The sequence below is a fragment of the Periophthalmus magnuspinnatus genome, chromosome 12, assembly GCF_009829125.3.
Source record: "Periophthalmus magnuspinnatus isolate fPerMag1 chromosome 12, fPerMag1.2.pri, whole genome shotgun sequence".
Taxonomy (NCBI): Eukaryota; Metazoa; Chordata; class Actinopteri; order Gobiiformes; family Gobiidae; genus Periophthalmus; species Periophthalmus magnuspinnatus.
This window is the reverse complement of record NC_047137.1, coordinates 18572523-18642700: the sequence shown is the minus strand read 5'-3', so window position 1 is coordinate 18642700 and position 70178 is coordinate 18572523. Positions and strand designations below refer to the sequence as shown.

At 45.6% G+C, this 70178-nt stretch overlaps 5 protein-coding genes across 5 annotated transcripts in view; 4 read left to right on the top strand and 1 right to left on the bottom strand.

The window, feature by feature from the left end:
* The first annotated feature begins 15377 nt into the window (after positions 1 to 15377).
* Positions 15378 to 25531, top strand: LOC117379332 (uncharacterized). Its single transcript, XM_033976028.2, has 4 exons — positions 15378 to 15391; positions 18029 to 18128; positions 18358 to 21642; positions 24572 to 25531. Exons 2-3 carry the CDS (start codon positions 18029 to 18031, stop codon positions 21639 to 21641), a joined length of 3384 nt encoding a protein of 1127 aa, XP_033831919.2. The 5' UTR covers positions 15378 to 15391; the 3' UTR covers position 21642; positions 24572 to 25531.
* A 6488-nt stretch (positions 25532 to 32019) lies between these two features.
* Positions 32020 to 39895, top strand: LOC117379623 (uncharacterized). The gene is made up of 2 exons (XM_033976330.2): positions 32020 to 32143; positions 37059 to 39895. Exon 2 carries the CDS (start codon positions 37066 to 37068, stop codon positions 38677 to 38679), a length of 1614 nt encoding a protein of 537 aa, XP_033832221.1. The 5' UTR covers positions 32020 to 32143; positions 37059 to 37065; the 3' UTR covers positions 38680 to 39895.
* Positions 39896 to 42226: 2331 nt separating this feature from the next.
* mkrn1 (makorin, ring finger protein, 1) lies at positions 42227 to 56525 on the top strand. The gene is made up of 8 exons (XM_033976297.2): positions 42227 to 42333; positions 45059 to 45190; positions 47972 to 48162; positions 48239 to 48456; positions 49177 to 49391; positions 50079 to 50189; positions 50667 to 50811; positions 51590 to 56525. The coding sequence occupies exons 1-8, from the start codon at positions 42260 to 42262 to the stop codon at positions 51797 to 51799; spliced, it is 1296 nt and encodes a 431-aa protein (XP_033832188.1). The 5' UTR covers positions 42227 to 42259; the 3' UTR covers positions 51800 to 56525.
* Positions 56526 to 57067: 542 nt separating this feature from the next.
* Positions 57068 to 58249, top strand: tmem121b (transmembrane protein 121B). The gene has a single exon (XM_033976027.1). The coding sequence runs from the start codon at positions 57068 to 57070 to the stop codon at positions 58247 to 58249; it is 1182 nt and encodes a 393-aa protein (XP_033831918.1).
* Positions 58250 to 60634: 2385 nt separating this feature from the next.
* The window catches only part of il17ra1a (interleukin 17 receptor A1a), a 10259-nt gene continuing 715 nt past the window's right edge, over positions 60635 to 70178 (bottom strand). The window contains exons 2-13 of the mRNA XM_033976332.2: positions 69910 to 69934; positions 68372 to 68518; positions 68148 to 68269; positions 67715 to 67841; positions 66941 to 66988; positions 65718 to 65869; positions 65113 to 65178; positions 64649 to 64742; positions 64419 to 64514; positions 63488 to 63645; positions 62819 to 63060; positions 60635 to 62130 (exon numbers count right to left, since the gene is read on the bottom strand). Of these exons, the coding sequence (XP_033832223.1) occupies positions 61245 to 62130; positions 62819 to 63060; positions 63488 to 63645; positions 64419 to 64514; positions 64649 to 64742; positions 65113 to 65178; positions 65718 to 65869; positions 66941 to 66988; positions 67715 to 67841; positions 68148 to 68269; positions 68372 to 68518; positions 69910 to 69934 (2163 nt within the window). The 3' untranslated portion in view covers positions 60635 to 61244. The remainder of the gene's footprint in view (positions 62131 to 62818; positions 63061 to 63487; positions 63646 to 64418; positions 64515 to 64648; positions 64743 to 65112; positions 65179 to 65717; positions 65870 to 66940; positions 66989 to 67714; positions 67842 to 68147; positions 68270 to 68371; positions 68519 to 69909; positions 69935 to 70178) is intronic.

The following is a 70178-nucleotide window of genomic DNA, read 5'->3' as shown; positions in this document are numbered from 1 at the left end:
ACTGGACCCCCTCCGGCTCACGACTACACCTAGAAATTCTGTCAAGAAAGAAAGACTAAATTTAAAATGTGAAAGAGCTGCTTCAGTTTAAAACTCCTGTCTCACTCTTATGAGCTCTAATCCATGTTCTAATGTTGTTTCCTCCTCAAAAACAGACCTGGAGTTGTGTTTTGTTTCATTCACATGTTTGAGTCACACTTTATTATTAGTCTGTAACATCTACAAAGATCAAAATGCTCTGTGCAGGTTTGTGTGTTAAACATGTGTGAATGAAACAAAACACAACTCCAGGTCTGTTTGTGACGAGGAAATAAAAGAACAGATCAGAGAATAGAGGAATATGGCTCAGTTAATAACAAATATAAAAATCAACAGCTCTGCTGAATATTTCATTTGTCCCTGACTCTAAAACACCAAACTCTCAGTGTAAAAGCAGAGAGGAGGATCCACAGAGACACTGCAGACACTCATGTGTCACTGAGACTGACTCTGGATCAGACTCAGATGAACTGATCCTTTCTCTCCTTAAAGAACATGTCTGAGTCCAACAATGAGACAAGAACGTTCCTCTGTCCATAGTTGTGCCTCAGAATGTGGACGAGCATTTTCCAAATCCAGTGACTCTAGTGCATAACCTCTGTTTGTGACGCTTTGTATCTACTCCATGAACTCTGAATACTTTTATGTTTCTGTTGTTTCTTCAAACGTGTGTCTCTCCCTGAGCTGCAGAGGCTGCACCAGCACTGAGTCCTGATGCAGGTCTGGGCTTTAGGGAGTGAGGACTCAGATATTATTTTATATATTATATACTCGAGTCATAATTTCACTGTTCTGCTTCTGGAGACCTCACTGTTCACTGTTCTATCAAAGTGCCTCAATGAGAACCAGACAGAAAACGGTGAGTGTGAGGAGTAAAAATGTGAGTTTGAATGGGTTGAGCACAAAAATAATCTTTAATATTGATTAATGCTGTAATGAGTGTCCTATTTTAAGATTATTCATTTAGTTGTAGACCCAAGGATTGAGATTCAAATTTTTCATCCTGTGAAAAGTGTAACGTCTCACGTAACGGAAACACGGAGCTGTGTGACGGCGTGAGTGTTAACTTCAAATTAATTCAATGTAATTGTTTAGAATATTTAAGAATGTTTTATTATTTTGTGACCGACCTTGTACATTTGTGATTTATTCAGAGGGAGATAGTACTGTCCAGGGTTCATCTGTGTGATAAGTTGTTCTGTTTGTTTTGGTGTCGGAAGTGGGATATCCTGGTAAATTTCGCTTAAAAAAAAAATGTATTTTATTTTTTATTAGCCTTTTTGACTTTTAAGACAACAGTAGTGATGAAGAGGAGTTCTGCCCAGCTGACGAGACTGCTCCTGTGTGAGAGTACACGCTGCAACAGTTCCAGAGAGTTCAAGGATACCAGGGACTGTAACTTAAAGACAGACTTTACAAAATGTCAGACAGCGAGGGGGTAAAAAAGACCCCCACTACACCTCATCACAGGAAACCCCCAGTGCGAGAGATTTAACAGAACCTTACATGACCTCCTGAAAACTCTGCCCCCTGAAAAAAAGCGCCGCTGGCCTGAACACCTAGCTGAACTTGTGTATGCTTATAATGTGACCCCACACTCATCGACTGGTTACTCCCCTTACTACATGTTGTTCAGAATACACCCCCATCTCCCAGTTGATGCTCTGCTGGGGCATTTGTGATTTATTCAGAGGGACATAGCACTGTCCAGGGTTCTTCTGCGTGCTAAGTTGTTCTGGGCAGTCTGTCCGCCATTTTAACGTGAGTTGAAGTTTCACTGTAATTCCATTTCTATTGTCCCGTTGCTATTTGAATGTAAACTAAGTGTTATTCCATGTTTTATAGGATAAGCCACTAGTGTTGTCTTTTGTCTTATGTGTTTTATCTTTACTGTTGATTATTACAAAGAAACTGTTTTTTAAAAATCCAAATTGAACCTAAATTTAATGCTGTTCTCCTGCTGGGGACAGTCGGGAAAAAAAAGAGCCACATTAATTTTTTTGGAGTTGCTGGTGTCTGGTCTATTCACTCTACACCTGGCCACACACTGTGATTGTTTTTGGTGTCAGAAGTGGGATATCCTGGTAAATTTTGCAGTTTTTTATTTATTTTATTTTTTTATTAGCCTTTTTGACTTTTAAGACAACAGTAGTGGTGAAGAGGAGTTCTGCCCAGCTGAAGAGACTGCTGCTGTGGGAGAGCCACTTAATTTTTTTGAAGTTGCTGGTGTCATTTTACACCTGGTCACATATGTATTTTTATAAATGTCTTAAAACTAAACAAATCTTTACTAAAATCACATAATCTCTTCATCGTTTTCCTGATAATTGTGTTTTATTTTAGTCAAACCTGAGCTTTAGTTTCATACTTGTTCATGAGTTTGATTCAGATGAAGTGCTGCACTGTGGCGCCCTGCAGTGGTGAGACGTGGAACTGCACTCAGGTGGAAAAGACCAAAAAGAACCTGTCACCATCCTCCAGACTGTGTCCTTTTCCCTTTAATAAATGAATAGTTATGGTGTGAACATGTGGTCTGGTGCGTCAGAGAGTGTGAACATCACACCACAACAAAACCCACAGCTGCACCGCTGCATTCTGGGTGAGGCATCATGGACACGCCTCCTCCAACCAACAATAGTCTTAAAATAGAGTAAAAGACTCAGATCTCTTTCTACATGTTATTGTGATTACTTAAGGCTGGAGATAGAGAGTAAAACTCACCAAACTGGACTTTCCACTGGCACATGATGTTATATCACAGTTATATTTTAGGTAAAGCTCTTGACTGTGGCACTCAGAGCGACTGCAGCTGAGGAAACAGCAGGTAACACAGGTCAAACTTGTGTATTTCAAATGTCTTTAATATTTTAATATGATTGTAATACATGTCTAATGTTTCGAAAGCTCATGTGTGTTGGTCATGTCCAGTCGCCCTTTGGCCTTGTCCTGTTCAGACCTAAACATGGGGCTGAGTGCGGCCCACAGAGCCCTGACTCAGAGCTCCTCTGATTTCATCTGAGAGTTCGACCGGCAGAGGAGCTGTATGGAGAACCTCATCGGCCGAGTGGGAAAACTGGACTCGGACAGACACCAACGGCAGCGCCAAAACAACACACTCCACACTTGGGGCCAAGCGGCCTCAGGAACTGCAGCTCTGAGTGGGATCGTGGCGGCTCCCTTCACCAAAGGATACAGTCTGGGGCTGACGGCTGCTGCTGCAGGATGCTACTTTTATTACCAACATAATCCTCCAGAATGCGAGGACATTGACCGGAGGTTTAGAAGAACAACAAAAGAAATTCATAAACTCATGGATTCTCTCCGGGTCAAACTGGATGCCCTCATCGCGGCTTTGGTTGAGTTTCAAGCTGAATTTGACGGAGCACTGCCAGAACATCTCATGAGCTTAGAAAACAGGCTCAGAGCGTCCATCCTCACACGCTTCCCTGGAGACGTGGAGCTTTCTGAGGCCAAAGAACACTACACCCGGGTCCTGGAGGAGCTCAGAGAAATCAAGTCACTTCTGCAGCGACTCCCAGGTCAACCACAGCCTTATGACCAGTGACCACTCAGATAAAATGTAAGGGAGACCAGAGCTAGAGTGACCAAACCACTAAAGACACTATGTTTGTGATCAGTGAATTGTCCTGTGAAGTAATAACCAGAGTCAGTGAAGTTCTAAGGGTCAACAAGGACTTCAACTCAAAAGGGCCCCTGAAACCTGTTAAAGCTGCTGTAGTTTTAAATAAAAGTATGAATCTAAACCAGTAGAGTTGGTGCTGTAGACATTTTAGTGCTTCAGAACAAGATGAATCATAAATCTGGTCACGCCCACTTTAGTGTTAAAATGAACTGGTGCTGGAACATGAAGGAGGACAGTGTGTTTAAGGAGAGGTTTACATTAAAAGTGTGATACCTGAACCAGCTGTAGCTTGAATCAGGATCACAGAAATGAACAGCCTTGTATTAATTATGTAAACGAGTGGTACATTTATGTAGTTTATTTATCAGGTGTTTGGGTTTAGGGTGTATCTTTTCTATTTGGCTTTATGTAGTTTATTTTGATAATAGTTATTTTTATTAGGTTTTAATCAACCCATTTCTGCCTCAGTTTCATGTATATGTAGTATATGTATTTGTATGTAATGTTATGTATGTGATTGTTAAATATATTACTGTCATTTGTTGCTGTTGTAACGTGTTAATGTGAGTTAATTTCAACACTGCTGCTGATCTAAAATGAGTGAGTAAAAGTCCAAACACATAACTGTTATTTTCCTGATGCAGTTAAACGCCTCTCCTCGTCTGTGCCTGATGCATTTTTAAAATCTGTTTACATTGGCCTGGTCCTGTTATCTGCTGTTGATGTTTCTACGTCTCTGTGTGGGTGAGGCACAGGGCGTGTTTTAACAGAACCTGTACGTCCAGTTCTTCATTAACCTGGATCTCACCAGATTAAGATGTGTGTCGCTCCATCGAGCTCTACACACCGACCTGGGATGAGTGTCGCTGAAAGCCACCAGAACCACTGACCGGAGTGTTCAAATACTTCACACTGAGAGGAGGAAGAGTCACAGCAGAACAAGTCAATCAAACCTTTGTTAAATCCAGTTCAGAGAAGAGCACAGAGGTCGTCCCTGTCCACACATCGATTACTCGACTAAAAGAGGGCGTGGCTTTACTAAAAGCTCTCACTGCTCAAATCTCAATGATCCATGACTCAAAGTCCAATGACAAATGCTGGTCTATGGTGAATTTGTTTGTAAAAGACTGAATTCATGTGGCGTCTCTCAGTGTTTTCTTCTTTCTGCGGCTGTGCATCTTTTTCAGTTTTACTAAACGACTAAAGGCTTTGAGCCCTATTGAACTCAACATTTAGACATGAAAAGCATTAATACCATTTTGAAAATGACTGTCAGTCTTTATTACATTGGCCCCAGGGTCCAGTTGGGGCTAAAGGTTTATAGAGACTTGTGTTCTGCACGAGACAATCTCCAACACATTTGGGCGGGGAGTCGTGAGGGTTAAACATTTTAAATGTTTTAAATGGACGGCTGCAGATCTCCTCACAGCACTAGGGTACGTATTTGTGTTTTCTGTTGTGTTGACCATGTCCATCCTGTTTGTGACGAAAAACTGTTGTGGAATTTTTAATAGTAAAATTTTTTATAATATAAAATTAACAGAGAATTTGTCTTGAATTAAAAAGTCTGGTTTATTGAATCAATTGTGCACAATCGTCAAAGAACTGTTCTCCTGATGGTATATATACACACAAACATATATACACACAAACATATATACACACAAACATATATACACACAAACATATACACACAAACATATACACACACAAACATATATACACACAAACATATATACACACAAACATATATACACACAAACATATATACACACAAACATATATACACACAAACATATATACACACAAACATATATACACACAAACATATATACACACAAACATATATACACACAAACATATACACACACAAACATATATACACACAAACATATATACACACAAACATATATACACACAAACATATATACACACAAACATATATACACACAAACATATACACACACAAACATATATACACACAAACATATATACACACAAACATATACACACACAAACATATATACACACAAACATATATACACACAAACATATATACACACAAACATATATACACACAAACATATACACACACAAACATATATACACACAAACATATATACATACAGTGTATTTATACCATCACAATCAAACTGTTTACTCTAGACAAAGGGGCTGGAGGCACAAACAAAAGAAACACTCATGAATAATAAGATGTTGTTAAAAAGCTTAGGTCAAAAAATCCATAACAAAACAAGTAAAGATTTAAGGTAAACAAAGACATAACACTGCACAAAACAGGAAACTCAGCAGCATTTCTGGACCTTGTGCATTTAGTTCCACACAGGATCATCACAAACTTCATTTGGTGACGAGAGGAAATGGTCTGGACACGTGGATATTTAAAGGAACAGTATTTAGTCAAACAATCTGTCAGTGATGTATAAAAACACTGGGTCATCTTTGAGGGTCACATTTCCTTCTCGAGATGAAACACAAGTGAGTTAAAGTTTGACCAGGTGGAAGAACTGTGTGTGAAGAGGCTCATGAGGAGATATTTGTGCTGAGAGTCCTTAAAACACAGCTCCCTCCAAGAGGAAACACACTTCTATTCCACATTAGGCCTCATCTCCACTGGAGTCCTGCTCACTGCTCATCTGCAGAAAAGACACGAGCATCGAGCTGAATCACACTCACATACACCAGGGGGCAGTATTTGAAAACTTTGCAAGATTGGATCAAAATGATCCTGATTAATCAATTACTCACCCACAGCTCTGGGGCCACATCGGCCCCCACTGTCAGTCCTGCTGTTTAATGTGCACAGAGCCACCGGTGCTTTCTGATAAGAAATACTCAGTTTCAGATTCAATCCTGGTGGAAAATGTTTTAAATCCTGGGCCCAAAGCTTTACAGAAACTGCAAACAAGAAAAAACGTGCCTGTTTTGCATTCAGACTGTGCTCTGATGGGACACTGGCCTGTAGTCCTCTGTCGTCCTCTAAGTGCTTTGGTTTGTCTCCAAACTGCAAATGTAAAACTAAATGTTTATTGTTTCATAAAAATCTGACCTCGTGACCCTTTCTCTCTCATCACGCCCCTGTCCTCACAGTCCCTCCAGAGCAAACATCATGAGATGTTCAGATCCGACTCTGCAGATGAACAGCAGTGGTCCAGCTCGTGTTTGGTGCTGTGTCTATGGGTTTGTCCAATACAGAGTCTAAAACACAAGAAATGTGGAGAGTGAAGGGATTTTGAGTCTCATAAAACTTAACCAACTTTGTCCTGCAGAAACAATCCTCCTCATGATGAAACTGAAACTATGGTCCTGTGATAGAAATTTAAGTATAGTCATGTTGTGTATTTTAAAAGCATTTAATCTGTGTCAGTCTGCCAGACCCAGACGAGACATTAACATGTGTGAAGCTCTGTCTCCATCCCACAAGAAACTCCCTGTTGTTCTACCTGTCTAAGTGTAAAAGTTCATTATCATATGGGTGTGAAACAAAGTCACTCTGCTTTGAAATGTATGTAGCATTGTCATTCTGGTATAAAATAGTCAGAGCTCAGATGCTCGGGGTGGTGGCTGGTGGGTGGGTGGTTGGTTGAAACTTGGAGTTAGAGGGAGAGGGGAACTGGGGGAGAGGGCAGGAGGCTACCGGTCTGTGGCCAGGACAGGCCTGGGCCCTGTCCTGTCTGTATCTGCTGCAACAAACAATAAACCTTTTTTCCTGTATTGCAAAACTCACCGAGCTTTGTAAATGGATTACTTTTCATCTACAACTGTAATTTTTCCACAACAGTAATGGTGTCAGAAGCGGGATCCACGAGTGGTCGTCCAGAACACAGTGAAGATGGGATTTTGTCTTCCTTTTGGTTTCTGTCCTGATGCACAGATCTTTCGAACAGGAACATGGACGGACATTGGTTTCTGTCCTGGATCACCACCGCTGGATTTGAACAAGGTTTACTTGGTGAACTTTCCCAATACAGACTTCTTTCCATTTGTATCTTCATCTACAAAGACTGGTGAATCAAAGGAGAATGTATTTTGGAAATGCAAAATGCTTAACTAAACATACCCAACGGCCATAGTTTTGATCCTATAGCATTTTTGATTCATCTCACAACTTTTCAGTCTTTTTGGGTCCAAAATCTCATGTGTGTACCATTATGTTGCCCTAACAACGTGCTGCTAATACAATCCAAGCAACAATGGCTCTCCACCACTCCTGATTTCCTCACTTTTGGGACTACTGGAAGTTAGTGCTAAAACATCTAAAATGGGGAGCAAAAGTTCAAGGGAGTATTCCCCTCCAGGACGCCCCATCGTTGAGTTTATTAGAAGAAAACATGAAGATAAGAAGACTTCAGAATTTGGTGCATTCAGTTTAAAAAATGTTCATGCATTGGAAAACAAATTATGTGAAATTGAAGTCGAAATGAGAGAAAAAATAACATTTTTGATAAAAAAAATTAGAAAACATCGAAAATTACAAGGAATGTTTAAAAATGTGGAAAGACGAAGCTGAAGTCAAAATCAGAAAAACTATGCACAAGCCTCTTCTCTTTGAAGATGCAACTGAAATGTGTGAGCTGAAACTGCCCCACTCACAGAACTCTTTGTCTCAACAGTTGACTGTACTGAAGTTTGATCCAGATCTGAACAACCCCCATCCAACCTGTCTGTCTGATCCTTCACCAAATAACTCTACAACGCAGGACAGTAATGGACACGTGAAAATACAGATGGAAACAAGCAAAGTGAGCTGTGCTGAAGAAGACACAATGTACTCTATGCCAATGGTTGAAGTCTCTGGTCCACAAGGTTCAACATTAGTTTTCCACCCTTGGATTTCTTCTGAAATATCTGCAGCATCTCAACATCTGCTCGATCCTACAGCATCAGCTCAGACTTTTGCTAAAGAACTTATCACTTTTTGTCAAGATTTCAAACCTACTATGAGAGAACTAAGGAGAGTATTGATCCTGAAAATGAAACCTACTGAATGGCACAAAATAGCTGATCAACTTCAAAACACTGAACTGCGATGCAATCATGTTGATTGGAAGCATGACTCCAATGCTTTGTATAGAGAAGCTGTGAATAACATCTGCACAGCTATCACAAAAGCCTTTCCTGCCTCTATCGATACTGACAAAATCCAATCCTGCAAACAAAGAGACACTGAGGACCCTGAAGAGTTTCTCACACGTTTAACAGAAGTATATAACACCCACAGTGGATTTACAGGACCTGATCACATAGGTGTGACTCGTGATGTTTGGGAAACATATTTGTGTAACTATTTCATTAATGGACTAAAAACAGACATTTCTTCAGCTGTGAGGAAAACCTGCATTGGCTGGAATGCTGCTCGCCTAACTGAACTGAAAAGACACACCACACATGCATATGAAGAAATAAACAGAAAGAAAATAATGAAGCAAGAAAGAATTCAGAAACAACTGCATATGGCAGCAGTGACTATGTACAATAAGACCCAACAACATGAAAATCACAGAGTGAATTCACAATTACATAGACAACTACAGACTCATCAGCCAACACATAAGCAGAGCAAATATGGGAGGAGAGTCCATCGAAAGAACAAGACAAGATTTTTCAATGAACCTTGTTTCATCTGTTGTCAAGCTGGACATTGGAGACGGGAGTGTCCTCTACGCCATAAGCCCTCTGCATTTTAAAGGTGCACGGGTTTAGTTGTGCTACTTTTTGCTTTGTATAATATCTAGTATTGGGACATACTTTAATTTATTCTCCAGAGTGAGGTTTAGGAGTCATTACAGTGAACTACCAAACAGTCATGGGTGAAATTCCCCTCTAGTTGTAACTTGCTAGTAAACAGTCAAACGGGTGAAAGTCCCTGCTATTTAGCGAACAGTCACTAGGTGAAACTCCTGTCTAGAGTTACTAACTGGTAAAAGGCAAAAGGGTGAGAATCCCTGTGTAGTTGAGTGTAAGGACAGATGAACTTTTTTCATGAGGGAGAGTAAATTCAGAAGAATGAAGATATTATGTGACAGCAAAATGCAGACAAATATAAATGTACGTAATGTCAACAGTATGCTCTAATTCACTCGCAATGTTAAGTGTGAAAAAAAGAAAAAAAAAACAGTAAAAAAAAGGAAAAAAATGAAAAAGAAAAACAAAACAAAAACTGAAAAGAAAATCTGAAAAAAAAGAAAAGAAAGAAAATGGTTAAGAACAGAGCGTGACACAAGAAGTGAACTGTACATTTGTGTGTCCTTAGACCTGATCAGCCAAACTGTGTGGTGTGAAATATGTGACATCAGAAAATATGTGTGTAACAGCTAAACCATTGTAAACTGTGTCAACAAGAAAATGACAGGATGCAGTTTCAACTGATCCACTCATTGTCTACATTTCTTTGTTTCTTTATATTTCCTTTTTGAAAAATTTTGTATTTATTTTGTGTTTTTTGCCTCATCATTGCAGTGAGTTTAATGACAAACATGTCCTAAGAAAAGTCCAACTGATACCAAAAAAACCCTCCTCAATTGTAATTAGAAAGAAGAAACCAAATTCTGCCATGAATTCCCAAAAATCTTAAAGAGCTCTCTTAAAAACAAAATGAAGGCCTAATCAAAGGTAATAGTGATCACAAATCCAAACTGACTTGACTGACTTGACCATCCTTGACGACTAAGCGCCTGCGATTTTGTTAATTCTTTTTTGTTACAGGAGATGCGGATGCTGCATAATTTCTCTTCTTTTTTCTTTACATGTTCCTATGAAATAATCACACAATAACAACACTAACAACTAACAACTAACCAATAACAGTTTTGGGCTTCACAAAATGTTTATTCCAGCAACAGTAATTTGACTGTTCTCTTGCAGCAGAAGACAACTAAGCCAAAAGTGACACATGTATATATAGATATATAAATGTGTCAAAGGGGGAATATTACAAATTTAATTTTAGTTTTCAAAACTGGATTGTGTGAAAAAAGGTGTTATCATTTAGAGAATGTTCCATTAACTATAAGACCTGTAACCTGACAACATCTGAAACCAGGGATAAGTTTCCACCTGGACTTGAAACAAAAACATCTCCTGAGCAGGAGGACACATGGTCTTCTCCTGGGCAGGAGGACACATGGTCTTCTCCTGGGCAGGAGGACACATGGTCTTCTCCTGGGCAGGAGGACACATGGTCTTCTCCTGGGCAGGAGGACACATGGTCTTCTCCTGGACTGAATCAGACCTACATCATTAAAACCATTCTGCTGTTTCAATGTCACCGGAGAAAAACTTCAGAAAAATTCAGCTATTCACTTCTTTTCATGTGACTCAGAAGAACTCGACCTGTTCCCCGTGTCCCCAACCACAGCCCTGAAATCGACACATGGGCTGAAGGACAACTCCAGAGACGAGCTGCGGCCAGAGAGACGCCGAGCTGCGTGCGGACGGAGAGAACAACCATGTGTGGTCAGAAGGAGGACAAAGGGACAGAGGACAGGCGATGGGAAAGATTTAACTGAACAGCGCCACCATCATGTTAAAACAGCAGTCACTGTGACTACAAATCATATTGGATCAGGACAAACTGAACTGAACACAACAATGAACTGTTGAACTTCCCTCCATCTCAGTCGACAATAATGGATCTGTTTTGGATCCACAATAATGAATGTTTTTGTGCATGTTCTGTTTGTGATGATTGTTTATGAAGTATGATTAATGAATAATCAAAAGGGAGAAAGTGTGATAGAAATTTAAGTATAGTCATGTTGTGTATTTTAAAAGCATTTAATCTGTGTCAGTCTGCCAGACCCAGACGAGACATTAACATGTGTGAAGCTCTGTCTCCATCCCACAAGAAACTCCCTGTTGTTCTACCTGTCTAAGTGTAAAAGTTCATTATCATATGGGTGTGAAACAAAGTCACTCTGCTTTGAAATGTATGTAGCATTGTCATTCTGGTATAAAATAGTCAGAGCTCAGATGCTCGGGGAGGTGGCTGGTGGGTGGTTGGTTGGTTGTTTGGGACTTAGAGGGAGAGGGGAACTGGGGGAGAGGGCAGGAGGCTACCGGTCTGTGGCCAGGGCAGGCCTGGGCCCTGTCCTGTCTGTATCTGCTGCAACAAACAATAAACCTTTTTTCCTGTATTGCAAAACTCACCGAGCTTCGTAAATGGATTACTTTTCATCTACAACTGTAATTTTTCCACAACAGTCCAGTTGTTGTTTTATCTTATAAAACCAAATTCCAAACACACCCAGTAACTGATTCTGTGAAACCATGTGACTGCAAACTGCAGCTCACGACACGTCTAAGCTGAAATACCACAAACACATTTTATAGTGGATCATTATCATGAAACCTGGGGCACCTCTGATTGGCTGTGCTTTGATGTTCTGCCCATGCTTCACTTCTAAAGCCACGTCTGCCACAAAAGTCAAACATGTGACAGTAACGACGCTGCTCCTGCTGTCGCCTTTGGGCCTGAGACCAGCCCACCAGTCGTTCATGGACTGGACCAATCACAGAGCAGCTTTGTGGTTTGAGCAGAAGCCAAAGGCTCAAAAAACAAAAACAAAACAAACATGACAACGAGAAGAGACAGACCTCAGCTGATTTGAGTGAAAATATAGATTTAGTTTGTGCCAAACGTGCAGAGGGGAGGTGTCTGTGCTTTTCTCTCTGGATTTAATCAAAGTTTGATTTATCGGTTTGTTCTGATGTTGAGATGCTTTGACCAATCAGATTAAAAAAAAGTTTTTTGTTTGTTTTTTTTACAAAAAAAAATGAAAACAGTACAATATGTAACAGGACTTTTCAGGAGATAGAAACTTGCAAAGAAGACAAAGATACAGACAAGACAATGATAAACAAACATGGTACAAAGCACAAGGCAAGAAACAGGAATAAAATAATCATCCGAGCCTGAGGCGGGTTGAGGGGGCAGGCTGGGGACTTTCAATGAGCTAATGTTTTATAATTGAGCAGGTAAAATGAGTGAGTGACTAAGTGTAGTTATTAGTTATGAAGTTAAAACTAGTTTTAACATTCAGTTTCTCTCCCTCCTCTTCTCTCTCCCTCCTCCATTCTTCCTTCTTCAAATGAATAATTGGGTAACCTTCCCCACATTATTTATTTTCTCCCCTATGCTCAAGCAAATACTATTTGTGTGTGTGTCGTAACGGTGGGTGTAGTGGACCAAAGAGTGCAGACTCGGGGCAGATTTACAGTGTTTATTTTACAGATAAGAGACAAGATACAAAACTGAGGGTTGATTTGATGGTGAGCAGGAAGCCAGGAGCGGGACAGGATCCAGGAAATGTGGAGTGCAGGGAAAAACCAAGACAGTACCAGGGCTGAGAAGCAGAGTCGGAGCAGGGTCAGAGCAGGGCTGAAGGCACACGTAGGATCCGGCACCAAACACGGATAATCCAGAACGGAACAGGGTGAAGCAACACAGGAACGACAGGAACGAAGGGACGACAAACACAGACAGGGTGAGGACACACAGACGATCTCGCCCCGAGTGTCTGCTCCCAGCTCCTCTTATCCACGGCAGGTGTGGTGATTAGCCAGATGGACAGCAGGTGCGCACGGGAGGAGCCGAGAGCTCCGCCCAGCTCCAGGTACAGGCAGGTGAGGGAGGGGGAAGAGCACACAGGGAGACAAAACAGGAACAGAAATACACACATCATGACAGTGTGGAGGGCAGGGGCGTTAAAAGAAGGGCCTTTTGCGAGTGTTTCTTCTTGAGACGGGGTTGATGTTCAAGGAAACCATGTCTCCTCTGTATTTGAGTCTATTATGATTCTGTGATAGAAATTTAAGTATATTCATGTTGTGTATTTAAAAGCATTTGATCTGTGTCAGTCTGCCAGACCCAGACCAGACTCATTAACATGTGAAGCTCTGTCTCCCACAGGAAACTCGCTGTTGTTCTGTCTAAGTGTAAAAGTTCATTATCTCATGGGTGTGAAACAAAAGTCACTCTGCTTTGAAATGTTTGTAGCTTTGTCATTCTGGTATAAAATAGTCAGAGCTCAGATGCTCAGGGTTGTTGAGACTTGGATTTAGACTGAGAGGGGAACTGGGGGAGAGGCCGGAGGCTCCCAGTCTGTGTCCAGGCCTGGGCCCTGTCCTGTCTGTATCTGCTGCAACAAACAATAAACCTTTTTTCCTGTATTGCAAAACTCACCGAGCTTCGTAAATGGATTACTTTTCATCTACAACTGTAATTTTTCCACAACAAGTACAGTATTTATATTACAGTCTGGGGGCGTGGTCATGGTCTGTGGGTGTGGTCATGGTCTGGGGGCGTGGTCATGGTCTGGGGGCGTGGTCATGGTCTGGGGGTGTGGTCATGGTCTGGGGGCGTGGTCATGGTCTGGGGGCGTGGTCATGGTCTGGGGTGTGTTACCTCAGTGTGTCTTCGTAGTAACAGGTGCAGTTCTGGACTGTCCTGTCTGTCCCACTGAAAAGGCTCATTATGAAACACAGAATACGACACAGAGACCCCAGACGTTCATCAAGAATGAGAGAGGATTCCTCCTGCAAAGCCTCAACAGTTAGAGTCCTCAGCTCTAAACACTTATTGATTATTGTTAAAAGGAAAGTTGATGTAACGCAGTGGTAAACATGCCCATGCCCAGCTTTATTCACATAAAAACATGTCATGATGCCTGTTTTTCTTGTCCTCCTGTGCTGTGTTCCCCCCTCCCTCACCTGCCTGTCTCCGGAGCTGGGCGGAGTCCTGCTCCTCCTGCGCACACCTGCAGCCCGTCTACACAATCAACACCACCTGCTGTGGATAAGAGGAGTCAGGACCAGACACTCGGGGCCAGAACGTCCGCGTGTCTCACGTGAATATTTCTGCTCGACTTTGTATCTTGGTATTTTTGTAAAACCCATGTCTGATTGGAATTTTGGCTTTTCTACAGACCTCCGCCCCAGACCCAGCTCCGGACCTCTCTGCACCTGCACTTCTACCTTGGTGTGGTCTCACGTTACCCACGCCTTGCACTTGTGTATTCTCCTGCTCACGGATCTGCACCCACGCTCCCCAGCTCCTCTGAATACGAACTGAATCTGTCCATGAACTACACTGTGAAGCACCTCGTTCCCCAGTCTTGTGGATTATTGAACTGTGATTATTGTGCACACACTTCTGTGAATAAAGACATTGTTTAACCTTCGAGAGTCGCGCACTTTTGGTCCCTCCATCTTGCTGGTTACGACAAAACAAAGTTTATCAGTTTGAACATTAAATATCATGTCTTTGTAGTTTATTCAGTTCAATAAAGGTTAAATGATTTGAAAATCATTGTATTCTGTACTTTTTTTAGATGATATAAACAAACTATATTGAGTCTGTCACTTCATCAGATGCTTGAATTTCAGATGACGTCACATTTTTAATCTTATAGAGATGAACAGCTCAGGGAGAAGTACCAACATTACTACAATTACTACTACTGCTACTACTTACTTCTACCTCTGCTGTTCTGCCGTAGACAAAGTCCAGGCTGTTTGTGGAGAAGGGGGGCTTTTCTCATCAGTCACAGCATTTACTGTAAATCATCAGACTGAGGAGGAAGAGGAGAGTGAAGGGTTAAGTGTGAGCTCCTCCCAGTCAAGAGGAGATAAAACTGCAGATGCTCAGACACAGACACACAGACCTAACCCTAACCCTCTGCTTCTGCCGTGAGTAAAACCCACTCTCCTCTGCTCCTCTGTCTGTCACCTGTCTGTCACCTGTCTGTCACCTGTCTGTCATCTATCTGTCGCCTGTATGTCACCTGTCTGTCACCTGTCTGTCACCTGTCTGTCATCTATCTGTCGCCTGTATGTCACCTGTCTGTCATCTATCTGTCGCCTGTATGTCACCTGTCTGTCACCTGTCTGTCATCTATCTGTCGCCTGTATGTCACCTGTCTGTCACCTGTCTGTCATCTATCTGTCGCCTGTATGTCACCTGTCTGTCACCTGTCTGTCATCTATCTGTCGCCTGTATGTCACCTGTCTGTCATCTATCTGTCACCTGTTCGTCACATGTCTGTCATCTGTCTGTTGTCTGTCCATCGTCTGTCTCTCACCTGTCTGTGTGGATTCTTTGTTTTTTTGCACTGTGGTTGTTTCAGATGGTCTGTGTGAGCAGTGGGCGTGTCTCTATGCAGTGGGCGTGTCCCTGTGCAGTGGGCGTGTCTCTGTGCAGTGGGCGTGTCCCTGTGCAGTGGGCGTGTCTCTGTGCAGTGGGCGTGTCTCAGTGCAGTGGGCATGTCCCTCTGCTGTGGGCGTGTCCCTGTGCAGTGGGCGTGTCTCAGTGCAATGGGCGTGTCTCTGTGCAGTGGGCGTGTCCCTGTGCAGTGGGCGTGTCTCTGTGCAGTGGGCGTGTCCCTGTGCAGTGGGCGTGTCTCTGTGCAGTGGGCATGTCCCTCTGCTGTGGGCGTGTCCCTGTGCAGTGGGCGTGTCTCAGTGCAATGGGCGTGTCTCTGTGCAGTGGGCGTGTCCCTGTGCAGTGGGCATGTCCCTCTGCTGTGGGCGTGTCTCTGTGCAGTGGGCGTGTCTCTGTACAGTGGGCGTATCTCTGTGCAGTGGGCGTGTCTCTGTGCAGTGGGCGTGTCTCTGTGCAGTGGGCGTGTCCCTGTGCAGTGGGCATGTCCCTCTGCTGTGGGCGTGTCTCTGTGCAGTGGGCGTGTCTCTGTACAGTGGGCGTGTCTCTGTGCAGTGGGCGTGTCTCTGTACAGTGGGCGTGTCTCTGTGCAGTGTTATTTATTTTATTTAATCTGGTAAAATGTTTGAGAACTTGAGGCCAGAGCACGACACAAATGAGCACGAGGCTGAGAGAGAACGGCTTGTTGAAGAAGACAGTGACGGAGATATGATGTTCTTCAGGTGGTTGATGTTCTTCAGGTGGTTGATGTTCTTCAGGTGGTTGATGGTTGGTGTTCTTCAGGTGGTTGATGGTTGATGTTCTTCAGGTGGTTGATGGCTGGTGTTCTTCAGGTGGTTGATGTTCTTCAGGTGGTTGATGGTTGGTGTTCTTCAGGTGGTTGATGGTTGACGTTCTTCAGGAGGTTGATGTTCTTCAGGTGGTTGATGGTTGACGTTCTTCAGGTGGTTGATGTTCTTCAGGTGGTTGATGGTTGATGTTCTTCAGGTGGTTGATGGTTGACGTTCTTCAGGTGGTTGATGGTTGACGTTCTTCAGGTGGTTGATGTTCTTCAGGTGGTTGATGTTCTTCAGGTGGTTGATGGTTGACGTTCTTCAGGAGGTTGATGGTTGATGTTCTTCAGGAGGTTGATGTTCTTCAGGTGGTTGATGGTTGACGTTCTTCAGGTGGTTGATGTTCTTCAGGTGGTTGATGTTCTTCAGGCGGTTGATGTTCTTCAGATGGTTGATGTTCTTCAGGTGGTTGATGTTCTTCAGGTGGTTGATGTTCTTCAGGAGGTTGATGTTCTTCAGGTGGTTGATGTTCTTCAGGTGGTTGATGTTATTCAGGCGGTTGATGTTATTCAGGCGGTTGATGTTATTCAGGCGGTTGATGTTCTTCAGGTGGTTGATGTTCTTCAGGCGGTTGATGTTCTTCAGGCAGTTGATGTTCTTCAGATGGTTGATGTTCTTCAGGTGGTTGATGTTCTTCAGGAGGTTGATGTTCTTCAGGTGGTTGATGTTCTTCAGGAGGTTGATGTTCTTCAGGTGGTTGATGGTTGACGTTCTTCAGGTGGTTGATGTTCTTCAGGTGGTTGATGTTCTTCAGGTGGCTGATGTTCTTCAGATGGTTAATGTTCTTCAGGTGGTTGATGGTTGATGTTCTTCAGGCGGTTGATGTTCTTCAGGCGGTTGATGTTCTTCAGGTGGTTGATGTTCTTTAGGTGGTTGATGTTCTTCAGGTGGTTGATGTTCTTCAGGTGGTTGATGTTCTTCAGGAGGTTGACGTTCTTCAGGTGGTTGATGTTCTTCAGGTGGTTGATGGTTGATGTTCTTCAGGTGGTTGATGGTTGATGTTCTTCAGGTGGTTGATGGTTGACGTTCTTCAGGTGGTTGATGGTTGATGTTCTTCAGGTGGTTGATGTTCTTCAGGTGGTTGATGTTCTTCAGGTGGTTGATGGTTGGTGTTCTTCAGGTGGTTGATGGTTGAAGTTCTTCAGGTGGTTGATGTTCTTCAGGCAGTTGATGTTTTTCAGGAGGTTGATGTTCTTTAGGTGGTTGATGTTCTTCAGATGGTTGATGTTCTTCAGGTGGTTGGTGGTTGATGTTCTTCAGGTGGTTGGTGGTTGATGTTCTTCAGGTGGTTGATGTTCTTCAGGTGGCTGATGGTGTGATCCTGATGTTTTTCAGATGGAGTGTGTGAGAGGTGAGACGTTGGAGATGCCGGCTCTGGGCCGTCCCTTTGAACTGGGCATGTTGTACGACGCCAGAGCAGACAAACTGGTGCCAGGTCAGTCACTCTTCACCCTACATCTTTATTTATATATGAAACCTAAGAGCCAATCAGCAGCGAAGTTATTGAAGGTACATGCCTTGTCCCCTTGCACCACTGTTTGGCAGGGAACATATTTAATTAATGTTCATATTTTGATTTACAGACACAATAGTGAAAAAAAGCTATGTCCACTGATATATACAGTGTGAAGTTTTATCGAAATGAGGCTTCCTCTGTGTTTCAGGCATGACGCTGTGGGACCATGAGAAGCTGCAGCAGGACATGACAGAGACGCTGAAGCCCAACAGTGAGTTTGAGATGTTGGCGTCAGACTCCATTTCAGATAAGTCCGCTTCTCTGGGTGTGGACGCCGCACTCAAGGCCAGTTTCTTTAGTGGCCTCATCGCGGTCGACGGCTCTGCTAAATACCTGAAGGACACAAAGACCTCCAAACAGCAGGCCAGAGTCACTCTGCAGTACAAAACCACCACATGCTTCAGAGCACTGACCATGAACCAGCTCGGAGCAGGAAACATCATGCACCCAGACGTGTTTGAGAAGGGGCTGGCCACACACGTTGTCACCGCCATTCTGTACGGTGCTCAGGCCTTCTTTGTGTTCGACCGAGAGGTGTCTGACTCTGAGAATCTCCAAGACATTCAGGGAAACCTCCAGGTGATCATTAAGAAGATCTCCAACATCTCCATTGAGGGGGAAGGAGCTCTGAAGATGGAGGACAAGGACAAAGAAAAGGTCCAGAAATTTTCTTGCAAATTCCATGGAGACTTCAGCCTGAGTCAGAACCCGATCACGTTTGAAGACGCCATGAAGGTTTACCAGGATCTGCCCAAACTGCTCGGCCCAAACGGAGAGAAGGAGGTGCCGGTGAAAGTGTGGCTACTGCCCCTCACTTCGCTAGACTCTGCAGCAGCTCGCCTGGTGCGGCAGGTCAGTGTGGGGTTGGTGTTTGAGGTGGAGAGGACTCTGGAGCACTTAGAGGACTTGGACATGAGGTGTCGAGATGTTTTGAACAGCACAGAGTTAAAGCAGTTTCCTCAGATAGTCACGAAGATCAGAACCTTCATGGGCTTGTGCTCCGAGTTTAAGCTGGGACTGCAGGGCGTTCTGGCTCAGAGGCTGCCATTAATTCGCGGAGGAGGAGAGGAGGAGGCGGAGCTCGCCGAGATACTCAGGAAAAGAGCTGCATCTCCGTTCAGTCACAACTGTCTGAACCAGTGGGTGAGGTGTAAAGTCAAAGAGGCCAGACTCATCAAAACCTTCTGTCACCTGATGAAGAACACAGAGGTCCTCTCCTCTCAGGATGACCTGGACGACAGGTCCAGTAATGTGAAGAACACTGTGTGCTTCGTCTTCACCTCCCTGGAGACTGAGGAGCCCTATCTCTCTGCCTTAAGTCAGTACTTAAAGGGCTCAGAACAGCTCAGCCCTCGGCCTAAAGACCTGGAGATGGAGCAGTGGTACAGCGACAAAGACGTCCGAGAGGCCGTGAGGACCAAGGCCAAGCTCTTTGGAGATTTTGCTGAGGCCAACGTTGACAACCAGGACGTTAAGTTTCTGGCAGTGGCTTTTAAGAATGAGACCCATAAAGGCTCAACCATCTACCTTTACGAAGAAGGATTTGAAGTCAGTGATAACTTTGAGCCCCCTTCGAAGCCTGAGAACATCAGTGTGGACGATGTAACCCACAACAGTTTGACTCTGCACTTCAGCGCCCCCACATGGGGGGCAGAGACGGTGATGGGCTACAGGCTGGAGTACAGCGATGGAGGAGAGTGGCAGCTGTCTGAGGCTAAGACGGGGTTAGTCAGAGTGAGCGCCCTGAGCGCAGACACAGAGTACAGTTTCAGACTGAGAGCCGTCACTGCAGTGGGTCTGGGACCGGCCGCAGAACTCAAGTCCATAAAAACGGCTCCTGAACCCGAGGGCCCCAAACGCCTCACGGAGGAGCTGAAGAAAACCTGTGAAGTTATAGAAACCAAAGAATCTCTGCAGATACTGAAGCTTCCACTGACCAGAGATAGTATAGAAATCCCAGGCTGCCAGCAGTTCATCTACGGCACCGACTTCCCCGGGAAGAGTAACTGCACCATAATGCTGATGGGCGCCACGGGAGCGGGCAAGTCTACCCTCATCAACGGTATGATCAACTACATCCTGGGCGTGCAGTGGACTGACCCCTACAGGTTCAAGCTGGTAGTGGAGGAGAAGAAGTCACAGGCTCATAGTCAGACATCGGAGGTGACGGTTTATAAAATCAACTTTGACGACGGCTTCATGATCGACTATTCTCTGACCATCATCGACACGCCGGGCTTTGGAGACACTCGAGGCATCGAGCGAGACCAACAGATCACAGAGCAGATCCGAAAACTCTTCTCCAACAACTTTGGGGTGAACGACATTCACGCCGTGTGCTTTGTAGCTCAATCTGCTCTTCCTCGCCTCAGCGCCACTCAGCGCTACGTGTTCGACTCCGTCCTCTCCATCTTTGGGAATGACGTGGCCGAGAACATCCGGGTTCTGGTGACTTTCGCAGACGGACAGCTGCCTCCGGTTCTAGAGGCCATCACAGTGGCAGGAGTCCCGTGCCCCAAAGCCGATGACGGAAAACCCGCCCACTACAAGTTTAACAACTCGGCGCTGTTTGCAGAGAACCAGAGTTCTGTGGTGGGGTTCGATGAGATGTTCTGGAACATGGGGAAAGCCAGCATGAGGAGCTTTTTTGATGTCCTGCACAAGACTGAGCCCAAGAGTCTGACTCTGACCAAAGAGGTGCTGAGAGAGAGAAAGCAGCTAGAGGAAACTGTGGAAGATCTACAGAGGAAAATCAAAGTGGCGTTAGCCAAACAGGACGAGATCAAACAGACTGAGGAACAGATGAAAAAGCACGAGGCCGAGATCGAGAGAAACAAGGACTTCATGGTCCCACTCAAAGTCCTGAAGCCTGTTCAAGAAGACATCTCAGGAACAGGAAACTACATCACCAACTGCCAGAAGTGCAACCACACGTGCCATTACCCATGTACCATTGCTGACGACAGCGCCAAGAAAGGCTGCGCCGCCATGGATCAGAACGGGTACTGCACAGAGTGCCCAGGAAAATGCATCTGGAGTGATCATTACAACCAGAAGTACAGATGGGAGTACAAAGAAGTCATCGAGGAGAAGACCGCAGAGGAGATCAAGAAGAAGTACCTGAAGGGAACCAAGGACAAGATGACTGTGCAGAACGTGATCTCAAAACTGAAAAGGGAATATCATCGGTTCAAGAACATTGTTACTGACATGGTCAAGGAAGCCACTAAGGCCATAAACCGTCTGAATCAGATCGCGCTGAAGCCCAACCCCCTGTCCACTCCAGACTACATCCACCTGCTCATCGAACATGAGAAGAAGCAGCGAGAGCCGGGCTGGAAGCAGAGGGTGAAGGCCCTGGAGGAGGAGAAGAAGAAGGCCGAACTGCTCACACAAGTCGGCACCGGGCAGGAGATTCTGGGCCCTCACTGAGGTCAGTCTGAACAAAGTCTATTTAAAACCGTTAGCTTCTTATTTTCTTTAAATCAAATGTAAGATGTGTTTAGTGTGACATGTTTAGGTGCTAACAGTGAGCTGTGCTCAGGACTGTCCCTGGTGGTGACGTGTTGTACAGCAGCGGTTGTTACTGTAAGTCCAGTTCTATAGGAGCAGACGCTCAGCAACGCTGTCAATCAAACCTGTTGCTAACGCTAGCAGGAGTCACCTCAGGGAAAGAAGGCGCCTGATTGGTTTATCTCGATTTACAGACAAAATAGTGAAATTAAAACATTTGAAGTCCAAAATGATGAGTCTGAAGCAGCAGAGACAGAGAGAGACACAGTTTATACACAGAGAGTGAACTGGAGCCAGAGTCGAGCAGGAAGTGCACCATGATCACTTCCTGTTTGGTGCACGTGGCTAACAGGTTAGCTCTGTCCAGAGACACGTACAGTCTGTGGTCACCAGCCGACATGTCAAGAAAAAACATTTCACTTATAACAGATTTAAAGAAAATAAAACACGAATGAACGAATGTGAAGAACAGAACAAAAGTCAGATACACAAACACATACACACACATACACACACACAAACACACAGAAGAGCATTAAACCAAGACCTCCGGCTCCATGGTACACGCTACAGCTCAGGACACTCAAACAACATGTGAGACGCACAGAGAAGCTTTGGCGCCGCTCGCGCTCTGAGCAGTCTCTGAAGGCATGGAAGCTCTGCCTGCTCACTTATAAGGCCGCTCTGCGGAAAGCCCGAACTAGATACTATTCAAATCTAATAGAAGTAAACAAAAATAACCCCAGATTTTTGTTCAGCACTGTAGCCAGGCTGACAAACTCCCACACTGCTAATGAGTCTCTTATCCCCTCCAACATTAGTTGTGACTTTCTTCACTTCTTCGATTACAAAATTACAACCATTAGAGACAAAATCAACAAAGCTACTCCAAAAATCAGCTCTGAGCAAATCCAGTCTGTAATGCCAATATCCCATATGGATCCTCTAATAATATTAGATAAATTTACTCCTGTTGATGAGGTGGAGATTACCTCAGTCATCATGTCGTCAAAACCATCAACCTGTTTGCTCGACCCTATTCCAATCAGACTCCTCAAAGAAGCCCTCCCCCTAATAATAGATTCCATCCATAACATAATAAATATGTCGTTAGAAAATGGCTACGTTCCTCAGTCCTTTAAGTATGCTGTGATTAAACCCCTTTTGAAAAAACCTAACCTAAATCCTGATGAATTAGTCAACTATAGACCTATCTCTAATCTTCCCTTCCTCTCAAAAATTCTAGAACGAGTTGTGGTGAAACAGCTCTGCCGCCACCTGCAGGACAATAATATATTTGAAAAATTTCAATCTGGATTCAGAGCTCACCACAGCACAGAGACTGCACTGCTTAAAGTAACAAATGATTTACTACTAGCTGCTGATAACGGGCTGGCTTCAGTCCTGGTCCTACTGGACCTCAGTGCAGCGTTTGACACCATTGATCACAACATTCTACTGCAGAGGTTAGAATGTGACATTGGAATCAGAGGGACCGCCCTCAAATGGTTTAAATCCTATCTATCAGATAGGTACCAGTTTGTTAGTATAAACCAGAGCACCTCTCCCTGTTCTAAAGTAGCCTGTGGTGTTCCACAAGGATCTGTGCTTGGTCCAATCCTATTTACTCTGTATATGTTGCCATTGGGAAACATTATCAGAAAACATGGCATTAATTTTCACTGCTACGCTGATGACACTCAGCTGTACTTATCAATGAAACCAAATCAGACTGATCAAATAGATAAACTCAGTGCCTGTGTGAAGGACATCAAAACCTGGATGACCTTGAATTACCTGCTCTTAAATCCTGAAAAAACAGAGGTCATTGTCGTTGGTCCCAAAGGTCAAAGAGATTCTCTGTCAGACCAGATAATCTCACTCGACAATGTGAGTTTAGCTTCTAGCCCTACTGTAAAAAATCTTGGAGTCCTATTTGATCAAAATCTCTCATTCACAGCCCATATAAACCTAGCTTGTAAAACCGCATACTTTCACCTGCGAAATATAACTAAAATTAGAAATATTTTACCTAAAAACGATGCTGAAAAACTCATCCATGCATTTGTTACTTCCAGACTTGATTACTGTAATTCTCTGCTCGCTGCCTGCCCCAAAAGTACTATAAAGTACTATAAAGTACTATAAAGTACTATAAAGTACTATAAAGTACTATAAAGTACTATAAAGTACTATAAAGTACTATAAAGTACTATAAAGTACTATAAAGTACTATAAAGTACTATAAAGTACTATAAAGTACTATAAAGTACTATAAGGAGCCTCCAGTTGGTCCAAAATGCAGCGGCCAGAGACAACTGTTGTTGTGATTTTGGGTGTTACAAAAATAAAATTAAAACCACAAGCGGCATCGAACGGCCCTCGTGGGCCGTGCTTCGCACTCGGCCGACCCGGCACTCCCTGTTTGTGACGCTGACGCGCCACTTGTCCCTTTTATATTGCGGCTTTTGGCTGCACTTGTCCCCAAACTAGTCACATCGGAAGTGCTGATGCACAAAATGCAAAAACATGGGTTTTCCATGGCAACACCGTGCAAAATACAAACTTGGCCCCCTGGACTTTTTTGACAGTGACGACGAAGAATCACTGCAAAATTTTGTGTTCGTCGTTGACGATAATAAGTCGTTATAAGATTTTGAAATGTACGAAAATTTGGAAATTTTCCCATTAGGATAACATGGGCGCTTTCGCGCATCGCCATGGCAACTCAGTGAAAAATATGACATGGGTCAACAAACACACACTCATACACACACACACACACCCCTACACACACACACACACACTCTTTGTGTTGTATTTGATCAAACTGTTTTTGTCTCTTTCAGTCCTCGTCTCGTCCTCGTCTCGTCCTCGTCTCGTCCTCGTCTCGTCCTCGTCTCGTCCTCGTCTCGTCTTGTCCTCGTCTCGTCCTCGTCTCGTCCTCGTCTCGTCCTCGTCTCGTCCTCGTCTCGTCCTCGTCTCGTCCTCGTCGCTCGGACTTTGAAGACTTTGATTTTAAGTTTTATTTTGGATCAGGATGTTTCGTGTTGTTGCTTTATTGTCTCTAAAACCTTCAAATCAAGAATATTAATCTAGAGGTGATCATTTTGTGTCCAGGAGACGACTGATCATTTGTTTTGATTTGTTGTTTTGTGATTTTTCGTTCTTATTCTGTAAACTCTTTGAATCACTGTGTTGAATTGTGCTGGACAAACTCGTGGTGAGAAAGTGGATTTAAAGAGCCACATGACTCGATTCTCTCACCTGATGTTTCCTCACACAGACCTGGAGTTGTGTTTTGTTTCATTCACATGTTTAACACACAAACCTGCAGATTTATAACTGAAAACACTCTGTTCCACCTTGTGATGTCATCATGTGGTGATACAGGAAGTGCTCCACTGTGTTTTTAAACTCCACCTTCACTAGAATCATTTGGATCATTTACAATCTACTGAACTAAAGGTAAAAGGAGCTGTTGAAAACTACCACTTGATGACATCACAAGGTGAAACGTTGCATTTTGGTCTTTGTAGATGTTACAGACTAATAATAAAGTGTGAATCAAACATGTGTGAATGAAACAAAACACAACTCCAGTGTGTTTTTGTGTGATAAAGGACCTTTAAACACACAGAGGAACAATGCTAATGCTAATGCTAATGCTACACATTTACCAAAGAAGTGTTGTGTTTGTGAATCCTGTTTTCACTGTGGCTAATGCTAATGCTAATGCTCCTCAGATGTTAAATGTGTTTTTACTGTTTTACTGTTAAGAGCCACAGACACAGGAGTCGAGGCTCATGGTGAATCAAACGTTCACTTTTGTTCAGAATTTTAAACAGATCAAAGTGATTTGTGTTTTACACGTTTTTAGAATTGGATAAAATAAATGTTGATATAAACATGATACAGCGAGTTTTTAATTTAATCTCACATCAAACTCAATCTCACATCCGCCCTGTTCACTCACGGTGATGTTCATGCTGGGGGAGCTCTACATGCATGTCTATGACGGAATGTTCAGCAGTTGCCATGGTGACACAACGCACACATTAGTGAACACAGACAAAATATTTTTTCAAGATGTATTTCAAGATTTGGTCCTGTTTAGGAGTTTGATTTTACACAAAGAGGTGAATGTGACTCACTGAAAAACTGTTGGCTAATGCTAATGCTAATGCTAATGCTAATGCTAGCTTGTGACTGTAAAGTTATCTGAGAGGGGCGTGTTTAACAGCACAGTTCACCTGTTGGAGTTTAAATCGGCTCTTTATGCTCAGATTGTGTCAAAATAAAACTCAGATTAAAGTCTTGAGTCACAGACAGAGCAGTGCCTACAGTTAGCGTCACACCTTTAAAGTATTTAAATTCTGGAAATATTGACACCGTTTCTTTTGAATAACATTTATTGATATTTTTCTCATGATTCCAACATTGTTTTCACATAAACCAGACATTTTCAGACAAACATTTAGACGATTTCCTTTATCACAAACAGTAACCTGTCCCTGTCTCTGATTGGTCCAAACACCGACCAAACCCCGCCCACCTCCAGCTCTGGCCAATAAAAACACATTTACTTCTTTTAAAATCAAATACAAATCATTTCAAGTGAAGAGGCGGAGTTTCCACAGCAGCGTTTCTGTTCCTCCCTCAGAAAAACAGCAGCTCATCAAGAAGAAGACGCGAAAATAACAGACCCGACTCGTTTAAGGCAGAAGCACCGACGTCTCAATGTGTCAGATGCCCTCCCCCGTGTCCCGTGTGTCAGATGCCCTCCCCCGTGTCCCGTGTGTCAGATGCCCTCCCCCGTGTCCCGTGTGTCAGATGCCCTCCCCCGTGTCCTGTGTGTCAGATGCCCTCCCGTTCTTTTCTTCAGACACATCTTGGCACAAAGCACCAGAGGCTTGTGGAGCTGAGGCGTGCGCTCTGATTGGTCCATATATGGTGAAAGAGGCGTGTCCAGCCGCGTTGAGGGCGGAGGAACGTGGGTGATGCTGCGTTCATGTGATCTCCAACGCTCAGAAGATCCGACTCGGAAAAAACGGGAATAAACGCAATTCGTGTCGGAGTTTCACTGGGAAACTGGTGCGGAAGCGTCGGACGGTGGGAAGTCGGATGATTCCGTACGAATCTCTGAGTTTCCGAGACGACATGAACGAGCATCAGAGGAACGACTGTGGAATCTGGACAGAACCCAAACAAAACGCTGAAATCTCAAACGTAAACGCCACAAACGGATCATCGGAAAAACTAAGAGTTTGATCCAAAACAAAATAAACGTCTGAAATCACAAAAGATCAAAACAACGAAAGCGACGTTTAATCCGGTCGATCAGAAGCGAGGACTTGACCGGGACTGGACCGGGCCTGGACCAGAACTGGACCAAATGTAAACAGCTAGCGTCTAAAGCTAATAAATTAATCTATTTAAACAGTGATAAATACTGTTTTCTGATTGGCTCCTGTGAGCGCAAACACGACATCACCAACAAACAGCCAATCAGACGCTTCAGAGCAGAGGGCCCTGATTGGCTGATGGGTCAAGTGTTTCCTTAAAGGGTCAAGTGCTTTTTAAACAGAGGACGCCACGTTCAGAGCAGGAAGTGCACCATGACCACTTCCTGTTTGGAACACGGTGGCAGGTTAGCTCTGTCCGTTTATATACACAGTGTACGTTAGCGCGTTAGCTCAGTCCGTTTATATACACAGTGTATGCTAGCGCGTTAGCTCAGTCTGTGGGTCCGACCTGTCGAGTTTTTGTGGATTCGAGATGAAAAAGTCAAACTGAACGTGGAGTTTTCTGAAGCTTCAGACAAACAACTGGCCACAATATTAGAGAAACCAGGACTAAACCGGGACTAAACCAGGACTAAACCAGGACTAAACCGGGACTAAACCGGGACTAAACCGGGACTAAACCAGGACTAAACCGGGTCTAAACCGGGACTAAACCGGGTCTAAACCGGGACTGAACCGGGACTGAACCGGGACTGAACCGGGACTGAACCGGGACTAAACCGGGACTAAACCGGGACTAAACCGGGTCTAAACCGGGACTAAACCGGGACTAAACCGGGACTAAATCGGGACTAAACCGGGACTAAACCGGGACTAAACCGGGACTAAATCGGGACTAAACCGGGACTAAACCAGGACTAAACCAGGACTGAACCAGGACTAAACAAGGCAAGTTTATTTGTGCAGCACAATTCGTACACAAAGTATTTCAAAGTGCTTTACAGAATAAGAAAGACATTAAAATCACACAAATCAAAACATAAATAATCACAAATAATCATCATAAAATTAACATTAAAGGAGAAAAGTGCAGAATAAAAACCTTTCAGTCGTCTGCACAGATGAACAGAACAGAGTCTGGATTTAAACATCGTCACAGTCGAGGTTTGTCTCACATCTTCAGGGAGAATGTTTCAGGTTTTAGCTGCATAAAACTGAAACACTGATTCTCCATGTTTAGTCCTGACTCTGGACCAGCAGGAGGCCGGTCCCTGAAGTCCTCAGAGTGTGAGATGGTTCATGTGACACTAACATGTTAGAGATGAACTTTGGACCGAGGCCATGGAGAGACTTATACACAAAAGCTGCTTTAAAGAATATTCTTTCGTCGGGTGGTCGGGTGTTTGGGTGGTTCAGAAAGTGGTTCGTTTTGGCAGCGCTGTGTTAAAAGCAAAGGATCATGATGCACAAGTAGCATTTTGGACTCCATAGTTTATAAAGGCAAGTCTAAGAAAAAATAAATATATATTTCAAATTATAGGCCTAGACTACAACCAGTATATTTATTTTGTGTGTTTTAATCAAATCGTTTCGCAAATTCAAATAACACAAAAACAACTGATCTCAGATCTCACATGGAGCCCCAGTCTGAGGGAGATTGACTCATGTTTATCTTCTTCCATTTTCTCCAAGCTGCTGGGCACTTCCCCTTTGCCCTTTCCTTGTGGAGGTCTACAGTTTTGTCTCTTGTGCATTTTGACAGTTCTTTGGTCTTGTCCATGTCAGTAGTTGAGTCTTACTGATTGTCTGGGGTGGACATGTGTCTTTATGCAGCGAACGACCTCAAACAGGAGCTTCTAATTTAGGAGAATAAGTGGAGTGGAGGTGGAGTTTTTAAAGGTGGAGTAACAGGAGGGGCAGAATTCTACCTGATAGACAGGTGTTCAAATACTTATTTGCAGCAGTAACATACAAATAAATTATTTTAAAAATCATACAATGTGATTCCCAGATGGTTTTTTTTAGATTATGTCTCTCACAGTGGACATGGACCTAAGAGGAACATTTCAGACCCTCCATGATTTATAAGTGTGAGAACTTGTAAAATCACAGGGTGTTCAAATACTTATTTGCCTCAGTGTATCTGTGTAATCCTTCAGTCGTCCAGGTCTGATCCAGAGCAAAAGACGAAGTTAAAATCTGTCACTGGACAAATCGTTGTAGGATGAAGACGTTTGGACGCTGATTGAAGCCACTTTTTCAGTTCTGGTCAGATGCTGGTGGCCACTGCCTTATGTCTATCTGAGGGGAGGGGCTAACTACACTAAAACTGTAAACATCTATTGTGTCCAGTTTCAGCTGGAACTCCCCTATTCAGCCCTTAACGACCGTGCTATAGTTGTCATTGTTCTAGGTCTGAGGATGGACTTGTAGATGGGGACAGGTGGTGTTTCAGGCTCCATTCCTGTTTAAGGAAGGATTGTCTTTCCAAACAAAAGTCTCTTCTTTAACTCTCCTCTCAAACCGTTTCTTTTCTCTGGCTCAGATCTGAACTTCACTCTCTTCAAAGTTGTGGTCAGTGTCTTTGAGATGGAGATGAACAGCAGACTGTGGTCCTGAGCTGCTCTCTCTCAATTTGGTACATTCTCTGATGGACCTCAGAGCAGGTCTCAGTTCTGGTTCTGTTGGACCTCAGAGCAGGTCTCAGTTCTGGTTCTGGTGGACCTCAGAGCAGGTCTCAGTTCTGGTTCTGTTGGACCTCAGAGCAGGTCTTAGAGGAGCAGCCCTCAGATGGTTTAAATCCTACTTATCTGATGGTACCAGTTTGTTCATGTAAATCAGAGCTCCTCATCATGTTCTAAGGTAGTCTATGGTGTGCCACAGGGTTCTGTACTGGGTCCAGTCCTGTTCACACTTTATATGTTGCCGTTAGGTAAATATCATCAGAAAACATGGCATTAACTTCCACTGCTCTGACACACAGCTGCACTTATCAATGAAACAGATCAGACTGATGGAGCAAACAGACCTAGGGCCTGTGTGAAGGACAGAAAAACATGGATGACACTTAATTATCTGCTTCTTAACCCTGAAAAAAACAGAGGTCATAGTTCTAGGCCCCAAAGGCCTGTGAGACTCTGTATCTGACCAGAGAGTTTCTCTGGACAGTTTCAGTGCAGCCTCCAGCTCCACTGTAAAGAACCTCAGAGTTTTATTTGACCAAGAGCTCTCATTCACAGCACATATAAACCAAACCTGTAGAACAGCCTGAATATCAATAAAATCAGAAAAATATTGTCTAAAAGTGACGCTGAAAAACTTATCCATGCATTTGTTAGAATTAAATTTAAAGTTCTCCTCCTGACATATAAAGCCATAAAGGGCGTGGCCTCATCGTATCTGCAGATGCTACAGTTCCATTTCATCCAAACAGAGCCCTCTGCTCTCAAAATGCTGGACTGGTGGTTCTAGAGAGTCTAAAGCAGAGCAGGAGGGAGAGTTTTCACTGACCAAGCTCCTGTTTATGGAATCAGCTCCTGCTCATGTTAAAGAAGCTCCACAGTCTCTACATTGAAGACCAGACTTAAAACATTTGACTGAGCTCATGTCCAGGACAGTGAGGAGCAGAAATAAAAGGAGCAGTTTTAGTGAAGCTGCCTCAGGAGCAGCTTTGGGGGAAGTGGAGACCTGAGACTCTCCTCCTGTTTTCCCTCAAAAGCTTCACTCTTCAGTTCACCTGGAGTTTGTTCATTGTTCTTCACATGTTGTTTCGTGTCCCACTGCCCCCAGGGGAGTGCAACTGTTTCAGATGCCCTCCCACTGACTGTCCGGTGACGACTGGACACTATAATATATATGATCATGCCTTTTTAGCAGATGAGATCTAGACAATTCTGAGTAAACTGATGTCTTACTTTATCAAACATGAGGAATTGGAGGAGATTAGAACATCAGCACAACTTTTATAGATGGACACCAAGGACAAGACCCTCCATGTCCCACTCAAACACCTGGACATGGGATTTGTCACAAAGCAAAGAAGGAAACTGAGAGGAATTCAGTTTAGTTTTATTCATATAGCACATTTAAAATACAACATACAAAATACAACAGTAAATACAAACTGAACAAAGTGTCTCACATAAACAACAAACAAAAACAGATATACATAAAATAAAACACATATACAATAAAACAATAAAAACCTAAGATCTCCAGCGTAGAGCAGCAGCTGCAGGAAACACCAGTGAACACTTCAGTGTTTAAGGAAGAATGTCTCTCCTTTGCTGCAAAAAGATGATGGAACCACAGTCTGACCCTGTTATAACAGAAGCTGAAAGTGCAGTGAGTATGTTTGAGAAGCTTCTACAGACTGTGCTTAATGTACTTTGATATGAAAATTTAATAAAAGTAAATGCAACAATGTTGAACCTGAAGATCTCACTGTATCACTGCATTTTAACAATATTAATTGTATCTGTCCCCATCTGTATCAAATAACACTGGTCTATAGAATGTTGTGGTATCACCTGAAACACAGCGCAGTGATCAGACCTGTCCTGCCACGACTGTTGATCATCTCCACACAACATCTGTTAGAGGCAGAAAGTGTTTCTATACTGAAAAACTGAAAACCTAAAAAGTTGTTCTTGTTTTCACAGCCTCAAAAATGACTTGGCTTTTACCTTTCCTCTTCAACAGTCAAATTAAAACTGAAACTATGGTGAAATTATCTTAACTTATTCCCACTTTAAGAAAATAAAATGCACATTTAAAAATTCCTGATTTTGTTCCATACCATTGGCCTTATACTCTTTGATTCAACAGAAAACAGGAGGCACTGGCTCAGCAGGCTACAGTTTTATACAGAGTGAATGTAAACCTCACATCATTTTTTTGGTGTTAAAGGTTTCACTTTGTTGCTTGACATTAAAAAACAGGAAACATGAACAGTGCTGAGCCACATCCTGTGCACATTCAGAATACTCAGACGTTAAAACCACAGTCACCTGCCGTCCCCATGTGACAGGGTGTGCTCCTGTCTCAGATCAGAGCAGGACTTTTATCTGCAGGACTCAGCTCCTCAGACTCTACAGAGACTCTGCTCTTACAGAAGGTTCACTCAGCATCACTGAGACCTGCACTCTGCCCTCACAGGACGGACCTGAGCACACGGTGAGTTCTCTGGGTTTGTTCATTCTAACTGGACCCTGTTACATCCCAAGTGTGACAAAGAAGTACATATAGTTTTCTGTGTTGTGCCTCAGTTTGGAATCAAACTGTTGTTCAGGCTGTAATGTTGATGTCTAATTTGCCAGAGGAAACAATGATTTTTTATATTTAACTTGGAGTAAATCTTTCATGGAGTGTTTGAGTGGATACGTTGCAACTTGTTTCTTCAGCTCTTCTGTTTTACTGGTAAGAAGATGGACTGCACTGTGTTTGGACACATGCAGGTCCTGTCGTAACGGGTGCGGGAAGGACCAAGAGGTGCAGACTCGGGGCAAGGTTACAGTGTTTATTTACAAAGGCAGTGAAAGTCAGTCTTAATAGTTCATATAAGTTCACATGGAGAATCACGGAGCGGGAGGCAGACCAGGCGGGCGGAGTGCAGGTCGGGGACGGGGAAACCAGGACCGGGGTGCAGGCAGGAGCAGGGCGAGACCGGGGCAGGCTGGTCCGGCATAGTCCAGAGAGCGGAGTCCGAGACCGAAGGTAAGCAGCAAGCCGGAGACCAGGAGGAGACAGGTAGCGAGACGGAGGGGTGACTTTACCAGAGCCGGAGCGCAGAGGCAGGAGCGAGGATGAGCGAGGACAGGGATCTGGAGGGTAACAAAATCCAAATGAGAACATACAAGCTGGTACCAGGATACAAAACTGAGCTGGAACATTCACGTTTACACGCGGACGGTCTGGCGCCGAGTGTCGTCTGCCGAGCCCTCAAGTACTCAGCAGCAGGTGGTGGTGATTATGCTGATGCGCTCCAGGTGCGTGCGGGGGAAGACTCGAACTCCGCCCAGCTCCGGGCAGACAGGTCAGGGAGGGGTAGAGAGCACGGGAGGACAGGAACCAACGGGCGTCATGACAGGTCCATGTGAAAACATGAGGGCAGTTTGTGCCTCGGGTTTGTGGCGAGTGCAGTGGTGATGCATGAGCACCTGTACTGCTGATGATTCATTGGAATGTATTTATTGGCTCATTGACACGGGCATTTAACCCTTGTGTTGTCCTGGGGTCATTTCTGACCCCAAATGCAACTTTGTCACAGCAGAACACTTTTTTCATGCAATTCTTATTATACAATCTTTATACAATGATACTGAATCTATTTAATGTTTTTGAAATATTGTTTTAGCTAAAAAAAAAAAAAAGTGCATTTTTGACCCTCAATATGTTGTGTAACTCTTGATGTACGACTGGGCATCCACTACTATTCTAAGATTCAGGGCTGACAACAAGACTCAGCTGTGTAATTCCCCTGAAGAAGGAGGGACGCTCATTCGTAATGTCCAGATAAAATCTGTCTAAGACTGGTCTGCTTTTGGTCTTTTCCTCTATCTTTTCATTAAAGTTATTCCATTACATAATTCTGGTGATCCTGAGAATATTAACATTTATAGACCTGTTTATATCATCAATAGTATTGTCAACATTTTTGATAAAATGATTTTTACTCAGCTATCGAATTGTCTGACAAGGAACTACTGTCCCAATGTCAGTCTGAGTTTAGAAAAAATCATTTCCACTACAGCTCTTCTCAAATTTACAAATGACGTGTGATGAAGATGATGTGTACCGGTGCAACATCCAGTGATCTCACTAAAGCTTTTGATTTTGTTGATCTTTATTTACTGCTGGACAAATTATATAATATTGACATTTCTAGATCTGCTCTAATTTGGTTCAACTCTTACTTGCACCACCTGTGCCAGACTGTGTCAGAGTGTGTCTAATCTCACAGGTACTGACAAAGTCTTTCCACAGGTTTCGTCTCTTGGTCCTCTGCTTTATATTTATTAATGACCTTCTGAGCCGCTGCACTGACTGTGACATTCAACCACAGTGGGGCAAAAAGTATTTAGTCAGCCATCAACTGTTCAAATTCTCCCACTTAAAAAGATGAGAGAGGCCTGTAATTTTCATCACTTCAACTATGAGACAGAATGAAAGAATCCAGGAAATCACACTGTCTGATTTTTAATAAATAAGTATTTGTTCATCTACAAACACAAGATCTGTGTCTCAGACCTGTACCTTCTTCTTTCAGAGGCTCCTCTGTCCTCCACTCGTTCTCTGTATTAATGGTCCCTGTTTGAACTTGTCCTCAGTATAAAAGACACATGTCCACAACCTCAAACAGTCAGACTCAAACTCCACTATGGACAAGACCAAAGAGCAAAGGAACCACAAACAAAACTGTAGACACCAGGCCCCGAACACTCAATCTGCAACAGGTAAGAGCTGGAGTCAACAAATCAACTGTGGAGCAAGTATTACAAAATGGAACAAGACCAAGACCTGGGGCTCCACCAAGATCTGACCCCGTGGGGTCAAAATGACACAAGAACAAAGAGCAAAAACCCCAGAACCACACGACCGAGTGAATGACCTGCAGAGAACTGGGACCAAAGTAACAAAGGGACCATCAGTAACACACTACACCACCAGGGACTCAAATCCTGCAGTGCCAGACGTGTCCCCTGATTAAGACGGGACATGTCCAGGCCCGTCTGAAGTTTGACAGAAGCATTTGGATGATCCAGAAGAGGATTGGGACAATGTCACATGATCAGATCAAACCAAAATACAACTTTTTGGTAAAAACTGATCTTGTCGTGTTTGGAGGAGAAAGAATGCTGAGTTGCATCCAAAGAACACCAGACCTACTGTGAATCATGGGGGTGGAAACATCATGCTTTGAGGCTGTTTTTCTTTAAATGGACCAGGACGACTGATCCGTGTAAAGGAAAGAATGAACGGGGCCAAGTATCGTGAGATTTTGAGTGAAAACCTCCTTCCATCAGTGAGGACATTGAAGATGAAACGTACTGTCGAGGAGATCTGCAGGAGAAATGGGTCAAACTACAGCAACAGTGTATGAAAACCTTGTGGAGACTTACAGAAAACATTTGACCTCTGTCATTGCCAAGGATCAAGAGTATACAGTTGTCCCTCGCTATTTCACCGTTCTTCTTTCGTGGTCTCGCTGTTTCGTGGATTGTTTTTAGTGCAATTTTGCATGCTTTTTTTTACAGTATATGAACGTGTATTGTGTCGTGCGTCCTGATTGGCTGTTGGACTGTAGACCATTGTGTTGTGCGTCCTGATTGGCTGTTGGACTGTAGACCATTGTGTCGTGCGTCCTGATTGGCTGTTGGACTGTAGACCATTGTGTCGTGCGTCCTGATTGGCTGTTGGACTGTAGACCATTGTGTCGTGCGTCCTGATTGGCTGTTGGACTGTAGACCATTGTGTCGTGCGTCCTGATTGGCTGTTGGACTGTAGACCATTGTCCATCAGTCTCCTCCGTGCCGTGTCTCCTGTCCAGTACAGAATGTGTTCAGACAAATTTACATAAATGTTGGATCTCAGTGTGACTCTGAAGTGCTGTACGTTTGCAATTTGTTTTTGTTGTAATGGCAGGCAGATCGGACCAAACAGTGCAAGACTCTGGAAAGGTTTACAGTGTTTATTTACAGAATGTGAATTACAGTTCAAAAAACGTGGGTAGATCTGGCACGGAACAGGAGACGGGGTGCGGGTCAGGATCCAGGGGCAAAGCGGGCGGCGCAGCGGAGCTGACAGTGCGGGCAGTGCCGGAACGGGGAGCAGAGTGTGAGCCGGGGTCCGGGAGAGTGGAGAGCAGGGACGGAGACAGGGCGACCAGAGCTAGGACAGGGAGCAGGGTGCAGAGCGGGGTCCAGAGGTGCAGGGTGCGAAGGACAGGACGAGACGAGACTGTACCAGGTCGGAGAGACAGAGTAGGAGCAGAGCCGGGAGGGTCCAGAGAAACAGATCTGGAGGATGGCATACAAAATTCCAATGAGCAGGATACAAAAAGGCAAAACAGCAAAAAGGCAAGACAAGCTAGAGTCTTCACGTGAACACGCAGGAACACGCCAGGAACTCCGCCCAGCTCTGGCTCCGGCAGGTGGGGGAGGGAAGGAACAGGACAGGAGAAAAAACAGGGAACAGGAACAGTGCGGATCGTTCTCCCCGACAAAACCCACAACGTCGATGAAACGTTCTGCACCGACAAAGACGCCTACGAAGGTTTGAACTTTGAGAGAGTTTAAACGAGAGAGAAATGTGAGAAAATGTTAACGCCTGTGTGAGAAAAGTGTATAAAGTGTGTTTGTGAACTACTACTGCTTATTTTAAATTCTGCCAATATGTTATATCAAAGTGCTCCATCCTCTTGCCTCCAACATCTCAGTACACTCTACAAGAGCCTGTGTAGAGTCTTTCTTTGCTGCCCTATAGGACACACCACTGTGCTTTGTGCATCAGCTGTCATGGCTTTCTTTATCAGCAAGGAGGCGCTCTCAGTGGTCAGTTTATTTCCAAATACTTCTACCTTAACTGCCCTTTATATTTAAACCAATATTCAATCTCATTTAGCTCCTCATACAGTCTTTGCCGTAGAAACCACCTCTGTTGTACCCCCCAGAATGAAAAAGGAAGTGTGTAAACATGCATTTCAACACCGCCCCTGTCGACTACAACCTTCTCCCAGTTTCCATCTGCTCTGACTTTGTTCTGCTCTGACTCCCATTGTTTAGGAATTTTGTTTTAAAATGTCTTAAGCAAGTTTAACTCCTTCTAATCCCGATTCTTGGGTCAGTTGGGCAGGGTGGGTTAACTCAGAGAGCCCTGTGTGTGTGTGTGTGTGTGTGTGTGGGGGGGGGGGGGTGTGGGTGTGTGTGTGTGTGTGTGTGTGTGTGTGTGTGTGTGTGGGGGTGTGTGTGTGTGTGTGAGTGGGGGGGGGGTGCTGCTGTACGTGTCCTGACAAACCCCTCAAAAAACAGATACTTCATCTCAAGAGGTTTATACTTTAAAATGTTTATTTATATTTTCTCTTTCCCTCTAGGAGAAATATGGCTTCAGATTTTAGAAGGCACATTGAAGAAAGTAACAAGATAGACAACGGACCTCCTGCCCGATATGAACTTCAGCTAAAAAGAGTTAATCTGGACAAAGAATCAGATGAAGAATCTAAACTGAGGAGATTTACTCTTGGAGAATGTGATCCAATGTCTCTGAACAGGACCATCCTCCTGGTGGGAGAGACTGGGTCAGGGAAGTCCACTCTGGTCAACGCCCTGGTCAACTTTGTGATGGGGGTGGAGTTTGAAGACAAAGTCTGGTTTGAGGTCATCTCAGACGAGAAAGACAGACCCCAGTCTGAAAGTCAAACTTCTGCTGTGTCTGTTTATGAAATATTTGGATTTGAGAGAAAAACTGTCCCTTATTCTCTGACCATCATCGACACTCCAGGATATGGACACACAGAAGGTTTAGATAAAGATGAGATGATTATTCAGTTACTCCAGGACCTGTTCTGCATCCCTGAGACAGTGGACACAGTCAGTGCTGTGGGTTTGGTCATGAAGGCCTCAGAGAACAGACTGGACGAGAGGATGGCTTATGTCTTTAACTCTGTCACGTCTCTGTTTGGCAAAGACATGGAGCAGAAGATTGTGGTGATGATCACTCACTCAACAGGAAGAAAACCTAAAGATGCTCTCAAAGCTCTGAAAGAAGCAAAGATTCTTTGTGCCAGAGATTCAAAAAATGAACCAGTGCATTTCCAGTTCAACAACTGCCAAAATGAGACAATTGAAGATGACAGTGATGAAGAGGAACTGGCACAAAATGCATTTAAAACTTCAAACAAGGGAATGAAGAAGTTCACAAAGTTTCTGGAAACAGCAAAACCTCAGTCTCTGAAGACGACAGTGGAGGTGATGAAAGAGAGAATCAGACTCACGGCCTGTGTCCAGAACCTAAAGGAACGAGTGACAGAGGTGGAAATGAAACAGGAGGTAATCAGGAAGAACAGAGAGGAACTGGCACAACTTAAACAAGAGATGGAGAAAAACAAAAACATTAAAGTTAACATAGAAGAAACCTACAAAGTGAAAGAAGAAATAAACCACTGGTGGGACACCAAAGCTGTGACCTGTAATAACTGTGAAGAGAACTGTCATTACCCAGGATGCACCTGGGCCTGGAGTCCAAGCTGGTGTGAGGTCATGAAAGACGGGAAGTGTACTTCCTGTTCTGGGAAGTGTCCAGTGGACGCTCATGTGAAAGAGAAGTGGAGATATGTGACTAAGACCAGAACAGTGGAAAAGACCATTGAAGAAATGAAGAACAAGTATGAAGAGAACAAAACCAAGAGTGAGGAGAAGACCAGTCTGCTGCAGGATCTGGAGAAGGAATTGTCTGATCTTGAACAGTACAAAAAACAGTGTCTGGACGAGGTCTTCAACATCATAGAGGAGCTGGAGAAGATTTCTCTCAATGTGAACTCAGTGTCCACTTTTCTTCATCTGGAGTTCCTGTCTGAGAAGATGGGGACAGGAGACACAGAAAAGATCCAGAAACTTGAAAAACTGAGAAGTCGCATGAATAAGGCAAATCAGGCTGCAGCTTCATATGCGAGTCGTGCTTATGACTGGGTTAAAGGGCATTTGTCCTCAAAATAAACACATATAAAGAAGACCCATGATGCTTTTCTTCTGACTTTAGTATTACTACAGTTCAGGTATATAGTACAGAGTAACTATGATTATGATTTCATATTTTGTTTACTTTAAAAGTATATTGTTGATCTAAAACAGTTTAATCAAAGAAACAGATCATTTGACTTCCTGTTTAAAACTTTTTAATTTTGAAAAATGCCTGTGTGACATTTCTTGATCTTGTGTGTATGATCTGAGGGAAAAAAGAAAAAATATCACGAGGGACTAGAAAAAGACAATCCTTTCTTGAACTGGAATGTGGTCCTTAGACATCATCTATCTCCATCTGTAACTCCATCCTCAGACCTAAAGCAAACAAAGGAAACAAAGAGAACAGCAGAGAAAGCCACGATGTGAATAGTTGTGAAGGCACCGATTAATGAAGTACGACTCAGGCACAGTGCACACTGAGTGTAGCTCAATAAATGTAGCATACATACAGAAACTGTCAACAAACAGGTGTAGACGGGAAGTGTACTTCCTGTTCTGGGACGTGTCCAGTGGACGCCCATGTGAAAGAAAAAAAGACCAGAACAGTGGGAACGACCACCGAGAACACGAAGGCCAAATTTGAAGAGAACAAAACCAGAGACTGGAGAAACTGGTGTTTGGATTGTTCAAGGTTGGACATTTCATTCTGCAGTGTCTGGATCAGGTCTTTGAGTTGGTGGAGAAGCTGGAGAAGATCACTCTGAACATGGACTCAGTGTCCACCTTTGTCCATCTGGATTTTCTCATTCAGAAAATGAAGGAGAAGGAGAAAAAGAGAAGATTCAAAAACTGTAGAAAAACAAGGCTGCTGCCAAATACTCAAAGCTGAGTGAAAAGTCTCCTGTGATGTGAGTCTAATGTTCTCAACAAACCCTCAGTTCTCCACAAAACTGAAAGAAAAAGAGACAAAAATATGTAAATGTGATTGTGATTTTGTTGTAATATCATGTCCTGAGAGTCTGGAGGTTATGCAGACGACATCACAGCTTTTGGAACTTTATTAATCAGTGAAATTAGTGAATAATGACATTTCCATCTGTAAAATCTCAGGACTCAGATATTATTTTATATATTATATACTCAAGTCATAATTTCACTGTTCTGCTTCTGGAGACCTGCTCCTGTAATCCTCCATCGCACTGACACTTGTTATTTCTGAAATATAAAATAAAATAAGTGGGTCACATCAGTCCTGCCTCAGTTTCATGTTTGTGTCAAACATCTAAATCACACTCAGCTGCTCCTGTCTATTACTATTCACTGAAAAGTACACGAGACGAGTATAAGTACTGCGTCCTGTTCTACTCTGTGTGGGCGACACTCGACTCTTTAATACTCCACAGAAGTGTAATACTCCCCTTTAAAAGAAGTTATTGGCAGCTTGTTTTACTTGAAGTACATTTTTTATTAATACATTAAATATAAATACTTATAAATGTCTTAAATCTAAACAAATCTTTACTAAAGCCACATATTCTCTTTATCTTTTTCCTGATGATTGTGTTTTATTTTAGTCAAACCTGAGTTTTAGTTTCATACTTGTTCATGAGTTTGATTCAGATGAAGTGCTGCACTGTGGCGCCCTGCAGTGGTGAGACGTGGAACTGCACTCAGGTGGAAAAGACCAAAAAGAACCTGTCACCATCCTCCAGACTGTGGGATTAGACCAGAGATCATCTCTCACAGGTTTATAAAACTGCAGCTCAGAGGGACTCGTTCTTCTCGTTTCAGTGTTTTAAGAAATATTCCACGATGACGATCAGTTCCACAGAAAACAGACTCAAAATGAGACAAACAGCCGTTTGTCAATAAGACACTTTGACTGTTGTCCCTCTGGAGTCTGACTCCTGCTCTGAAGATCAGTGGATCAAAACAGTGAGAGAGGAGAGAGGAGGAGAGAGGGAGGAGAGAGGAGGAGAGAGGGAGGAGAGAGGAGGAGAGAGGGAGGAGAGAGGAGGAGAGAGGAGGAGAGAGGGAGGAGAGAGGAGGAGAGAGGGAGGAGAGAGGAGGAGAGAGGAGGAGAGAGGGAGGAGAGAGGGAGGAGGAGAGAGAGGAGAGAGGGAGGAGGAGAGAGGGAGGAGAGAGGAGGAGAGAGGGAGGAGAGAGGGAGGAGAGAGAGAGGGAGGAGAGAGGGAGGAGAGAGAGGGAGGAGAGAGGGAGGAGAGAGGAGGAGAGAGGGAGGAGGAGAGAGGGAGGAGAGAGGGAAGAGGAAAGAGGGAGGAGAGAGGGAGGAGGAGAGAGGAGTGAGGGAAGAGGAAAGAGGGAGGAGAGAGGGAGGAGGAGAGAGAGAGGAGGAGAGAGGGAGGGAGGGAGAGGGGGAGAACAACTTTGAATCCAAGATCTCATGATTGTCTCCGTCTAAAAACTGTGGCTCTAAAACTGAAATGGGACAAAAAGCTTTTGGTTATTTTTCTTCCCAAAATGGCGTCCATCTGAAGAACATGTAAAACTGCAGCACTTTAATAATGTGGAACATTTATAATGATCCTGCTCCTGTTTGGATGATTTAAATGGACCTGTGCAGGAGTTTGTTTGGTTTGTTCTGGATTGAGTTTATTCGTTGTTTCTAAACGTGTCCATGGCCTTTGCTCTGCTCCAGTCCCTCTGAGCTTTAGAACTAGAACTTCTGCAGAACTCAAAGATCCACTTTTCACATTTAACACAAGACCAGCTCAGCATTTTCATTACAATCTGATTTTTACTGTGTGTGACTTTATTTAAAGGTCCTGTATGACACAAACTCTGAGCTTTAATCCATGTTAATAAAATCATAACATAAACTGACCAATGTGCAGAGCCTCTTCAGCCACTGGAGGGCGCCAACACCCACTCCAATGTGTTAATGTGAGTATAGCACAGGTTATACTTTTATTATGGGCATTTGATTGGGTTTTAATTATGTAAATGAGTTTAACAAAGGTCTAGTCCATGAGGTCAGTTTAAAGGTCCTAAATTACACAAAATGGACTCTCATGAGCTTTAAAACATGTTCAAAAACAGTCCTGGAGTTGTGTTTTGTTTCATTCACACATGTTTGAGTCACTCTTTATTATTAGTCTGTTACATCTCCAAACCTCAAAATGCTCTGTTCCACCTTGTGATGTCATCAAGTGGTAGATTTAAAGTGAACTCCTCCTTTTACCTTTAGTTCAGTCGAGATAAGTGGCAACTCCAGGACTGAAATGATCCAAATGATTCTAGAAATGAAGGTGTGTGGAGTTTAAAAACACAGTGGGGCACTTCCTGTATCACCACATGATGACATCACAAGGTGGGACAGAGTGTTTTCAGTTTGAGAGAAGAAAAACTCAGTCTAAATCTGCAGGTTTGTGTGTTAAACATGTGAGAATGAAACAAAACACAACTCCAGATCAGAGCATTAGCCTAATATGGAGCTTTCATGAATTTACAATAAATATTTTCGGTAAACATTCCGTTGTGTCCGAGCGTGTCCGACTGTTTCCGAGTGTTTCCGGATGTTTCCGAGTGTGTCCGAGCGCTGGCGGAAAAGCCCGAGTGCGGCACTTCCGGTCGGGCTTGAACATAAACAGCGATGGCGGAGGCAGCAGCAGCGTCCACGGCAGCTCCGGTGGGGACGGGCGGCTGGACCAAACACGTAACCTGCAGGTGAGACACGGCTCCGGGGCGGCCTCACGTCGACCCCGGGGCCTTTAGCGAGCCCCTGGAGCGCACAGACCCGGGGAGCAGTGCGCGGGAGGCGGCTGACAGCGGCGTCTGCTCCGCTCAGCTGTTAGCGGCTAACGGCTAATTCCGGGCTAACTCCGGGCTAACTCCGGGCTAACTCCGGGCTAACTCCGGGCTAACTCCGGGCTAACTCCGGGCTAACTCCGGGCTAACTCCGGGCTAACTCCGGGCTAACTCCGGGCTAACTCCGGGCTAACTCCGGGCTAACTCCGGGCTAACTCCGGGCTAACTCCGGGCTAACTCCGGGCTAACTCCGGGCTAACTCCGGGCTAACTCCGGGCTAACTCCGGGCTAACTCCGGGCTAACTCCGGGCTAACTGCTCCAGCGGGTCCCTCCTCCACACACCGAGCTCCGAGCTGCTCTCCCCGGGCCTCTCCTCGCTCACACCCGCGGGTTTATCCACCACATTTATCGTTTATATTCAGTGGATCTCATGAGAAAAGTGAGTTACGTAACAGAGTGGAACTTGCAGCTCGGATCTTGTTGTGACTCTTGTGTCTCATGTGGCCTGTGCTGAGCCAGACACAACTTCACCAGGGACTGTGCTGTTGGCAGATTTTATTTGTTTATACAAGACATTTAAAGCTCCTGTATGACACAAAACTGACTCTTGTAGCTTTAATCCATGTTCTAATGATGTTTCCTCCTCAAAATCAGACCTGGAGTTGTGTTTTGTTTCATTCACATGTTTGAGTCGCACTTTATTATTAGTCTGTTACATCTCCAAAGCTCAAAACGCTCTGTTCCACCTTGTGATGTCATCAAGTGGTAGTTTTCAAGTGAACACTACACTTTTACCTTTAGTTCAGTCGAGATAAGACACAACTCCAGGACTGAAATGATCCAAATGATTCTATAAATGAAGGTGTGTGGAGTTTAAAAACACAGCGGAGCACTTCCTGTATCACCACATGATGACATCACAAGGTGGAACAGAGTGTTTTCAGTTAACTTGTGTGTGACGAGGAGACAACATTGTAATGACTATGAACCTGCTGTACACAGATTTAAGACACAATGTTCTACGGTTTAATGTGGAAAATCACAGCATATTGTCCAAAGAAAGAGCGTTTTTATTGTCATCGTGGTATTGGGATCAGTATCGAGACTATTCCTCAGTATCAAATTAGAGTTTGAGGTTTTAGTATCACGATGTCACTCCTGCCTCGTTATTTTAAAACACAATCTTTTATTTGGGTGATTTCAGTAATGATCCAAAGATACTGACTTCCAAATATCGGTGCAGTCGATCTCCAGGATGGACGTTTAAATGATGTAATCAGACTGTTCACAGGTCGTACTCGGACCAGGACGACTCAGAATGTTTGAATTTGTATTTATTTTATTTATCCAAAGTTGTTCCGTCACTACTTGACAGAGAAAAAACGTCTCCGTAACCCGTTTGGATCAGTTTTGTTTTGTTTAAAGTAAATAAATGCTGTTTGGAGTCTCTGCTCTGGGATCGGTTGACGTCAGGAATCGGCAGAAAAACTAGTGATTGGACCGTAAAGAATCGTTTTGTTTATTGTGATTAAAAAGTTGGTGGAGCATTTTATAAAATCGTGTGAATCGCCAAAAAGATGATCACTAGAATAAGCAGGAAAAAAAAAACGACTTCTCCTGATGACGTCTTCTGGATCACTGCTGTTTTCACCTGTAATAAAGTTCAGTTATTTAACAGTTTAAATATGGAGCGTATTCAGAATTTAAACATTATAATTATTCATATTCAGAACATTTTTCAGCAACTTGAATCATTATCGTAAATCTGTCAAACTGAGTGGAATTGTTAAGTTTAAGATCAGATAAAACGTCGATTTCCTGTGCTCTCCTGCGTCACACGTTTTTTATTCCTGACGTTGTGGTTCAGGCTCTAAAAATAATGCTCCAAACAAAGATTTCACAACAGCAGAGAACACGAACAACACGTGGCTTCATTTGACTCCATTTTAACCCGTGTTTCTGGTCAGGAGCTCCTCTGTGTTTGCATGTTCTGCTCTGTCTGCGTGGTTCTCCTCAGGTCAGATCTGCAGTGAGGAGCGGGTCAGGAGCAGAATCATTTCCGTTGTGTTAAAAAGCAGCAGCGCCTTTAAAAACAAACACATTCTAGGGTCAAACTGGAGACGCATCGGTTCAGCCTTTTCAGTTCCGATACCGATTTCGATACTACAGAACATATTTACTTTAAACTAAAATGAAATCGGACAACACTGATCCACTGAGCTTTTTTAGATGTCATCCGTGCATGTTTGAATAATCAATCTAAAACCCTCCTTACAGTTAGCAGTACGAGGCTCCGCCCACAAGCCTACATCATCTATGCTCCACACAATAACCCTCCGTAAATATAGAAGAACTTAACACAAAACTGTGCACTTGACGTGACAAACCTGGTGTGATGTGCAGTAGTTTCATTAGTGGGAGGCAGCTCATTGTGATGGTGCTCTGAAGGGGGAGGGGCTTAGCGGTGCTCTGAAGGGGGAGGGGCTTAGCGGTGCTCTGAAGGGGGAGGGGCTTAGCAGTGCTCTGAAGGGGGAGGGGTTGTTCTTTAATACCCCACACAAGTAAAAGTGGTTTGTTTATCGTTTTTCTTTATATCTTTGTGTGCTCTTCTCTCCCTGCTCACGTCTGTTCTGTTGTTTTTAGGTATTTCATGCACGGCCTGTGTAAAGAGGGAGAAAACTGTCGCTATTCTCACGACCTGATGAGCAGCAAACCCGCAAACATGATCTGCAAGTTCTACCAGAAGGGGGCGTGTGCGTACGGGGAGCGCTGCAGGTGAGGGGCACTTTAAAGAGCCGATATGACTCTGATCTAATGTCGTTTTGTCACAGACCTGGAGTTGTTTTGTTTCATTCTCACATGTTTAACACAAACCTGCAGATTTAGGCTGAGTTCTTCTCTCAAACTGAAAACACTCTGTTCCACCTTGTGATGTCATCATGTGGAAGTGTGTGTCCATTTGTCTGATCACATTTACACATGTTCTCAGAGCTCTGGAGATGCTCCTCGGCTCTCATGGCGTCTCTCGGAGCTCTGGAGATGCTCCTCAGCTCTCATGGCGTCTCTCGGAGCTCTGGAGATGCTCCTCAGCTCTCGTGGCGTCTCTCGGAGCTCTGGAGATGCTCCTCAGCTCTCGTGGCGTCTCTCAGCTCTGGAGATGTGTCTGGAGATGCTCCTCAGCTGTCACAGTCACTTCTCAGTTCAAGTTAAAAATGTCTCTGGTTTATTTCAGTCACTGCTTTCGAGAGTCGTTCTGTGAATGTGACATTTGAGAAGTTCTGCGTACAAGTGTTTGAGAAAGAGAGAAGGAGGGAGGAGAGGGAGAAGGGGATGAAGGAGAGGAGGAGTAAAACATGGTTGGATTCCTCTGGTGTCTTTGTGCTGCACATGGCGTCTCAGTGTCAGCTGATGCAACAGTTTAAAGTCTTCAGAGACTTTAAGGCTCTGTACCCGTGTGTCCTCTGCATTTGACCCATCCTCAGGGTTACACCTGTCAGGAGCAGAGGCACTGAGCACAGCCGAGGGGAGCGGGATTCAAACCGACAACCCTCTGGTTATAGGGCAGCCTTCTTTTCCCTGGAGACATCTTCTGCTTTTGAGACAGAACTAAGAGCTGTGATTGGACCGTCCCAGATGTTTCTCTGGTCTCATGTCAAAAGTGTCAAATCAGATTAAAACCGATATTAAAACTGGTATCGATACTAAACACTGATGCTTCACAGGGATCGATACTAAACACTGATGCTTCACAGGGATCGATACTAAACACTGATGCTTCACAGGGATCGATACTAAACACTGATGCTTCACAGGGATCGATACTAAACACTGATGCTTCTCAGGTATCGATACTAAACACTGATGCTTCACAGGGATCGATACTGAAAAAGTCCCACTGACAGAAATGAGTGTTTCTTGAATCTGTTTGTACTGATGTGTCTGTGACAAGTGTAAGACACAGACACACACCATGGACCAGAGTGAAATACTGCACACTGTTCTGTTATGTGTGCGTTATGTGTGCGTTATGTGTGCGTTATGTGTGCGTTATGTGTGCGTTATGTGTGCGTTATGTGTGCGTTATGTGTGTGTACAGATTGTTTTTATTTCCTGGTGGTCGGGGCTGGTCCAGGCGACAGGTCGAGTTTATGTGGATTTACAGATCTGCAGTGTCCTCGTCTGACCCCGGGTCCTCAGCCTTTATGAGCCTTTGTGTGTCTGTCTCCTCTGCATAACTATACACCCACTGAGACGGGAGACTGGGACGGGGGGGGACTAGGACGAGGGGGGACTGAGGTGGGGGAGACACTGAGGCGGGGGGGAGACTGAGACGGGGGGGAGACCGAGACGGGGGGGAGACTGAGACTCTCTGCGTTACTATACACCCCCAAACCAGGACCAGCCCCCTCCCCTGTCCTGTCTCCGTCTCCGTCTCTTTAGCGGCGCGTGGAGGGGGCGATCCCCAGGTGGCGCTGTGTCTTTGTCTTGGTGTCTTTTGTTTCCTGTCTGCCTGCGCTCCAGACTGTGCTAGCATTAGCCGCGTTTAGCTGTCTGCTGTCTGCCCTCCTCCTCCTCCTCCTCCTCCTCCCTCACTCCCACGCTGGGGTCTTCAGGTTCATATGCATACATTTACCCCCCTCCCTCCTCTCCTTGTCCCGCTCTCTCCTTCACACTCTCCCTCTCTTTCCTCTCCCTGCCTCTGTCTCGCTCTCCTTCCCTCCTCTCCTCTCTTCCTCCCTCCTTTCTCTCTCCTCCCTCCTCTCTTCCTCCCTCCTTTCTCTCTCCTCCCTCTCTCCCCCCTCTCTCCTTCCTGTCTCCCTCCGCTACTCCTTCTCTCGTCTCTCTCTCTCTCCCTCCTTTCTCCTCTCCTCTCTCTCTCCTCTCCCTCCTTTCTCTCTCGTCTCTCCTCTCTCCTTTCTCTCTCCTTCCTTTGTCTCTCTCCTCCCTCTCTCCCGCCTCCCTCGTTTCTCTCTCCCTCCTCTCTCTCGTCTCTCCCTCCCTCCTTCCTTCCTTCCTTCCTTCCTTCTTTCTCTCTCCTTCCTCTGTCTCTCTCCCGTCTCTCTCTCTCGTCTCTCCCTCCCTCCTTCCTTCTTTCTCTCTCCTTCCTCTCACATTTCTATGAGAAAAACCACAGGAGACTCATTGTTGAATATAAAAACATACATCACTTTAATGTCTCTGTTCATCTGGAGACGACCTCCCTGAGCTCAGATGGATGTGATTGACAGGTGCATCAGCCAATCAGGGACACACATGGTCCATCTGTGTCAAAACAAATGTGTCCAACACGAGGGACAAAAGGACAAAAATATGACACGACTGAAAAACATGGAGGATTTGTGCAGAATCGAAGAGAAGAACTAAACTGTTCATCTGAGAGAGAAATGTGGTTTTGTTTGTAAATGATGAGTGACCAATGAGCTGCTTCCATTCACACGTGTCACTCAAATTAACAAATCTGATTGGACGATGGCGTTTGGAGCGGAGACACGACGGAGAGAGGATGGAGACGTATCAGACTGAACTCTGATTCTGACTCATGTAAATGTGTTTCAGGTTTGAACACAGTAAAGTGAAAGAGGAGCTGCCTCCAAAGACGCCGCCGTCTGCTCCGCCGCCATCAGACCCACAGTCCAGACCCGAGACCAGACCTGAGACCAGAACCGAGTCCAGACCAGAGACCAGACCTGCTCCAGACTGGGTCAACGCCGCAGAGTTTGTGCCTGGTCAGCCCTACTGCGGAAGAGGTCAGTCTAAACACACACACACAGGTGAAGCGTCCCTGTCCACACACACACACACTTTTGTCCGTGTTGTCCACAGACTCGGGGAAGGCGGAGACGTGTGTCCCTCACATAGAGGACGCTGCAGAGGACACAGAGGAGCGCAGGACCCAGGGGAAGACGCTGTGTCCGTACGCGGCGGTGGGCGAGTGTCGGTACGGACTGAACTGTGCGTATCTCCATGGCGACGTGTGCGACATGTGCGGGCTCCAGGTGCTTCACCCCACGGACAGCTCCCAGCGCTCCGAGCACACCAAGGTACCAGCACCACAGCACCACCACAGCACCACCACAGCACCACCACAGCACCACCACAGCACCACCAGGGGGCGATGTGCAGGCTCTGGGCAGGGGTTTGGGTGGAGGTTCATGGAAACGTTCATTGCTTTGCCTGGAATGTTCCACAGTATGACGGTGATACTTTGCGGCTGATGTCATCAACATTCTTGGAGGTGTAACGCTAACTGTAGGCACTGCTCTGTCTGTTACACTTTACTCTGAGCTTTGTTTTGGCACAATCCGACCATGAACAGATGAGCTGATTTGTGCTGTTCAACAAGTCCCTCGCAAATAATGTTAGTCACAAGCTAGCTGGCATTAGCATTAGCATTAGCATTAGCATTAGCATTAACCAGCAGTTTTTCAGTGACTCTTCTTTTTGTGTAAAATCAAACTCGTCCAGGAGCCTGTGGTCAGTCCCAGCTCATGGTCCTGTGTTTTGTTTACATCCATTTTGAGTTAAGTTTTAAATTTTAAGCATAAATAAAAAAAAAAAAACATGAGACAATGTTTGCTAATGTGTGCATTGTGTCATCATGGTAACTGCTGAACATTCCACCATAAACCTACATGCAGAATAACCCCAGCGTGATGTCATTGCACAGAATCATTTAGAATACAAGTGTTAAATATGTGTTTTTTTCTCTCTTTTTAACAACCTGTCTGTCTCTCTGTCTTCCCCTTGCATTCTGTCCTCAGGCGTGTATAGAGGCCCATGAGAAGGACATGGAGCTGTCGTTCGCCGTGCAGCGCAGTAAGGACATGATGTGCGGCGTCTGTATGGAGGTGGTGTTCGAAAAGGCCAATCCGAGCGAGCGCCGCTTCGGGATCCTGTCCAACTGCTCCCACTGCTACTGTCTCAAGTGCATACGCAAGTGGAGGAGGGCCAAGCAGTTTGAGAGCAAGATCATCAAGTGAGTCCATACCAGCATCTGCAGTCTTCTCCTGTAGGCCTGTAGTCTCCTGAAACATCTGCAGTCTTCTCCTGTAGGCCTGTAGTCTCCTGAAACATCTGCAGTCTTCTCCTGTAGGCCTGTAGTCTCCTGAAACATCTGCAGTCTTCTCCTGTAGGCCTGTAGTCTCTTAAAACATCTGCAGTCTTCTCCTGTAGGCCTGTAGTCTCCTGAAACATCTGCAGTCTTCTCTGTAGGCCTGTAGTCTCCTGAAACATCTGCAGTCTTCTCTGTAGGCCTGTAGTCTCCTGAAACAAACATCTGCAGTCTTCTCCTGTAGGCCTGTAGTCTAAAACATCTGCAGTCTTCTCCTGTAGGCCTGTAGTCTCTTAAAAAATCTGCAGTCTTCTCCTGTAGGCCTGTAGTCTCCTGAAACATCTGCAGTCTTCTCCTGTAGGCCTGTAGTCTCCTGAAGCATCTGCATCACCTTTTCGGATCCTGAACATGAGCTCTTTACATCACTTTTATATTTTTTCATGTTTGATAATGTGTTCACTGTCACCGTGGAAACTCCTAAACTGTCGTCCGTAGACTCACATGCAGTACACCCCAGCGTGACGGCACTTGCTCTCATCTGTTGTAAAAATGGCTGCTCTGTTGTGACATGCGTGACAGAACATAGAGGGTTAACTTCCTGTTCCTGTGCAGGTCGTGTCCCGAGTGTCGAATCACGTCAAACTTCGTGATCCCGAGCGAGTACTGGGTCGAAGACAAAGACGACAAACAGAAACTTATCCAGAAATACAAGGACGGAATGGGGTACGTCTGAAACATTTACACTATGATCGATTGTGTTGTGCTAGTGCTCTGAAGGGGGAGGGGCTTAGCACAGAGAGCAAAGGGAGGAGAGACTCAGAGCGACACAAGCAAAAGTGAAACTTTAATCTAGCATTTACAAAACGATAAAAGGAAACATGGAGAACTAAATGTTATGTGTTACATAGAAGGGAAGTAAATACCTCCTCTTTAATACCCCACAGGAGTAAATACCTCCTCTTTAATACCCCACAGGAGTAAATACCTCCTCTTTAATACCCCACAGGAGTAAATACCTCCTCTTTAATACCCCACAGGAGTAAATACCTCCTCTTTAATACCCCACAGGAGTAAATACCTCCTCTTTAATACCCCACAGGAGTAAATACCTCCTCTTTAATACCCCACAGGAGTAAATACCTCCTCTTATACCCAGTATTCTGAGTGCAGTACTCTGTGTAACGCAGTACTTTGTTGCAGGACTAAAGCGTGTCGGTACTTTGATGAAGGCCGTGGGACGTGTCCTTTTGGGTCAAACTGTTTTTACAAACATGCGTTTCCAGACGGTCGCCTGGAGGAGGCGCAACCACAGAGACAGAGGCCGAGCGGAGGACACAGGAGTAGGGTGAGAAGTACACAAATATACAAATACACAAATATACAAATACACAAATATACAAATATACAAATACACAAATACACAAATACACAAATATACAAATACACAAATACACAAATACACAAATACACAAATACACAAATATACAAATATACAAATACACAAATACACAAATACACAAATATACAAATACACAAATACACAAATATACAAATATACAAATATACAAATACACAAATACACAAATATACAAATATACAAATACACAAATATACAGTCACCAAGATCCAAGAGGGTTAACTGTGAGAGTCCACAGGTCGAGTTTACTGTGTAAATGTCAGACTGCAGGTGTGTTTAGTCCTGGTTTAGTCCTGGTTTAGTCCTGGTTTAGACCTGGTTTAGTCCTGGTTTAGACCTGGTTTAGTCCTGGTTTACACCTCGTTTAGTCCTGGTTTGGACCTCGTTTAGACCTCGTTTGGACCTCGTTTAGACCTCATTTAGACCTCGTTTAGTCCTGGTTTATGGTTAATATCTTTGTACTAGTTTTAGTTTCATGTGGATTGGCCCAAAGTTTCATCGCCGCCTTAGTTTAAATAAACAAAAGTCACATGTTTCATCTTCATAAAGTTGATCTGTTCTTCAGCCGCACAGACCTGAGTGTCAGATTAATCTTATGGTTTAAACTTGGTCTTTTCAACTGAGCCGATCTATTTTTAAAATTATTTTAAGCTTTTTGTCTAGATCCTAGTCCCTGATTGTGTTTGGTGCTGCTGTTCCCCTCCAGGCCTCCAGGCGCACCCCGCTCTGGGACCTGCTGGACGAGCGCGACAGCACGGACTCCCTGGACGACGAAGAAGACCTGGTGACCTTTGAACTCAGCGAGATGCTCCTGATGCTGCTGGCGGCGAGGACGGACGAGGACGCCACGGACTCAGAGGACGAATGGGACCTGTTCCACGAAGAGCTCGACGACTTCTACGAAATATACCTATAGCGCCCCCTTCTGGAGGCCGCTACGGGCGGGCGGAGGGTGGGCGGGGCAAGGCGGAGTCTAAACACACTAAAAAAAAAGCACGCGTCTCTTCAAACGTCCTCTTCTCTTCCCTTTACAGAGACGGGATTAAACTCTAGAGCGCCCCCTGCTGCTGAGAACAGGGACTGAAGCCTCCACATAAAAATCACTAATGGACAGTTTGGGAATCGACGTGTTTTTAGTGACCAGATAACGGCGCCATTCAAACGTGTCTTTGTATCGTTCCGCCCAATCAAACGGAGACGGGGAAAGTTCTACACTCGCTCAGAAATGAACAAAAATATCAATAACAACGCGACGACAATGCATTTTGCTCGTGAATACTCTACAGATCAGACTGTTTATATACATGGACGTGGCTAACCTGCTGCCGCTGCGTTCTAAACAGGAAGTGATCATGTCGCACTTCCTCTGTCCTCTCTCTGTCTCTGCTGCTTCAGACTCATTCTGGTCTTAAATGTTCGTATTAACCCTCTACATGATCCTGGGGTTTTTATTTCACTATTGTGTCTGTAAATCAAGATATGAACATTAATAACAGACAAATCAGGTCCTTCTTTCCCCGAGGTCGCTCCTGATTGGCTCTTTGGTTGCTATGATACTCGTGGTTGGAGTTCAGTCACTTCTTCAGTCTGTGATTTAGACGCACTGCTGCCAGAGAAATGCATAAACTTATGAGTAAATGGGATAAATGTAGGTTTCATTATAAAAACTAAAATGTTTTTGTCAGAAATGGACAAAAACATCAGAAAAAGTCAAACCGATGTGCAAAACTGTGGAGTAACAGTCCCAAGATGGCCGCCGCGCCTGTCTCTCAGCGGGACGCCAGTGTGCGCTCTAGAGTTTAACGCGGTCGGCTCTGAGTCTCTTCCGTGGACAAGGAGAGGACGTTTGAGAAATGAGACGATGTCGATGGTTTGAAGTCGTAAAATAGTCCCAACACTGCAAAAAAACAAACACGCTGTAAAAACGACAGAGACGAGGCCTGGATTCTGAGTCTCGACGCTCGTGTGGACTTCTTCACACGCGTTTACTCGGCCTGGCGGATTTGTGTTTCAGACGAGTGACGTCACGATACTAACATTTCAAACTCCATTTCGATACTAAGGAATAGATTCGATACTTGTATATTTAAAGATGTAATAACACAACTGAAATGGTAACGAGTAGGAAAATCGCACTGAAAATAAAGTTTTTCACTTTTCTGACATGTGAAAAGTATCGAATCAGACACTAATCGATACTGAAGCCAGTATCGAAATGTGATACTCACTTTTCACAGGTATCGATACTAAAAATGAGTCTTTTCTGAATGTTTCACGTAAAAGACACATGGACCTCTGCTCTCTCCTTTCCTCTTTCTCTACACTCCTTTACCCTCTTTCTTTCCTCCCTCTCTCTCATCTCGTCTTCCCTCCCTCTTTCCTCTCCTCCCTCCCTCTTTCCTCTCCTCCTTTCCTCTCCTTCCCTCCCTCCCTCTCATGTCATCTTTCCTCTCGTCTTTCCTCCCTCTCCTCTCCTCTTTCCTCTCTTTCCTCTCCTCCTTTCCTCTCCTCCCTCCTTCCCTCCCTCCCTCTCATCTCCGCTTTCCTCTCGTCTTTCCTCCTCTCTTCCTCCCTCCCTCCCTCCCCCTCATCTCCTCTCCTCTCGTCTTTCCTCCTCTCTTCCTCCCTCCCTCCCTCTTTCCTCTCCTCCCTCCCTCCCTCCCTCCCCCTCATCTCCTCTTTCCTCTCGTCTTTCCTCCTCTCATCCCCTCTTTCCTCTCGTCTTTCCTCCTCTCTTCCTCCCCTCTTCCTCCCTCTCATCTCCTCTTTCCTCCTCTCCTCCCTCCCTCTCATCCCCTCTTTCCTCTCGTCTTTCCTCCTCTCCTCCCTCCCTCTCATCCCCTCTTTCCTCTCCTCTTCCTCTTGGACTGAGGGATTACACACAAAGTACAAACATTTAAAGTGGAACATCACAGTGTATCATCTAAAGAAAGAGGTTTTTTTTAATTATCATCATCATCATCATCGTGGTATCGGTATCGTATCGAGTCTGTCCCTTAGTATCGATTCCCAGTTTTAAATGTTCCTGTGGTGACGTCACTCGTGGAAAAAGTGTGTGATTTAAAAACACAAAAGTAAAACAGGTCAGATCTGTTTGTTCAGGTCCAGTGTCATAAATGTGTTTTTACAGTGACATCAAATTCTGCACAAAACACGACTAAGATCAAATGTTTCGTGCTGTTTTTATTTTAGAAACTAATAAATAAAAATATCCCAACATAATAAGTAGAGTTTATAATTACACATGAAGTAAATATGTTTAAAAACGAAACATTTATCACCGTTTAAAGCTCCGGCGTCGCACAAAACTGAGTCTGAGCTGCTGTTTCCTCGTCACAAACCTGGAGTCGTGTTTTTGTTTCATTCATGTTTGAGTCGCACTTTATTATTCGTCTGTTACGTCTCCAAAGATCAAAATGCCACGTTCCACCTTGTGATGTCATCGAGTGGTTTCAGCTCGTGCGTTAAACGTGTGTGAATGAAACGAAACACAACTCCAGGTCTGTTTGTTTGTGACGAGGAAACGTCAGAACAGATCATTTTAGATAAATATAAATAACATGAGCCTTTTTAAACTGATTCTGCACAAAAATCAGGTTAAAGTCGACGAGTAAAATCAAAAATACACCTTGAAATATGAAGCTTAAACTAAAATGTCCTCCGTTCTGAATGTCCCACAGGCGTGTGCACTACTGAAACTGTATTTATTCAAGCCACTTTCTCTCTTAAATCAGCCCTGTGCTCGTGTCTCTGCCGTTTAACCGTCCACGAGTGTCAGACGGTGCAATTTACACTTTTTAAATCACAATGTTCATCGAAAACCACTTCATAAAACAAACAAATCCGCTGACGTCCGCGTTACAAAACTGTGGCGCCCCCTATGGACAGCAGCACGTCACACTAGAGCAGCACAAACCTGACAAAATGGAGTCTTGAAAATAACAGATTAAACTCAAACATGAATCACTCCAAATAAAACTTCAGAGGCTCAAGGAGAAGAAACGAGCAGAACCTGGAGAAACATCTGAAGATTCTGTGGAGCGGGTCTGATTTAAGATCTGAACTTGTACAACTTGTAAATAAATAATAAAGCGTAAAAACATTTCCGTCATTTTAAACGTCGCTGTTGAGTGAATTGCCAATAAAATGTAAAATAAAATAAAAAAATCTCATGTTCTTAAAAAAAAAAAAAAAAAAAAACGTAGGTGATTTGCTGCCGTTAAATGAACCACTTTAGGCCCCGACCCACAGGTTGAGAAACACTCGAACAGGAGGAGCAGACGGGGACGGGACCGGGGGGACGGGACCGGGGGGACGGGACCGGGGGGACGGGACCGGGGGGACGGGACCGGGGGGACGGGACTAAACTCTTCAACAGTTCATTTAATCGTGTAAATTAAAATGTCTGATTTTTATTCTTATCCAAACCCTGAACTTAAGCACTCCACTACTACTACTACTACTACTACTACTACTACTACTACTACTACTACTACTACTACTACTACTACTACTCCTCATAAACTGTATATGTAAATGGACATGGCTAACCCGCTAGCCACGGCGTTTCAGCTTCTGGCTCCACGTCACGCTCTCTTGACGGTCTCTTCACCATCCTGTCTCCTGATTGGCTCTTTGGTTGCTGTGATACTCATGATGCTCTAGCTTCCATTAGCTTCATTTGGAGCCAAACACTCGCTCAGTCGTGTCTGTACACACACTACTACTACTGCTCCTCGTACTTTTACTATCACTACTACTATTACTGCTACTTCCATGTTGTACTCTTCAGCCGTTGAGTTTGTGTTGATGCATTCTGCACTTTGGCTCCTGTCTGCTCCTCCGGCCTCTAAACATGTCCGACAGCTCAGCCCTGCCCTATGACCTCTGACCTGTGACCTCTGACCCGCTCACACTCGCGTATAGCCTCGAGTGGACTGTAGCCTGTAGTCGCCCCGTCTCGTGACCGCGCTGCAAAAACACGTTTAAATGAGTTCAATTTCATTTTAATCCCCGAGTTCTTTTGTCTCTTTAGATGCGTTTGGTCTCAAAATGGAGGTGAATCTAAAATGGCGTCTGCTGCTTCTGGACTCCACGGAGATGCTAATGTTTTGCCTGGAAAGTGTCACAATACGGCATTAAACCCGCCCACGCTGCATTTATCCCGATACAGTCGATTCTGTCGCTCATAAAATGCCACATTCTCACTGTGAGCGGAGTCGCCTCTCCACAGAGCCGACCTCTCGCTCATCCAGGGGACTTTCCTTGTCTCGCTGGAGGTGGGTAGACGTTTAATGCCAAACTGTGGGATATTCTAAGCAGATCTCCATGGAGACGAGCAGGTGGCAGATTTTCAGCCCAATAATAAAAAGTTGAGTCAGATCTGGCGGCGTTTGAGTTCGTCCCGGGCGTTTAAACCTCGTCGTGTTTTCAGTGACTTTCTCTGCATCTGTCCTTGTGATGTCTGTGTGGAGTAATCCGTGCTCCGTCTGCCGCGGTGCATCGTGGGTAATGGTGTTGTACATAGGTCACGCTCATAACCAAGTGGTTTTACGCTAACGAAGTAACGAAGGCCGGATCTTCTCTTTAAAGCTGCTCACGGCAGATCTCATGTGCTGTTTAATAAAAATGTACTCACTTTACTCTGGCTCTGGGATTCATTCAACTGTGTCTTTAAAAGAGTTTGACACGGGACGGGGACAGGGATGGGACGGGACGGGGACGGGGACAGGACTGAGTTGGGTCTGAACTAAAGGGCGACATGTTTCCTTTAAGTTTATGGAGGCACAAAGTGTTTTTGACTCATTTCGTCTCTTTGTTTGAGGAGGTGCTGAGTTTGATCTGAGGTTTTTGTCTCAAAGACGATAAAATAAGTGAAAGTCTAGTTTTGTTTTGCCTCGTCCAGATTATTTTACACTCAGTGGACCATTGTGTCCAGTGTTTCTCAAATACAGGAGACGAAACACATTAACCTTGAACCTGACCCAGGACCGGCCCAGAGAGAGAGAGGAGAGAGAGAGGAGGAGGAGGAGAGAGAGAGAGAGGAGGAGGAGGAGGAGAGAGAGAGAGGAGGAGAGAGAGGAGGAGAGGAGAGGGGGGAGAGCAGAGAGAGGAGGAGGGAGGAGAGGAGGAGGCGGTGGTGGACAGTCCTTGTCCTTGTGTGTTCTGGTTCTGGACTCTGCTCATGAATCCGCTCCAGCCCCGCGCCGCGCTTTGCCGCGTCCACCTGCGCGTCAGAGGCGTCAGGAGCGTCAGGAGCGTCAGGAGCGTCATGATGTCACAGCAGCTCCGCGCGCACCGCGCCTCTTCCAGCGGCTCCTCTCCCGGATCCTGCCCCGGCTCCGGGCTCCTCCTGAGCGGCTCCAGTGGAGACAGCGCGCGGCCCGTGTCTTCAGACAGCCTCATGACCTCCGCGGAGCTGACGCACGGCGGCGCGCTGCCGCTCGCTCCCCGCGGCCGCGCGCTCTACAAGGCGCTGTGCTTCTGCGCGCTCGCGCTGCAGGGCGCGGTGCTGGACTTTTACCTCATCGCCTTCACGGACCTGTCCTGGTGCTCGTGGATCGCCACGGACCTCGTGGTTCTGTCCGGGTGGGCCATCTTCTTCATCAAGAACGCGCGTAATAAGCGCGAGCGCGCGTGCGGCTTCCATCAGAAGAGCTGCGCGCGCGGCGCGGGTCTGGGGGAGTTCACGTACGCGTACCTGGCCTGGCTCATCTACGTGATCGCGTGCACCCCGAAGATGGTGCTGGTGGTGGAGACGTCCATCCTGGAGCTGCTGACGCTGAAGGTCCCGTGCGGAGTCACGGGCTTTAAGTGCGCGGTGCTGCTGTGCGCGCCGCTGCTCTTCTGCCTCATCTGCGCCGTCACGGAGGACGGGACCGGGGCCACGCGGCACCGCGCGCACGCCAGCTTCCTGAGCACGTGCCTGGACCTCCTGGACAGTTTCACTCTGGTGGAGCTTCTGCTGCGGAACGAGCTGCACGCGCCGCCGCTGCGCTACGCGGTGCTGTGCGCGTTCTTCCTCGCGCTGTTCGCGCCCGTCATCTGGCTGCACGAGCTCACCGTGCACGAACTCACGTGCCACTCGCTGTGCGCGCGCTTCTTCACCGGACTCCTCGTGAACGCGCCTCTGCTCGCGGTGCGCTGCTTCCAGGTGTACGCGCACGGCGCGCCCGTGTCCGTGTTTCTGTTCAAGAACGTGTTCATGCTCGCGTGCCGCGCGCTGGAGCTCGTGGAGCAGTGTGTGAGCGCACGCGGGGCGCGCGCACTCGCGGCATCAAACCCCGGACACTTTTCACACGGAGTCTCCGAGAACGACATGTGTCCGCACGGATACGTCAACACGCTCGCGGTCAACCAGCTGTGAGGCGCGTGCACGGCTACCGGAGGCGCGTGCGTGTGGAACTGAGTCAAGGGCAAATGTGACGGACAAGACCCGGGACCCGGGAACCGGGTCTGGACCCGGACCCGGAGCAGAGACCCCGGGGGGAGGGGCTGAGAGACTCTGACTGTCCCGGGATTTAACTTTGGACTTTACTGAAAAACAAGAGGAAAATGTTTAAATCAACGAATCTGAAGCTCAGTCTAATGTGTGATTCAGCCAGATGCCCTCCCCGTGTGTGTCAGATGCCCTCCCTGTGTGTGTCAGATGCCCTCCCTGTGTGTCAGATGCCCTCCCTGTGTGTCAGATGCCCTCCCTGTGTGTGTCAGATGCCCTCCCTGTGTGTGTCAGATGCCCTCCCTGTGTGTGTCAGATGCCCTCCCTGTGTGTGTCAGATGCCCTCCCTGTCTGACTCTGCTCTGAGGAGGTGAAACAGCCAAAAATCCTACTCTACTCGAGTAATATAGTTTTGAAGTAACGTTACTCTGAAGTACAAGTACAAAGTATCATCCAGGAAATGACTCAAGTAAAAGTTAAAAAGGATTTGGGAAAAGTACAACTCAAGTAAAACTTCAATAAAAACATGTTACTCAAGTAGGAGTAAAAGTACATAGAAAAGTACAGTTTAAAAGTTACTCGAGTAAATGTGTTTGTAAATACGACTGTACATGTCCCTGTGCCTGTTTCTCTGAGGTGCCGTATCCCACAGTGCTTTGCTGCTGCAGAGGTCAGAGGTCAGAGGTCACGCTGCTGTTTAATCGCACTTTTCACATCAGTTTTTCGCTGCTTTTGTGTCTTGGAGGTTGTGGGTTCGACTCCTGATCTCGTGGGGTGTTCTGCCCATGTGACTGTGGCAGAGCGGTCCGTCTGTCTCCTCCCTCTCACCAGGAGGTTGTGGGGTCGACTCCGGTTTTACTTGGGCCTTTGTTGCTTCTTATGCCAAAGTCTACAGTTTATTTTTGTACGATCTTTTGTACGTGGGTCAGAGGGGGCGGTGGGTCAGAGGGGGCGGTGGGTCAGAGGGGGCGGTGGGTCAGAGGGGGCGGTGGGTCAGAGGGGGCGGTGGGTCAGAGGGGCGGTGGGCTCGTAGGCCGTGGATCAGTGGAATCGTGGGGTCAGTGGGCTCAGGGGGCGGTGCAATTGGGGGTCGGTGAGTCGGCGGGGTCAGGGGACGGTGGGGTCGTAGGCCGGGGGTCAGTGGAATCGTGGGCTCGTGGGCGTGGGCTCAGGGGTCAGTGGGTCAGTGGGCTCAGGGGCCGGTGCAATTGGGGGTCAGTGAGTCGGTGGGCTCAGGGGTAAGTAGGCTCGTAGGCCGTGGGTCGGTGGGCTTGGGGGTCGGTGCAATCGTGGGGCAGTGGTTTCGCGGGTCGGTGGGCTCAGGGGTCAGTGGAATCGGGGACGGGTGGTATCGTGGGTCAGTGGAACCGGGGGTCGATGGTCTCGGTGGTCTCTGGGGTAGGTGGTCTTGGGGGCGGCGGTCTCATGGGTCGGCGGTCTCGTGGGTCGGCGGTCTTGGTGGTCTCCGGGTCTGACGCTGCTTCTCTGTGGCACATTGTGTTTTCAGTTTTGGGTCGATGTTAAGGTCAAATCATTTAAATCAAAATGTAAATGTTTCAAATGTTTTATATTGATGAGGTAAAGCTGCACCGTGGAACATTTATGGCCCCGCCCCCCGAGGGAAACACTGTTTACACTGATGCAGCTCATGTCTTCAGAACAGTGCAGGGGCTCGCCTCTCCACGGATCCCACCTGTGACTCGTCTCGGACAAGTTTAATGCTTTACTGAGGGACATTCCGGCTGAAAAGTTACACAGTGCAGCTTTATCTCACCGTCATCTCAATGTGAAATGAAAAAGCTGTTTTAAAAATAAGCCCAGACGTTTTAGCACAAACTCGTCTGAGCTCGTCCTCACGTTTAAATAAAAATCACTTTATTTTATTTGATCAGGAAAAAAAGGCGGAGTTTGTTTTGATCAGTGGCGTCTGTGGCATCGTCCTGTACAAGACACGAAATAAACGACACGCAATCACGAACAAACCCGTCTCTGTTTGGATGTCGCTGCCGTTTCTTTCTTCACCGGGGCATGTGTGATACTGGGGTGTGATGCTAACTGTAGGCACTGCTCTGTCTGAAGTGTGGTTAGATTGTGTAACGTAAAGATCAAAGTCTGACCGGAAACGACGGACTGTATCTGAACGACAGGTTTGTGCTGCTAAACAAGTCCCTCTCAAGTAACATGACAGCGTTAGCATTAGCGTTAGCGTTAGCATTAGCAACCATTTTTCTCTCAGCGTTTGTGTCTCGTGTGTCTTATATTAAAGGAGGTATTTACTTCTCTGAGATATTAACTGTAACACATGAAATATTTACATCATCATCTTCACTTTTATTGTTTATTCACTAAAAAAAAAAACGTGTTCAAATTGTAAAGTGAAAAAAAAAGGCTCAGGAATTTACAAAAATGTTAAGAGTTTGTTTCATGAAAAAAAAAAAAAAAGGTTGAATAAAAAAGCCCTGGCAGCCATTTTGATTTTTTAAAAAACATCACATGACTGAAGCAAAGAGTCAACAGTGAACGAGACGGTGACATCATCAGTGACATCATCAGTGACATCATCAGTGACATCATCAGTGACATCATCAAATTAAATAAGTTCATGGTGTAACTTCATAATGAACCACAAAGAGTAAGACAAAACTATTTACACGTTTTATAAGTTTCACTTTCATTTTCGACGCACCAAGCCCCGCCTCCTTTTGCCCCCCATGCTGAGTCACTCCCCCTTCAGAGCGTGATCACAACACCACAGGCCAGGACAAAAAAAAAAGTACTAGATGAATTACCTCCGTGTCGCGCCTGCTGCCGGCGTCCAACCAGGAAGTAAAATTACAACGTTACAAGTGTCAAACCAGAGAAAACGAGCCACGAGATTCAGGAAAAAGTGAAACCGTTTGAATCGTGAGCGTTTAAACGAGCGTCATTCGTTCTCAAAATGGCAGAAGCCGCTCATCAGCTCCTGTTGCAGCCTCAGCAGCGCCCTCATGTGGTCAGAGTTCGGTTCAGTCCAGGCTCTGGAGCTGTAGCCCTGATCGGAGGCGGAGCTTTGGCCCTTAGACTCCTCCCCCTCCTGCAGCTCCTCCTCCACGCTCTGCCCCGCACTCACGCCCGACTCCGCCCACTCTGCGCTCTGCCCCGCCCTGTCCCCAGACTCCGCCCACTCTGCGCTCTGCCCCGCACTCACGCCCGACTCCGCCCCTGACTCCGTCTCGTCTTCGTCCTCTACGGGAATCTGCATGGCTGCGTTCGGAATGAGCTCTGATTTAAATATGTCCATATTTGGGCGTGGCTCCGGCCGCACCTCCAGCACCGATTGGTCGGGAGTGAGCGCGGGCAGAAGAGGCTCGTTTAGCGAAATCGGTACGTCCCGTTTGACCTCAGGCTCGGCGATGTAAAAATGCCCCGTGGTTTCGTTTGCTAAAATGTCATTGGTATAAATGGGGGCGGGGTCTCGTACGATTGGCTGGTACTCGAGGATTTGTGGGAGGGGCATCGTTTCAAGGAGCAGACTCGATTCGCTGACGACTTCAGTTCCGGCGTTTTCAAACCAATCAGGATTGTGGATTTGGAAGGCGGCGAAGGTGTGGATGGCGTTTTGGAGCGCGCGCCCGGAGCCGCAGCGGTGGAACTCGTCGGGGCCGATGCCTTGGATGTGGTTCACTCTTTGGGGTTCGTACTTCTCCCTGTCGAGGACGCGGAAGTACAGCTCCTCAAAGTGTTTCATCAGTTTGTATTTCACCGCGATGTCGAAGAACGAAGGAACGTCACGCTCTGAGCCGAGGTCCTCGAAGAACGCCGCGATGTACCTGCGGAGACGAGAGACAGAGAGACAGAGAGACAGAGAGACGAGGAGAGACAGAGACAAAAGAGAGAGACGAGGAGAGACAGAGAGACAGAGACAAAAGAGAGAGACGAGGAGAGACAGAGAGACAGAGACAAAAGAGACAGAGACAAAAGAGAGAGACAAGGAGAGAGAGAGATGAGGAGAGACAGAGACGAGGAGAGACAGAGACAAAAGAGAGAGACGAGGAGAGACAGAGACAGAGACGAGGAGAGACAGAGACGAGGAGAGACAGAGAGACAGAGACGAGGAGAGACAGAGACAAAAGAGAGACAAAAGAGAGAGACGAGGAGAGACAGAGACGAGGAGAGACAGAGAGAGAGACAGAGAGAGAGAGAGACAGAGACGAGAAGAGACAGAGACGAGGAGCGACAGAGAGACAGAGACGAGGAGAGACAGAGACAGAGACGAGGAGAGACAGAGAGACAGAGATGAGGAGAGACAGAGAGACAGAGACGAGGAGAGACAGAGACAAACGAGAGACAGAGACAAAAGAGACAGAGAGAGACAGATACAAAAGAGACAGAGAGACACAGAGACAAAAGAGACAGAGACAACAGTGAGACGGAGAGACATTCATTTGGACCCTCAGTCACTTCTTCATAGTCTGTGGCCTAAACCCATGAGACCCAGTTAAAGCTCTATTGCGGTACCTTCCCCTGGAGTGCGGAATGTGCATGTCCGACAGGAAGAGGCTGAGGAACGGGCCAATCAGATCGTCCGGCTGGTGCTCCACCTGACCCTGGCCGCACATGGCTCTCCATTTTGATTGGACGCCGCGAGAACAAAGAACCAGGATCTTATCGTTGGGACCGAGTTTCTGTCTCTGCAGCTCCAACCAACGAATAACACCGAACTGAGAGACCGAGGAGGAGTCGAGGAGGTCCAAGAGAACCTGAGGAGGAGATGAGAGACGGATGAGAGGAGGAGAGAGACAACACCGAACTGAGAGACCGAGGAGGAGTCGAGGAGGTCCAAGAGAACCTGAGGAGGAGATGAGAGACGGATGAGAGGAGGAGAGAGACAACACCGAACTGAGAGACCGAGGAGGAGTCGAGGAGGTCCAAGAGAACCTGAGGAGGAGACGAGAGACGGATGAAAGGAGGAGAAGAGAGAGAGTCGCGGACAGAGGAGAGGGAGAGAGAGGAGAAAGGGATGAGAGGAAAGAGGTAATGGCTGAGGTCTGCACGGACCAGGACCTGGTCAGACCTGGTCCTAATCCTGGTCTTGGTCTTGGTCTTGGTCTTGGTCTTGGTCTTGGTCCTGGTCCTGGTCCTGGTCATGTTCTTAGTCCTGGTCTTGGTCCTGGTCTAAGCACTCACCAGGATGCCGCACTGAGCCTGGAGGAAGGCTGCGAGCTTGAGCACCACATCGAGGTACAGCGGGTGGTCTCTGGAGTAGATCAGGAGCAGAGTCGGGTGCTCCTCCAGCCGCGTCTGGAACGGGCCCTGCTTCTCCGTCTGCTGCACCGCCGTCCGGCCTACAGGGGGAGACACGGAGCAGGTCAGGACCGTCCAGGGAGAAGAAATGAACAGATCCTACAAGTCAGTCATGAGTCAGGCAAATATCGACAGAGAAAGGGTTTGAAGAGTGTCCAGAGGGTTTGAAGAGTGTCCAGAGGGTTAGAATAATGTCCAGAGGGTTTGAAGAGTGTCCAGAGGGTTTGAAGAGTGTCCAGAGGGTTAGAAAAGTGTCCAGAGGGTTAGAAAAGTGTCCAGAGGGTTTGAAGTGTCCAGAGGGTTTGAAGAGTGTCCAGAGAGTTTGAAGAGTGTCCAGAGGGTTAGAATAATGTCCAGAGGGTTTGAAGAGTGTCCAGAGGGTTAGAATAATGTCCAGAGGGTTTGAAGAGTGTCCAGAGGGTTTGAAGAGTGTCCAGAGGGTTAGAAAAGTGTCCAGAGGGTTAGAAAAGTGTCCAGAGGGTTTGAAGTGTCCAGAGGGTTTGAAGAGTGTCCAGAGAGTTTGAAGAGTGTCCAGAGGGTTAGAAGTGTCCAGAGGGTTTGAAGAGTGTCCAGAGGGTTAGAAGAGTGTCCAGAGGGTTAGAAGAGTGTCCAGAGGGTTTGAATAGTGTCCAGAGGGTTAGAATAGTGTCCAGAGGGTTTGAAGAGTGTCCAGAGGGTTTGAAAAGTGTCCAGGAGAGACCACAAAGCTCAAAAACTGTGTACAAAAAAACCTGCTGCAGTATCGATACCACAGCCCACGATATCGACACTGTGACAAAATAAGTCTGGCGATTTATCGAGAAGTCGCCCGTACCTCTTCTCCCGCAGACGACGCCGGCGATGCAGACTCCGACCAGCAGGAGGACCAGAGCCGACGCGCCGAGGGCCACGGGCAGGGGGCGGGGCTTATCTGCACACACGGGGGTTAAAGTGAAACACAAATCAGCTGCTCGTGCTACTAAACTGTGTGTTGTTTTGAAAGCATTCTCTACTGCGATTTCAAGAGGAGGCGGGGCTAAACGGGCTGAGGGGGGCGGGGCTCACCTGGCGGCTCCGTGGCGGTGTCCATCTTGCAGAGGTCGTAGTATCTGCTGTGTCTGCGACAGTCGTTCTTACAGTGAGGAAAGTAAGACAGAACCTGCACCGAACACAAGACACAATCAGACACAGAACAGAGCGAGTATCATAGCAACCAAAGAGCCAATCAGGAGCGAGGATGTTGAAGGTAACGCCCCCTTCCCGCCCACATCGCTGGTTTAGCAACGCTGTCAGTCAAACTCTCAGGGAAAGAAGGCGTCTGATTGGTTTGTTTTTAACGTTTCACTTTTGTTTTTGTCGCTCTGAGTCTCTCCTCCCTTTGCTCTCTGTGCTAAGCCCCTCCCCCTTCAGAGCACTAATGAAACTACAGCACATCACACCAGGTTTGTCACGTCATAGTGCACAGTTTGTATCATGTTCTTGTATATTTTTCACTACATTCCACGTGTCGCTCCCGAGCAGAAGAGTACCTCAACACGGAGACGGCAGCAGGACCACGTGTCGAAGGGAAAGGAGACGTTCAGTCTGGAGACGTTCTGCAGAGAGACAAGAGCGTCAGGTCTGTGGAGATGACGTTCAACGGAACCTCCTCACACACAGACCTGGAGTTGTGTTTTTTTGTTTCATTCTCACACGTTTAACTCACAAACCTGCAGATTTAGGCTGAGTTCTTCTCTCAGACTGAAAACACTCTGTTCCACCTTGTGATGTCATCATGTGGTGATACAGGAAGTGCTCCACTGTGTTTTTAAACTCCACCTTCACTAGAATCATTTGTTTCATTTCAGTCCTGGAGTTGTCTCTTATCTCGACTGAACTAAAGGTAAAAGGAGGAGTTAATGTGAAAACTACCACTTGATGACATCACAAGGTGGAACAGAGGGTTTTGATCTTTGTAGATGTAACAGACTAATAATAAAGTGACTCAAACATGTGAATGAAACAAAACACAACTCCAGGTCTGTCTTTGAGGAGGTCAGGGGTCAGGGGTCAGTCTGAGCTCACACCTCAGACTGAAATCCCACATGTCTGAGAGAATGTTAGGTAGGGCATCTGACACACGGGTGCTCCTTACCCCAGCGGGTGCTCTCAGGGTCGTCTTGGCGATCTCTGTCCTGCCACAGAGACACAGGACTTTGTATTTGTCACTCAGAGGATCTGGACTGAACTCCACAGTGAGGACAGAGCCGGACTCAGACCAGCTGATGTTTGGACTCCACAAGATCCCTGCAACGAGAAGAGACCAGGACTAAACCAGGACTGGACCAGGACTGGACCAGGACTGGACCAGGACTGGACCAGGACTGGACCAGGACTGGACCAGGACTAGACCAGGACTAAACCAGGACTAGACCAGGACTAGACCAGGACTGAACCATTTATTTTTTTCAAATCTGTGTGTCCATTAGAGTCACTGGACAAAAGTTTTAGAGACGTTTGTCCAGAGCATCACTCCTCCAGAGGGACTGGACTCTCCATTTCTCTGGCGTTGCCAAGACGGTGTGGACTCATTGTCCCACAGCTCAGCCGCCTCGTGTTGGAGTTCACCCCGGTGAACGAGAGGGTCGTGTCCCTGCACCTCCGGGTCGGGGACAGGTCTCTCACTGTGCAGTGCAGAGTACCCGGCCTTCTGGGAGTCCAGGGAGGGACACTAGACAGAGCACTGACCGGGGACTCCTTCAACGTCCATGTGGGTGATGACCAAAAAACCCGGGGTTGGGAGGAGTTCGGGGAGGTCATGGAGGAGGACTATTGGACGGCCTCAAACTCTCCGACGCCTCAGGAGGGAATCAGTGCTTCACCGACACAGTTTACAGTGAGTGGAGAGCTGCTGACCTCAGAGGTGGACTCGTCCATCACCCTGGCTGAAGTCACTGAGGTGGTTAAAGCTTCTCGATGGTGAGGATCTGTCACCGGTTCTGTTCATAATATTTATGGACAGAATTTCTAGGTACAGCCAGAGGCCAGAGGGGGTCAGGGTCTTGTTCACGACTGAGGGGAGGATGGAGCGCCCACTGTGATGTCCGCTCTTCCTTCTCGTTTTATTTTCTTAATCGTTGATACTCGTAGATTCTGCAGCGTCGCGTCGTCATTTTGGTCCAAATGTTATAAATGTGCTGCTGTAGTGTGACGTGCATCTGTCCATAGGGGGCGCTACAGCGGCGCTTTATTGTGACGACGTTTACGGCGACGTCAGCTCCTATTGGACTTGTTTCTTTCATGAAGTTGTTTTAGATGAATATTATTATTTAAATGTGTAAATTCTAACAGAATGATCCAGAGTCAGATTAAACTCACCAGACTGGACACACGGCAGCGTCCTCCTCATCACAGGGTCAGAACAGCCTGAAAACACAAATGAGTCTGTACTTCACTTAGACTCAAATCAGACACTAATCCATACGACAACTAGTATCGATACGACAACTAGTATCGATACTACAACTAGTATCGATACTGAAAAAGTCCCACTGACAGAAATGAGTGTGTCCTGAATCTGTTTGTACTGATGTGTCTGTGACAAGTGTAAGACACAGACACACACCATGGACCAGAGTGAAATACTGCACACTGAGTACACACATGTAACACACACGTAACACACATGTAACACACATGTAACACACATGTAACACACACGCAACACATACGTAACACACACATGTAACACGCACATAACACACACGCAACACACACAACACACACAACACACACATGTAACACACACGTAACACACACGCAACACACGAAACACATGTAACACACGTAACACATGTAACACACAGTACAACATTGAATGTGGAAAAGCTCAGTGTCTAAAGTGTTTTTATCTGTGGATCAGGATTGAGTCTATTCTTTGGTATCGAAACTATTTGAAATTTTAGTATCGTGGCATCACTAGACTGGAGAGGAGGAGAGGAGGAGAGGAAAAGGAGAGGAGGAGAGGAGGAGCAGAGGAGGAGAGGAGGAGGAGAGGAGCAGGGGAGGAGGAGAGGAAGAGCAAAGGAGAGGAGCAGGGGAGCAGAGGAGGAGAGGAGGAGCAGAAGAGCAGGGGAGTCAGCAGGAGTTCACCTGGGACTGTGATGTTCTTGCTCACACTGGAGGTGCTGTGGTCCAGTTCTGCTTTGGGGATGTTCTCCACTGAGACACTGTAGGACTGACCCGGGTCCACCACCACAACATCTGAGCTCCACGACCACTGAGGACACAGGCTGTGAGTCCTGGTCTAGACCTGGTCTAGACCTGGTCTAGACCTGGTCTAGACCTGGTCTAGACCTGGTCCAGTCCTGGTCTAGACCTGGTCTAGTCCTGGTCCAGTCCTGGTCTAGACCTGGTCTAGACCTGGTCCAGTCCTGGTCTAGACCTGGTCCTGGTCTAGACCTGGTCCTGGTCTAGTCCTGGTCTAGTCCTGGTCTAGTCCTGGTCCTGGTCCAGTCCTGGTCCAGTCCTGGTCCAGTCCTGGTCCAGTCCTGGTCCTGGTCCAGTCCTGGTCCTGGTCCAGTACCTTGTCTCCTCGGGGGTCCCTCATGGGCAGGGTGGTGTTGTAGGTGTAGCGCACACACAGGTTCTGGTTTGTGGAGACGACGACGACGTGAAGCTCAGAGGCTTTAAGGAAACTGATACCTCCTGAAACGAGAGAGGAGTAAGAGGAGGAGGAGGAAGAAGAGGAGGAAGAAGAGGAGGAGGAGGAAGAGGAGGAAGAAGAGGAGTAGTAGTAACTCTCCTCACCGTCGTCCCGTAGCCTCCAGGTGGCGCTCATCACTGGGAGCAGGTTTCCTTTTGGGTCTGATCTGGTTGAGATCCTCAGGTCCAGAGTCTCAGGACGAGGAGGCGTGAAAGAATGAGACAGAACCCAGTCTGGGTCCAGACAGTTACCTGAGGAAGACCAGAACCAGGACTAGACCAGGACCAGGACTAGACCAGAACCAGGACTAGACCAGGACCAGGACTAGACCAGGACTAGACCAGGACCAGGACTAGACCAGGACCAGACCAGGTCTAGTCCAGGTCTAGATTTCCTTGTCGCTGAGATAAACGTTTGTGTTTAGTTTTGTGTTTTGTGTTTGTGTTTTGTGTTTGTGTTTTGTGTTTTGTGTTTTGTGTTTGTGTTTTGTGTTTGTGTTTTGTGTTTGTTTGTGTTTTGTGTTTTGTGTTTGTGTTTTGTGTTTGTGTTTGTGTTTGTGTTTGTGTTTGTGTTTGTGTTTGTGTTTGTGTTTGTGTTTGTGTTTGTGTTTTGTGTTTGTTTGTGTTTTGTGTTTTGTGTTTTGTGTTTGTGTTTGTGTTTGTGTTTGTGTTTTGTGTTTTGTGTTTTGTGTTTGTGTTTGTTTGTGTTTTGTGTTTTGTGTTTTGTGTTTTGTGTTTGTGTTTTGTGTTTTGTGTTTGTGGTTTGTGTTTGTGTTTTGTGTTTTGTGTTTGTGTTTGTTTGTGTTTTGTGTTTGTGTTTGTGTTTTGTGTTTGTGTTTATGTTTGTGTTTTGTGTTTGTGTTTTGTGTTTTGTGTTTGTGTTTTGTGTTTGTGTTTTGTGTTTGTGTTTTGTGTTTGTGTTTGTGTTTTGTGTTTTGTGTTTTGTGTTTGTGTTTGTGTTTGTGTTTTGTGTTTTGTGTTTTGTGTTTGTGTTTGTGTTTGTGTTTTGTGGTTTGTGTTTGTGTTTTGTGTTTTGTTTTTGTGGTTTGTGTTTGTGTTTGTGTTTTGTGTTTTTTGTTTTGTGTTTGTTTGTGTTTGTGTTTTGTGTTTTGTGTTTTGTGTTTTGTGTTTGTGTTTTGTGTTTTGTGTTTTGTGTTTGTGTTTTGTGTTTTGTGTTTTGTGTTTTGTGTTTGTGTTTGTTTGTGTTTTGTGTTTTGTGTTTGTGTTTTGTGTTTGTGTTTGTGTTTTGTGTTTGTGTTTTGTGTTTTGTGTTTGTGTTTTGTGTTTGTGTTTTGTGTTTGTGTTTTGTGTTTGTGTTTGTGTTTTGTGTTTTGTGTTTTGTGTTTGTGTTTGTGTTTGTGTTTTGTGTTTTGTGTTTTGTGTTTGTGTTTGTGTTTGTGTTTTGTGGTTTGTGTTTGTGGTTTGTGTTTGTGTTTTGTGTTTTGTGTTTTGTGTTTGTTTGTGTTTGTGTTTTGTGTTTTGTGTTTTGTGTTTTGTGTTTGTGTTTTGTGTTTTGTGTTTTGTGTTTGTGTTTTGTGTTTGTGTTTGTGTTTGTGTTTGTTTGTGTTTTGTGTTTTGTGTTTTGTGTTTTGTGTTTGTGTTTGTGTTTGTGTTTTGTGTTTGTGTTTGTGTTTCAGACTCACTGTAGTGGACGGAGCAGCTCAGACCCTGAAACACACAGATGATTCAGTTTAAACACGAGGTGGAGTTAAAGATGCACTATGTCACTTTTCTGATGTGCCCTGTCTCCATGGAGATGCTGTTGTTTTGCCTGTTCCACAGTGTGGCATTAACGAGGGCGCCGCTCCACGGATCTGCCCTGTACCTTTGCCTAGTGGCATCGCCTGCTCGTCTCCATGGAGATAGAAAAATGTAATGCCGTACTGCGGAACATGTCAAACAAAGCAATACC

Coding starts and splice junctions, on each gene's coding strand:
- LOC117379623 (XM_033976330.2), top strand. CDS start 37,066: ATGGCTTCAGATTTTAGAAGGCACATTGAAGAAAGTAACAAGATAGAC.
- tmem121b (XM_033976027.1), top strand. CDS start 57,068: ATGAATCCGCTCCAGCCCCGCGCCGCGCTTTGCCGCGTCCACCTGCGC.
- LOC117379332 (XM_033976028.2), top strand. CDS start 18,029: ATGGAGTGTGTGAGAGGTGAGACGTTGGAGATGCCGGCTCTGGGCCGT. Junction 18,129..18,357: donor AGCAGACAAACTGGTGCCAG/GTCAGTCACTCT, acceptor TCTGTGTTTCAG/GCATGACGCTGTGGGACCAT.
- mkrn1 (XM_033976297.2), top strand. CDS start 42,260: ATGGCGGAGGCAGCAGCAGCGTCCACGGCAGCTCCGGTGGGGACGGGC. Junction 48,457..49,176: donor AGCGCTCCGAGCACACCAAG/GTACCAGCACCA, acceptor TTCTGTCCTCAG/GCGTGTATAGAGGCCCATGA. Junction 49,392..50,078: donor TTTGAGAGCAAGATCATCAA/GTGAGTCCATAC, acceptor GTTCCTGTGCAG/GTCGTGTCCCGAGTGTCGAA.